The sequence below is a fragment of the Rhinoderma darwinii genome, chromosome 8 (assembly GCF_050947455.1).
Source record: "Rhinoderma darwinii isolate aRhiDar2 chromosome 8, aRhiDar2.hap1, whole genome shotgun sequence".
In the NCBI taxonomy this organism is placed as follows: Eukaryota; Metazoa; Chordata; class Amphibia; order Anura; family Rhinodermatidae; genus Rhinoderma; species Rhinoderma darwinii.
In genome coordinates this window covers 62174138-62246226 of record NC_134694.1, presented here as the reverse complement: position 1 = coordinate 62246226, position 72089 = coordinate 62174138, and the positions used below count along the sequence as shown (strand labels likewise).

At 43.3% G+C, this 72089-nt stretch overlaps 1 protein-coding gene across 3 annotated transcripts; it reads right to left on the bottom strand.

Moving 5' to 3' along the window:
• Nucleotides 1-13874: 13874 nt before the first annotated feature.
• KIF4A (kinesin family member 4A) lies at nucleotides 13875-65431 on the bottom strand. Of its 3 annotated transcripts, XM_075835669.1 has the most exons (32): nucleotides 65033-65431; nucleotides 61914-62047; nucleotides 61721-61835; nucleotides 60896-61086; nucleotides 58171-58260; nucleotides 57909-58075; nucleotides 57661-57755; nucleotides 55913-56032; nucleotides 48449-48624; nucleotides 48300-48361; nucleotides 46520-46652; nucleotides 45940-45998; nucleotides 45753-45858; nucleotides 41538-41609; nucleotides 39781-39960; nucleotides 39432-39535; nucleotides 37949-38093; nucleotides 34173-34283; nucleotides 34015-34098; nucleotides 33424-33537; nucleotides 31599-31754; nucleotides 30610-30704; nucleotides 30365-30497; nucleotides 26778-26948; nucleotides 26061-26180; nucleotides 22269-22346; nucleotides 17321-17422; nucleotides 17081-17230; nucleotides 16705-16821; nucleotides 15789-15911; nucleotides 15054-15283; nucleotides 13875-13954 (listed from the first exon to the last, which is right to left on the bottom strand). In XM_075835669.1, exons 2-31 carry the CDS (start codon nucleotides 62028-62030, stop codon nucleotides 15086-15088), a joined length of 3684 nt encoding a protein of 1227 aa, XP_075691784.1. In that variant the 5' UTR covers nucleotides 62031-62047; nucleotides 65033-65431; the 3' UTR covers nucleotides 13875-13954; nucleotides 15054-15085. The 3 variants fall into 3 exon arrangements, with proteins under 3 accessions (XP_075691784.1, XP_075691783.1, XP_075691785.1); XM_075835668.1 differs by having other exon boundaries at nucleotides 13875-15283; XM_075835670.1 differs by having other exon boundaries at nucleotides 13875-15283; nucleotides 65056-65431.
• Between the last annotated feature and the right edge of the window lie 6658 nt (nucleotides 65432-72089).

The window sequence follows — 72089 nt, the reverse complement described above, 5'->3', positions numbered from 1 at the left end:
CGACTTCTCCGTATGTTGGAAAACTGAATTTGGTTAACCAACTCCGCTTTAGTCAGAGGATCTGCAAATTTCCATTGGGTGCTATTATGAGTCTCGCAGCCATAATAATATGTGACAAAACTATACGCCCAAAGGAGGGAAGGAGGTCCACACCCAGAAAGCATAAGGCCAATCCAGGAGAAGCCGTTATATTAGATACAACCGCTACACCAATGCCTCTAATCTGTGCCAGTCACTGCACTGGTTGCCCATCCCCTTCAGAATAAAATTCAAACTAATTACTCTCACCCACAAAGCTCTCCACAGTGCTGCACCTCCTTACATCTCCTCCCTCATCACTGTCTACCACCTTACTCGGGCTCTACGTTCTGCCAATGACCTTAGATTAAAATCCTCCATAATCCGAACCTCCCACTCCCGTCTCCAAGATTTTTCTCGTGCTGCACCAGTCCTCTGGAATGCGCTACCCCAGACAATCAGATTAATTCCCAATATCCACAGATTTAAACGTGCCTTGAAAACACATCTATTTGGACAGGCCTTTAACATTCCCTAATCTGACTCCTTTCCATGGCCCTCCTTCTAGATTAGTCATCAGAATTAGATTCCCTCACACTCTCTTCATGTCCGTCATACACGGATACTGGCTGGTGACCGGCTCATGCAGCTTTATGTGTACCACCCATGTGTATAAAAATGGCTGGACTATTGTACAGAACAAACACTGTAAGGGTATGTTCACACGAGGACATTACGTCCGTAATTGACGGACGTATTTCGGCCGCAAGTACCGGACCGAACACAGTGCAGGGAGCCGGGCTCCTAGCATCATACTTATGTACGACGCTAGGAGTCCCTGCCTCGCTGCCGGACAACTGTCCCATACTGTAATCCCTGCACTGTGTTCGGTCCGGTACTTGCGGCCGAAATACGTCCGTCAATTACGGACGTAATGACCTCGTGTGAACATACCCTTACACTTTATGTCTCCATTATTTCCTCATAGATTGTAAGCTCTTGCGAGCAGGGTCCTCACTCCTCAGGTTTGAATTGTAAATCAACTTTGTCACTATGTAATGTCTGATATTGTTTGTTTCATGTTCCCTCTAAATTGTAAAGTGCTGCGTAATATGTTGGCGCTATATAAATAAAGATTATTATTATTATTGGATTTCAAAATTTTTGAGATGTGCCGGAAAGCAATCGACCAGAGGGAGAAAACAACTGGACATTCCCACCACATATGCATGTATGTACCCTTTGCTCCACATCCCCTCCAACATGACTCCGATGCAGAACCCGACATTTTAGCCACACGTGCAGGTGTAAGATACCAACGGAAAACTATTTTCCGAGACATTTCCCAATGTATCGAACTCTTGGAAGATCTTCTCACCCATGCCAATGCTTTAAACCAATCTTGAAGAGAGATATCTAACCCCAGATCAATATCCCATGTGGACATATACGAGAGTTTAGAAGTAGGGGGTATGAGTGGTAAATAGGCCGTAAAATAAAGAAATACCTTTAACCTTAGGGAGCTTAAGAGCATAAAAAAGTACAGGCTGGCATGGGAGAAGCGGGCTGAAAATATCCACCAAGGAAAGCGCATGTCTGATACAGAGATACTTATAAAAATCTGTTCCAGGAATACCACAAGAGGATAAATCCTCAAACGATTTACACATACATGAGCTTTTCTCTTTGGACATTATAACACTTTGTTTTTTAGTCCTGTTCTCAATTGTATTTTTTATATATGGTCTAGAATAGTCGCCATATAATACTTGTAAAGGTCAGGAACTCCGATCCCCCGCCCCCCCCCCCCCCCCCCGACTGCCATGGTCTGATCAAAGTGGACATCCTAACTTTGGGGGGCTTTTTCTTCCAAATAAATTGGGACAATTCCCTTTGTCATCTTGGAATAAAGGAGGACGGTAAGGGTATAGAGACCGTCCCAAACGTATATAACACGATTGGAAGGACCATCATTTTAATTAGCGCTATTCTACTGACCCAGGAAATAAATGAATTGGACAGTTTCCCCAACAGATTCGACACTCTAGAGACTAACGGAGAGTAGTTGTGACCAAACAACCAGGAATTTGGATATGCAAGTTTAATACCCAAATACTGTATGTTATCAATGTTCCACTTATACGGATACTGGACAGCTAGCCTTGACTGTAAGGGGGTAGATATTTCCATATTCAGAACTTGAGATTTACTTGGATTAACCTTATAGTAAGACACTCGACCAAACCCCTCCAAAGTGGCCTGCACCTGCTGCCAGAGAGGACCCAGGATGTGATAATGCTAGAAGAACATCGTCAGCGTATAAACCGATTTTGTGCGTAGCCCCTCCCACCTTTATACCTTGGATCTCGTTATTCTCTCTAATTGCAGCAGCAAGAGGTTCCATCACTAAGGCGGGATTCACACGACCGGGTCGGGTCCGAGCCCGAGTGCCGGCCGGTAAAATCGGCCATTCTGCCCGGCCGGTTTGCATAAAGTTATGCATCCGTGCCGGGCCGGGCAGATCCGGATAGTGACATCAGCGGCAGCTCCTGAACGGGAATCCCCATGTGTTCGGGGATTCCGCTTCAGGAGTTTCCCCTGATGTCACTGCCCAGATATGGACAGAGACATCAAGCGCTCTGTCCAGGAGCGGAATCCCCGAACACACGGGGATTCCGCTCCTTTAACTTAAGTGCGGCTAGCACATAGCAGAGCGGGGAGATACCTCCCCGCTCTGCTATAGTGGCGTCGCTGCAGTAGTAGCAGCCGCAGCAGCTGCTGCTACTAGCGGCGCCATCGAAGGTGTCGCCGAGCCAGGGTGCTTTTAACAAGCAGGGGAAGGGAGCCAGCGCAGCGCTCCCTCCACCTGCTGTACACCCCGGCCCTGCAACACAGTGTACAGCGATGCCATTCGTCAGAATGGCATCAACTCCTCCTCCTCACATGCAGTCTGCGCTGTGAGGAGGAGGAGATAGAGCGCAAGCGCCGGGAAAAACGGCCATCACTCGGAACACATTCCGGTGATGGCCGTGTAATACCCGGCCCCATAGACTTCTATGGGAGCCGGGCGGCCGGGTGCCCGGGCAAAGATAGAGCATGTCCTATTTTTTGACGGCCGGATTTCCCGGCCGTCAAAAAATCGGTCGTGTGAATAGCCCCATTAGGGGTCTATCATTCCTAATGCAGCCGGGTGCCGGCCGATTTATGAACGGCCGGCACCCGGCCGGGAAACCCTGCCGTGTGAATGAGGCCTAAGGCAAAGCTAAGCAGAGAGAGTGAACACCCCTGACAAGTACCATTCGTAATCTGGGAGGGCTCAGAGAGGAAGCCAGAAACGTGCACTTTAGCCGAAGGTTTGGAGTATAACGCTAGAATGGCCGATTTAATATAACCCGAAATACCAAATTTCTCCAAGGTGTTAGAAACATACACCCAGCTCACTCGATCAAATGCTTTTTCTGCATCCACAGCTAATAAGGAAGGGGTTTTGTTATGCTCAACCCATTTAATTAAATCAATGAAACATCTGGTACCATCGGATGCCTGTCTCCCAGCAACAAAGCCCACTTGATCAGGAGAGAAAAGGTCTGGAATGATGTGGAGCAACCTTTCAGATAACACCTTAGCAAAAAATTTTACATCTGAATTGAACAAACAGATATGTCTAAAATTGGCCGGGGTAGCAGAATCCTTCCCAGGTTTAGGGATAGTGACAATGGTTGCAGATAGCATCTCCTCTGGGAAAGACCCATCCACCACCGCTTTGTTAAATAAAGCTACTAAATGAGGCAATAATAGATCAATAAACTTTTCATAATACACATTTATGAAACCATCAGGTCCAGGTGCTTTGAATGGTTTAAGTGAAGAAACTGCCTTAGAAACCTCTACAGTAGCGAAGGGATCAGATAGTGATCTCAGGGACTCTGAATCAATTGAGTGCAACTGTACGCAGTCTAAAAACGAGTCTAAAAACTTCCTGTTGTGAAGGATGATATGTAGAGGGGTCTGAAGACAGATTATATAACCCCTCATAATATGAGCGAAATTGTTCCGCTATTAACCGCGGGTCCACCACTTTCTCCTATTAAATGAACAATTTTGGACCTCCCAGCAAAATGCTAAACCTTCTGAGCTAAGCGAACCCCAGCTCTATTATTATGTACATAAGAGCTCAGTTGGAACGTACATAGACTGTAGAAGTTTGTAAATCCGTCCTCAAGTTACGTAAAGTGTGCATGTGAGATATCGTGGGGGAAGCCTTATTAAGACTCTCTATGTGAGAAATTTTAGTTACCGTCTCTGTCACATCTTTCTTCCTCATACGCTTAGCCTTAGCGGAAGCCTGAATGAAAATACCCCTCATATAAGCCTTGTGCGCATTCCACAGAGAGTAAGGACCCCTTGAGAAAGCTACGGGCGAAACGCGCGTCGGGGCGCTATCCTATACCGCTGGGTCACACTCTACCTCCCATACATGGGTAAGTGCATACATTGGATCTAAATTTGGCTTTTTTGCCTATTCTTCAGGCACTAATTACTTACTCTTTAGTCACCACAGGCCTTTTTAGAGTTAGGCATATTGTCTTTTTTCATAAAATTTATACTTTGCAATCCTCCCTATGTTGATGCACCCCATGTTGGAGTTACATTGAGTTACAGTAACTGTGTATACCATCAGTGTATTCAAATATATATATAGACTCAATGTATACATCTGTGATCCGTACAAGGATTATTTTTAGATTCTCTGTCTATGTCATTTAATGTATTTTATTCTTGTTCTTCAATAAAGATATTTAGTTGTTTCATACATTGATATATATGGACTCTGTTTCTCTGGTTTATCAGAGAGTAAGGATTAGTAACAGATGGAGCATTGATTTCAAAGTAGATAGTGAGGGGATCCTTAATTCTTGCCTGGTAATCAGGATGAGACAGGATATAGTCATTAAAGAGGCTCTGCCACCACATTATAAGTGGCCTATCTTGTACATAATATGATCGGCTCTGTAATGTAGATTACAGCAGTGTTTTTTATTTAGAAAAACAATCATTTTTGATGGAGTTATGACCTATTTTAGCTTTATCCTAATGACTTTTCTAATAGACAATTGGGCGTGTTTTACTTTTTGACCAAGTGGGCGTTGTGGAGGGAAGTGTATGACGCTGACCAATCAGCGTCATACACTTCTCCCCATTCATTTACACAGCACATAGTAATCGTACTAGATCACTATGTCCAGCCACATACACATACATTAAGGGGAATGTGTCGCTAGAATGTTTTTTTTTATTTTTTTTTCAGTTAAACAATTAGTATTTAAGTGATTACACATTGTTTTCATTGTCAGGAAATATAAATTAGATTCTAATTTATAAAATTTCCATGTGCTGGCCACTAGAGGGAGCAGTTCCCAAAATTGCAGCATGGTCACTGTGGTAAAGCAACCTCATTGATTTATGCTGCAAATTTGGGGTGTATACACTCTCCTCTAGTGTCCACACACAATCCCCCCTCCCTTCTTCTGGCTAGTGCCAGAAGAAGGAAGGGTTTGAATGTCTTCAAACCTCCTACACTGTGTGCCGCCATTTTCTGAGCGACTGCACAGTGCTAGGAGGATTAGATACAGGTATCAGCAGACAATATCACACGAACATACACGAACATAATACACACATCACATACACAAACATAAATTACCTGCTCCTGCCGCCGCCTCTGCTTGTCTACGCTCCTCTTCCTTGCGCCTTCGCTTAGCTGAACATATGGCCTGAAGCCACGGCCGGAAGTCGTCATCTTACTGTTCGGCAGCGGCTTCCGGTCCACATGAAAATGGCGCCGGATTTCGCTCTACGAACAAGATTCATTTTGGTCTGTGTGGGAGCAGCGCATGCGCCGTTCCCACAAAGAAGGCGCACGCAACCCCATTCGCATTCTCTATGGGGTTGTATGTGCCATATAGCATCTCTGTATGTGTCGTTAATAGACACATACAGAGATGAAAAAAAAGGCAGCCCCCATAGAGAAGTAAAAGTAAGACTACATTAAAAAGTAAAAAATGAGAACACAATTAAATAAAATGTTTGTTATCTTAAAAGCAATAAAAAAAAAAAAAAAAATCATGACACCTTCCCTCTAACGTTAATCAAGTGTCCTGACAGTGAATATACATTACCTCCAGCCAGGACGTGATGTCTATTCAGAATCTTGACACCTTGGTTACGTTTGTGTGAGATTTACAGCAAGGCAAGATTACGCTTGCCTTGCTGTAAATCTCACACAAACGTTACAGAAGTGTCAGGATTCTGCATAGACATCCCGTCCTGTCTGGAGGTAATGTATATTCACTGTCCGGACACTTGAGTAACGTTATAGTGTGTGTATGTGGCTGCACATAGTGTTCTAGTAAGAACGCTATCTGCTGTGTAAATGAATGGGGAGAAGTGTATGACGCTGATTGGTCACTGATTGTTCAGTGTCATACACTTCTCTCCACAACGACCACTTGGTCAAAAAGTAAAACACGCCCAGTTGTCCATTAAGAAACTCATTAACATAAAGCTAAAATAAGTCATAACTGCGTCAAAAATGATCGTTTTTATAAATAAAAAACACTGCTGGAATCCACATTACAGCGCTGATCATATTATGTATAAGATAGGCCACTTATAATGTGGTGACAGAGCCTCTTTAAGTTCCTCCACTTTTAAAACTAATTTAGAAAGAAACTAGCCTGGCCTCTAATTTGGAAAGTACACATTTTCAATATTATATTTCAATTGTTAATATCGCAGATTAATATAAGAAAACAACCTATGGGATCTGATACCACTGTATCAAGAGCAAAGGCTACAGAGTTTTTAACCGCTATAAACTGCCATAACCATCAGCACCCCCCCCCCCATCACATTTTGGGGGGCCCTCTTTCTAATGTCTTAGATGCTGCGATCGTGATTGATCGCAGCATGTCAGGGGTTAAATGGGCAGGAACAGCGCAATCGATTTTCCTGGCCGTTACTCCCTGGTGTCAGCTGTAATACACAGCTGACACCCGCTGCGTATGGAGTGGGCTCAGTGAATGAGCCCACTCCAAACATCACACCGACATGCTATTAAGTCATGATGCGGGTAGGGGTTAAATAACTTTGAACAAACTTTGCATAAATCAATAGTATAAGAGACTATTACATAGTTTTGATTATATCTTATTCGAGAATAATGCCTCTTTCTCCACTAGCCAGGCTCCTTTTCTTCCCCCTTCCCGCGTAAGGCTCTGTCCATACAGAATTTGCTCAGGCTGAAAAATACAAGACTAATTTCAGAAGAAAACCGCCTCCGAAACCCAGCAATTTTGGCGCGGATTTTCAAAGCGTTTTTGAAGCATATTTTGTGGCTCATTTTCTAAGCGTTTTTTGATGTATGGATGGGAAAAATCAGCTTGTAAACCATTTCAAGGAGTAACATCACTTCCCTTTTTACCAGGTATATTTTTACGAGTCTTTTTTTTTTTTTGTAATTCAGCAGTGTTAAAATATTCCACATATGAACTACACCGTGGATTTCCCATTAGGCTGGGTTCACACGACCTATTTTCAGACGTAAACGAGGCGTATTATGCCTCGTTTTACGTCTGAAAATAGGGATACAATACGTTGGCAAACATCTGCCCATTCATTTGAATGGGTTTGCCGACGTACTGTGCAAACGACCTGTCATTTACGCGTCGTCAAAACAAGTGCAGGACACTTCTTTCAGACGTAATTTGAGCCGTTCTTCATTAAACTCAATGAAGCACAGCTCAAAATTTACGGCTGTCAGAGAAGCCTCGCAAAATGCGAGGAGGAGCAATTACGTCTGAAACGAGGCAGCTGTTTTCTCCTGAAAACGGTGTCTTTTCAGACGTAAATGCCTGCTACTGTGTGCACATACCCTTAGAGTCAATGGGAAACCGTTTGTAGATTTCAAGTGCTTTTCGGAGCATAATTCAAGCATTTTACATTATTAAATACACCTGAAAATAAGCTGTGTGAACATACCCCAACTTCTCACACTCTAAAGTTAAATTTTTTTAGTTTTTTTTCCCCCTGCCTCCTCAAAGTAATGGATTAGCTCAGAGAAGGATCAGGTTACAATGGTCTATAGAACTGTATGCGGTAGGGAAGCAGATAGTGCAGCAGCTTCATAGTAAGTGTTAGGGTATGTGCACACACACTAATTACGTCCGTAATTGACGGACGTATTTCGGCCGCAAGTACCGGACCGAACACAGTGCAGGGAGCCGGGCTCCTAGCATCATAGTTATGTACGATGCTAGGAGTCCCTGCCTCGCTGCAGGACAACTGTCCCGTACTGAAAACATGATTACAGTACGGGACAGTTGTCCTGCAGCGAGGCAGGGACTCCTAGCATCGTACATAAGTATGATGCTAGGAGCCCGGCTCCCTGCACTGTGTTCGGTCCGGTACTTGCGGCCGAAATATGTCCGCCAATTACGGACGTAATTAGTGTGTGTGCACATACCCTTAGATCTCACCCAAGTGCTGGATTCACAACTACACGGCTCATTACTGCTGTATAATGTCCTCTGTTACTTCTCATTCTATATATGTGATCGAGATAAAAGAGCAGGATTTTCCTCTTAACTGGGCGCAGTGTATAGAAGAGATAGTAGGTTTGCTCCACCCACTAGGTCAGGGAAAAGGAAGCATTAGGCCTCATGCACACAACCGTGCTTTTGCAGCTGCAATTTGACCACATTTTTGTGGACTCATTCATTTCTATGGACCCATGCACACAACCGTGGTTCACACGGATCCGGGAGAGGGCTGCAAATCCAACTGCAAACACTCAGTACATGTCATTTTACGGTCCAGATCTGCAGAATTCGCCAATACCGGTGAATCATTGTGGATCAGTCAGTGCTAATGGCACTGATGCACAACAGAGGCTTTTTTTATGCGGTCCGATGGACCGCACCAGACCCATGGTTTTGCAGGCCAGAAAACCAATGCTGTTGTGTGCATAAGGCCTTAGACAGGTTATACAGCCTGCATAGGGGGAAAACTGCTAAAGAAAATGCATTTATAAAACGCAGACTACAAGTCATAAAGGCCTGAAATGTTGTAGCATACCCCCCCCCCCCCCCCCCCTCTGTTCTGGTGTCACCTGAAACAGTCAGTACGCTTTCATACAATCTTGGAAGTTGTATTATCTGCCCAAGTATACATAGCCTTACTTTAACCCCTTGCCCCGGCTTGCATTTTTCCATCGTTATATTCGAAGAGCTATAACTTTTATTTTTGCGTCGACATAGCTGTATAAGGTCTTGTTTTTTGCGGGACAAGTTGTATTTTTTAATAGCACCATTTTGGGGTACATATTTATTGATTAACTTTTATAAACTTTTTTTTTTGGGGGGGGATAGAAAGAAATTCCGCCACTTTTTTGTATCCAAAACCTACGCCGTTTACCGTGTGGTATAAATAACACAATAACTTTATTCAGCGGGTTGTTACGATTGCAACGATACCAAATTTGTATAGATTTTGTATGTTTTACTACTTTTACACAGTAAAACACTTTTTCAAAATTGTTTTTGTGTCTCCATATTTGAAGAGCCATAACTATTTTATTGTTCCGCCGATGCAGCTGTAGGAGGGCTTTTTTTTGCCGTTTTTATTGGTACCATTTGAGTAGGTGCGACTTTTTGATCACTTTTTTTAAGTCAGGATTCACAGAAAACAGCAATTTTTCCATTGTTTTTTTATTTTCTTTTTAACGGCGTTCACCGTGCGGTTTAAATAATGTAATGGCTTTATAGTCTGGGTCGTTACGGATGCGGTGATACCAAATGTGTAACTTTTTTTTGCTTTATTTTGTTTTTTTTTAATAGTAAAGCAGTTTGTAAGGGGAAAAAGTGGGTTTTTCATCATTTGTTTTCCACATTTTTCTTTGTTAAACTTTTTTTTTTTCACTAGTCCCACTAGGGGACTTTACAATGCGATCAGCCGAACGCTTTTATAATACACTGCAATACTTTTGTATTGCAGTGTATTACTGCCTGTCCGTTTAAAACGGCCTCTGGCATGACCTAGCAGGCAGACCTGGGGGCCTTTTAGGCCCCGGCTGCCATCGGAGACACAGACACTCGCCAATCTTATCGCCGGGTGTCAGTGGGATGAGAGGGAGCTCCCTCCCTCTCTCCTAAACCACTCAGATGCAGCGCTCACTATTTAGCGCCGGATCTGAGGGGTTAAACGGGTGAGATCGATCTCACACGTTCGAGCAGGGACGCCCCAGTCCCCCTCGGATAAATGTCCCTGCATTGAAACAAACGTAGGAAAATACACACCGTTTTCTGTAGTAAAAAACATGCCGGAAACTGTGTGGTTTTACCACTGCGGAGTTTCTGCATAAATGTCCTGCAGCATTTCAGTTAAGTGTGGACAAGCCCTAAGACACCTTTGAAAAGTCTAGATACACAACATTCACAGCCTTAGGGTCTTTTTAAACTGGCCAATATTGGTCATAAAAATTGGTGCTGATCAATGAGACAGCTCGTTTGCTCCTTCACAAGGAGCGGTGTACAGGGACGAGCGATCGTTACTACAATGTTATATTGGAATAGATCAGGCTTTTACAGACACGCCGATATCAGTTATGTTCATTTTTTTTTTTACATTGTGTTTACGGGAAAATTTAAAAGATACACACATCGTTTGGTATCATCGTAATCGTATCAACCTGTAGAATAAAGTGAACATGTCGTTTTCACCGCACTATGAACGCCGTAAAGATAAAACCCCAAAAATATGGTGCATTCCATGTTTTAGGCCCATTTCACCCCACAAATGTCTAATATGGGCATATGGGTGTACGTACTACGAGATGCTTTCTCTGTCTATAAGTAGCCGATATATCTTGACTTGTGCTTCTTTATATGCTATCTTTTCTTTTTCCAAGAGATATTTTCATATGTAGAAAAAAAAATTCAATGTCAAGATACCTTTGATCATTGGCATACTGGGTGATATAATTCAGTTTTATGCACAAGTCCGTTTTAGAATCAGTCTGTTTTTCTTTCCGGTATCTTTATTCCTGGACTAGCAGCAGAGACTTCATGTGGAGAATAGATTGGAGTCTCACTAAGCCTTGGTGCAACGTTTCATGTGTCTGCCCCCTTTCTCAAGCAGGGTCGGACCTCCGAAACGTCATCTGTGTATGAGCAGTAGTGGCGATTACAGCTGCGGACCTATTGTTTATACTGCGCATGCGTCGACTAAGATGCAGGAACGCCCGAGTACACTGTGGGGCCAGTCGTGAACTCCAGTACGTTGCTGCCGGGCCCATGTTAATCACATCCAGCAGGGGGGGGGGGGGGGGGGGTGTTTGAACAGTGCAATAACGCGCTAGCATTCTCAGTAGAATGGCCTTATTTGCTGGCAGTGCTGCGAAGATTTGGGTTTGGGGATGGATTCATTAATTGGGTCTCCTTGTTATATAAATCTCCACGAGCGCAGGTGTTGGTGAATGGGGTCCTGTCCCCTTCCTTTGGCCTCCATAGGGGCACGAGGCAGGGGTGCCCACTTTCGCCACTTTTCGCATTGGCCATTGAACCACTTGGCTCTTATCAGGAGGGATCCTGCATATATGGGAATTAGAATAGGGGACAGAGGACCGGATAGGATTATATGCGGATGACATGGCGTTGTTTATGGCGAACCCCAATGCCACCCTTCCTAGGGCCATATCCCTCATTAACGTTTTTGGAAGGTATTCCGGGTTACTAATTAATTGGTCCAAATCGTATTTGATGCCTTTGAGGCAGGATAACTGTGGATGGGGCACCCAGTTCTGCGGACTGTCAGTAAGACCAGAGTTCAAATACTTGGGGATTAACATTGCTAGGGATAGCTCTAGATCGTACGGGTTAAATGTAGCGCCCTTGGTCGCGTACCTAAGGGATAAAATACAGGTGTGGAAAGGTCTGCCTTTGTCAGTGGCAGGACGCGTGAATCTATTAAAGATGATAGTACTGCCAAAGTTTTTGTATGTGTTGGAGCATATGGATGTGTTGGTGCCTAAAAGATTCTTTAAAATAATAAACTCGCTGTTCGCGCCGTTTGTATGGGGGGGGGGGATCTAAACTCAAGCTGTCGATTCTACAGAGATCTAAAGATGAGGCCGGGGCTGCGTTACCGGATGTTTTTCTATATTACTTGGCGGGTCAGCTCAGGTACTTGACTTCTTGGGTCTCCCCCCCCTAACAACTAATGCGGAGTGTCATCTAGCCAGGGTGTTGGGCTTGAAAACCCTGTGGCCGATATTGGAGCCACATGATTTTAGACACCGCTCCGTTACCCTTGCATAAGTTGGCCAGACGAGTCTGGCAACAGGCTAAAGAGCTACTGGGGGTGGTGGCGGAGAGTCCGCTGTGGGATAATCAGAGTTTTTCCCATTTGCACGGGATGGTGGGGAAACGTTACTGGTCCTCGAGGGGTAGCTGCTCTATCACAATTGCTAACGGAAGACGGGTTGGTCATGACGGTGAGTGAGATTCGGGCAGCATTCAATATACCACCGGGGGATGAATTATATTGCATACAACTCCATCATGCTCTATTAGCACAATTTCCACTGAACTCCATGACGTACTCTAGCTGTGACTTGGTGGTGAGGTTGAACACGCCGTCTACACGTGGAGCCGTTTCTCAAATTTATTCTTTGCTACTGGAGGCTAAAATGCGAGTGGAGCCCCTTATGGCTGAGGATAAGTGGCGTGCACTAATTCCACAACTCACAGCGGAGGAATGGAGGGAGGCTCAGGGTTCACATTTGCTGGTTTCACCAGCGGCAAACAATTAGTGCAACTGTTCATTATCCACCAATGTTATTTGACGCCCATAAGATTACATCATATGGGAAGAATGGCGTCCTCACAATGTCATAGGTGTGGAGAGATACGGGCTTATTTTATTCACCTAATATGGGGTTGTCACTGGATTCTTAGCTTTTGGGAGGAGGTGGTTGCATTATTGACAGCGGTATTGGGGAGGACGATACCTTGTAGGCCGGAGGTGTGTCTGCTGGGACTGCTCAATGAGGAACAATGGTCAATGAGAGGACTTTCCTCAGAGAAACACTATTCATGGCAAGGAAGGCGGTGGCCATGAGATGGATGGCGGATAGGGCCCCGACAGTAGCGCAATGGCGTAAATTAGTCAATGACATACTTCCATTTGAGAAAATAGTGTATAAACACCGGGGGAAACCGGCTAAATTTGAGTTGATCTGGAATGGTTGGTGCTCATCGAACCTCACTCACTGTACAGTCCAAGGGCTATCAGCTGCTCTGATTCAAGCTGGGGCGGGAGCGGGTAAAGAGGTCGGGAGGAGGACACTTCCAGGTGCTTCGTTTTATGTCATACAAGGAGGAAGGGTGAGTTAGTGCAGAATATTGAACCGGGGGCATATTCATACTACAGTGATGTACAGGATTAAAAGTTTTGATAGAATGATTTGATCAATCTGTACTATATATGTGGTTTGCGAACCACGGTCTAACATCATGGGTACCTGCGAGTATTCCTTCTGTATGTATTGATTCTTCTGACATATGTAATATTGAGTGTATAATGTTATCCTGATGTATGTGATGGTTTGACTCTGACAGTTACTTTTAATAAAACGAGTTTAAAAAAAACGAGTTTAAAAAAAAAAAAATACGATCCTTGTGATTGGAATGCGCCCTTAATTTCATAAACCCACAGACTATTTAAAAAAAATAAAAAATTCCACCAACCAGTGCTCATAACCCTTACAAAACAAGTCCAAATAACTCTAGATCAATGAAAACCGTAATAAAATAGGATTTATTAAATAGCTTGTCAATATGTTGCTAGTCTGATCCTTGTAAACAGGATTTCTGAAAGCCTATAGAAAACAATGGAAGGAAATGATAAACAGTTGAACATTTCATTTTATTAGTAATAACAAATATTAAAAAAAATAAAATCAAACAAATTTTACAAAAACTTGAGGCACTAGAAAAAACAAAAAAAAACAACAATCTTTCACAGCTAAAAGAATCCACAGCTACATCACATAACCTCATAGAATCTGGAAACGGCCTGAAATCACGTAATGCATCCACGCCAAGGCGAAATAGTATAAGGCTTCAACAGCTGAAAGTGTTTATCCGCCATAAGACTTTTGGGCTGTGTTTTCACAACGCGGTCAAATTATTTTTGCCAATATTCGCAGCAAAACCACACCAGTCACAATTTTACAAAGCTGCGCCAAGATGATCTTTAATGCTGTGAATTGCAGTCAAAATGTGTGTTTGCTTTAACGAGTGAACCCAGCCTTAAAGCTGCAACAAAAAAGCAGTCTGAACCCAGCATTAGTTTGTAAATTAGATTAGGGTCTGTCTACCGGAACCCCAACAATCCCAAAATTAAGAGATCCCACCTCAGTGGGTAGGTTGGCTACATCTGCAGTGAAATGAATGGGAGATTTAGAAATGTAAGTATGTTTAGTCTGCTCTTTTCTCCCATTTCTTTACATGTACAGCCACTGCACCAAAGAAGAAGTGATCCTAATGGTTGGTCCCACACTAGTCACATGACTTATGGACATACTATAAAAGTCTGTGCATTGCGGCTGGCCAAGGTACTAAAGAAGATTTCTGCAAAGTTATTCTACATTTCCAAAGTCATTGCTGACCAAGGGAGTTTTCCACAACTTCTTATCACGCTACTTGTCATGAAGTCTAGCCTCATCAGTATAATGGGAGTTGCGGATTAGTAGCTGGAAAAGATTTAGCATTTAAAACCCGTGTGCCATTACTATAAAATCGTACACAACACTGACTTGCCTTCAGACAAACAAATACATACACATATTTACAAGTTTTAGCTATGACTTTGTTACATATAAAATGATCTAACAAACAGTCCACCTATCCTTACATACTAATCATTTTGTTCTATGCTGAGAGTTGAACTAGAACTGTAGAGACTTTTGTACTAACAATGAGAAGCCGGTTATTGTGGACCTCGCCTTTTACTCATCCTCGGTGATTGGTGAACATCCAGAGAAGAAACTGGTATTACTGTTGCAAAGAGCTTTCTTCTTTTTCTTCAGTATTGACATTTGATTTTCTTGTAAGTCTGCAGTCAGTGGCGCTCCGGCGATCATGCTTGGTTTGCGCTGAAGCTTCATGGAGAGTACCTGGCCTATGTCACTTATTTCCCGTAGAACCTATGGAAGTAGTTCATAGTTAAAAACTACATAGAGCCCCTTGTAAAATAATAAGTGAACTTAGTCTTCCCACATTAGTTTCTAAATATTTTAACGGAACCCCGGAACGGAAATGAACAGTGATGTGAACAGGCCCTTAGAAACCTTTTCAGACCTAAAAAAAAACACTGTAAAAGGAAGATGGAGAGGCGAGACAGCTCTCCTTTGACATCTGCCAGCACTGAATGCACTACCTCGCAGTACTAACTTCCCATAATGCAGCATGGCTCACTTCAGAGCACGTATCCGCTTTTGTCCACTTAAGTTTAGTTGTGAGGCAGTCCACTCAATTGATCGCACACAAGGGCAGGCAAATAAATAGCGCACAGTAAATAACTCCTATGGAAATACCAGATGCAGAGATACGGAGATGATTTTAAAACAGAGTGCGCACGCTGCAGTGAAGCCTTTCCCCAGAGCAAGTAGCCATAATGAAAATTGCAACTAGAAGTATACTTTGTCGTACCTTATTGGTGGGTGTGACACAGGGTGGTGTAAAAAATGAGCTTCCAGCCGTTACATCTCCAGGATAATCAATCTTCATCGAGTTTTCAGATTCGCGTGATTGATCCTCACTATTGGTATCATCCTGTCAGTGAAATAATTAAACACATGAGAGAGAGAGCGCGCAAGCTTTAGAGAGCGCGCAAGCTTTAGAGAGCGCGCAAGCTTTAGAGAGCGCGCAAACTTTAGAGAGCGCGCAAACTTTAGAGAGCGCGCAAGCTTTAGAGAGCGCGCAAACTTTAGAGAGCGCGCAAGCGTCAAGCAAACCGCAGCTTACTCTATATTGCAGCAGAGGTAAATAAAAGCAAATCCTTGTAAATTGCCATTTAGAGCACATTTACACATTTTAATACATAGGATTTCTGGCTCGACTATTCGCTAGTGGTCTCAAACCGCGAATGAAGTGTGTTAACCGGAGACGATTCCTCTATATTGCAATGAACTTGTAAGCATAGTCACATGGTAGAGACGCCGGGCACTAAAGTCTAGATGGGTGGTTTTTATCATTCCTGGAAATCTGGCAGATTTCTGGTTGCCTACGAGGTTATAAGTGGCAATTGAAATTAGTCAAAGTGTACGCATTCTAGAAGCATGTAAAGCACGTTTATTAATAGGCGCTAGTGGGAAACTTAAAATCGATTGATTCAAGTGAAGGATCGTTTGAAGAGAATCAAAGGTGGGTTGTTTTTTTTCTGAAGTAAACCAGTTGAGTACAGAATGTGGGGATTTAAGAGGATCCTAACAAAGGGCTAGGGGTGCTGAAGAACCTGCTGGAGTATACAAGGCAATAAAGTGAAACACCGGAAATGTAAACCTGCATTTTAAATTGGTGTTTAGAAGATTTCGTTTTCATTCCAGCCTATTAAAAACAGACTTACCGAGAAGCTATCCCTGTTGCGGCATTTAGAAGGGTCACAGCAACAATCCTCTGAGCAGTTCTGCTTATTTTTCCTACAGCGGCACATTTTATTTCCACAACGCGCTTTACAAGAGCACTATAGTAGCAGGAAAGAGGGGGCACACAAACCGCACTATTACTAATGTCAACGCCTCTCAGGACACAGCCTCAATATCATACCTTAAAAATGAGATGCTGGGTTTACAAACCATGTATATAAATCAGATATATAGCGAATATAGACAAAAAAATAAATAAAAAAAATCCCAGTTCAAATGCTCACTGACGTCTACCTAGTCCATCCAAAGAAAAAAAAAGGAAAGAAAGTCATACAGGGGTTAAAATATTTGGCTTACCCCACTTGGCACTTTCTTGGACAGTTTGCTATTTTGGCTAGGGATCCAGTTTTTGTCACTAAAATCATCTTCAGACTCTCCAGATTCAGATAATAAATCCTCCAAGACAACTATGGCAGACTTTGCTGTTGTTCTACGCAGATTTTTAGGCTGAAATTTAAGATTTTTTAATGTGCATCTAGTTTTACGGACAATCCAGGAACGGCAGACAACCAAAAAAAACAAACAAACAGTGTTTACCTTTGGAGGAACAAAATCAAAGGGAGAATCTGGAGAGCTAATGGCAAGTTTATCAGTAGGGTACATTTTCTTTCCACTTGCAACATGCAGTAGTGCCAACTTCTAAAAAAAAGATAAATATATATTCAAAATGTTGCTACAAAAAAGGATCATACTGGCCACTGTCAGGGTAAACATGGAAGGAGCCGCAGCACTCCAAGGAATACTGTTGACTATCTGTTCAGATTGTGGGGATTCTGTGTTATTCTCCTGGGAAATCTTTGAGAGTAGGAACACACTAGGCGTAAACACTGCGGATTTTCCGCAACATATTTAATTGCGGAAAATGCGCAGCGTATTACAGTAGCAGCAGAGTGGGGGAGATTAACAAAGCGCTCAAAAAAATCATGTAGTCAACTGAACGCAAAAAATGTATTCAACTGTATAGAATAAAGTCGCATAGTATGCCATCGTAAAACGTATATGAAGTAGGGATGCACGATGCATCGAAACTGCGATACGGTTTCGATACTCTGCATCCCCAAACTGTTCGATACCGTTATTTCATGTATTTCGATACCTAGCTGTGCGGCCGCACAGCTCAGTATTGTAACACATGAATGTATGAAAGCGGGGCTGCAGCTGTGTGATAGTCATTGCCGCGCTCCTGAGTCCTGATAAGTGCGCGGGGTCAGGATGATGCGCTGCACTAATGAGCGGCGGCACTGAAGACAGAACATGGTGGGCGCACTGCAAAACACCCCCATGTTCTGTCAGTGCTTGAAACGCCGCTCATTAGTGCAGCGCCGGCCGCATCACCTCATGCTGACCACGCACGCACTTCCTGTCAGGAGCGGGGCAATGGCTGTATTACACAGCCGCAGCCCCGCTCTATAACGGCAGAGATCAGAGAAACCTCTCATCCCCGCCGTTATTCCCGTGAATGCTGCGATCAAAGCTGACTGCAGCATTCAAGAGGAAAACGAGAAGGGGGAGGCCCCTTGGATCGCGTCACAGGGAATTCCTGTGACGCAATTGAGGGACATACCATATATGGGCAGACAGCCCAGGGTCTATTGACGGACGCCAGGACTGTCTGACCATATTTCCTGTTAGGACATACTTAGGTATGTCCTAACAACTGCCTGTGTACTATCAGTACACAGGCTAATATACTGTAATAGAGATATATGCCAGTACATTAAAGTTTAAAAAAATAAAAGCAAAAACAAAGTAAAGTTAAATTTAAAAAAAATACACACACCTTTTTTACAATAAAAATTAAAATAAGGCTAAATACATAAAATTTTCACATATTCAGTATTGGCGCGGCTGTAATAACCTGCACACTAATTTTTTTGCATCATTTATGGTGTACGCTGTAAAAAAAAACAAAAAAAAACGGCTTTCTATGACTTAGTGAGGCACGAGGTGTGATGAATTTAACCTCCATGTGCCTCACATTAATAGTAATTAACCCCATCATGTATCTTACACATTAACCCATTATGCCTGAGACACATGATGGGGTTAATTACTATTAATGTGAGGCACGTGGAGGTTAAATTCATCATCACACCTAGCGTCTCATCAGAAAATGGAAGAATTTTTTTTTTTTATTATTACTGTTGGCAAAGTATCGAAATCGCAATACTAAACGAAGTATCGATATCGAAGTCCAAATTCTGGTATTGTGACATCCCTAATATGAAGTGCACAATTTTTTGCCAAATATCCAAATGCATCCTTCTGACATACCCAATATACATAGGGGCAGATTTTCTAATTCTCGCATTTCATACGCCAGTCTTAAAAAATTAGCCATATTTTACTACTGCGGGCCTCATACTAAGGGTGCACGCCTGCATTTGTTGCATCTTCTACTTTCCATGCACCAGAAAAATAAATCTACACCAGGTACGAGCAGATCTAGATTTCTGCTAGTTTCTAGTGTCAATTATAGTAAAATGTGTTGGGCCGTGGTAACCAAACTTCTGCTAAGCATCATTTTTTTTTTCCAACCCCTTAAAAAAGACCAGGCCAAATTTGACTTTGTAATTTTAGTTTTTTCCTCCCCACCTTCCAAAAGCCATAACTTTTATATTTCTTCGTCGACATAGCCATATGAGGTCTAGTTTTTTGCGCGACAAGTTGTCGTTTTTCATGGCACCATTTATTGTACAGCATAATGTACTAGGAATCTGAAAAGTATATATATATTTGTGGGGTGAAGAGGACAAAAAGCAGAGATTACATAATTTTTTTGGGGAGGTTGGGGGGTTTGTTTTTACGGCATCCATCAGGCGGTAAAAACGACATATTCACCTTATTCTACATGTTGACACCAAATTTATATGTTTTGGCTTTACCCCTTTTTAAAAAAATATAACTATTTGTTATAAAAAAAAAAAGTTGTCCCCATAGTCTGAGCACCATAACTTTTATTTTTCCATCAATTTAGAGGTGCGAGGGCTTAAGTTTGGCAGGGCGAGCTGTAGTTTTCACCGATAGCATTTTGGGGTACATGCGACTTTTTATTCCTTTTTTAGGAGAGCAAAACAGCAATTTCTCTCTTTTTTTATGTATTTCACCAAGCGGGTTAAATAACGCTATATTGTGATAGTTCGGACCTTTACAGACGCGGAGATACCAGTTATGTTTACTTATTTCGCTTTTTTAACATTGCTTTTAGGGAAAATTGGAAAAGGGGGGATTTTTGAACTTTAGTTTTATTTTTTTTGGAAAATCTTTATTTAACTGCTTACTTTTTTAGTCCCCCTAGGGGACTTAAAGCAGCAATTGTTGGATTGCTTGCATGATATGCTGCAATACTAATGCCAGAGGAAGGGCTTCAAAGGAGTACAAAGATGGCAGACAAGGGGGCCTCTTCATTAGGCCCCCAGGCTGCCATAACACCCGTAGTCACCGGCCGGGGGGGGGCACGATGCAGTGTTCGAGGGGGCGGCCCCCTGATTCTAACACTTCAGTCGCGATTGACAGCAGCATTTAAGGTGTTAAACGGGCAGAACCAAAGTGATCTTTGATTCCGCCTGTTGTAGTGAGGTGTCAGCTGTATAACACAGCCGTCACCCGCTGAGTATAAAGCGAGCTCAGCCTGTGAGCCAGCCCCATACTTCCCCTTAACAGCTGCCGTGTACCAGTACGCGACATGTCGTTAAGGGGATAAAGTGCAATTAGCTGCGAACAATAAGTCACAGTACCCCCCTAAATTTCTATATTTATTTCATGCCTGTCCTATTGTATTATCTAGACAATTTTTTATTTATTTTTCTTTAAAAAAAAAGGCTTGACCGTGTTTTATGGTCTTTTCACTGGCAGGGTAGAGTCCCTAGGTTTAGTCTTGGCTACTACAGGTTCCTAAACACATGGGGGGAAATAGCGGCACCAAACCTTTATCTGTATTACCTGGCATCTCAACTGGTGCTTGCACCGTGGTGGATAGATATCGATTTGAGTAATACAGCCACTGCACTTGCACTTATGACATCTTATGAAAGTCCTACGAATTTACTTTATAGATTCAAATCCTGGGATAGTGTACCTCCCCCGCTTCAGACGGTGGCTGTAGCATGGAAGGCAGCTCATGCTATGATTAAGGTCACAACGGTCCCATTGTACTCCCCTAGAATTCAGAATAATCCTTGGTTGCCCCATTTTGAATCATTGCCGGGGATGTAGTCGAGGGCCAGGGTAAAGCTCCTGAGTCAATTGTCCGAGGAAAACGCCGGCTATCTATCCTTTTCTGAACTTAGTGGAAAAAGACCTTCTGCAAAAGCTCAAATCTATCTCGTTAAGTCATGCTTGGTTTGCCCAATTTGGTTCTGTCGCCTCAGTTGGGGTTTTCTAGACTGGCGCACCCTCTGGGGGCCCCGGCCCTTTCAAAAGGTCCTTGCTCATATATATGCCTTATTGCTGTCCTTTGGCCAACGACCTATTGATAAAGCCTTTACTCGGTGGAAGGGGGATATCCCTGATCTGGAAGAGGAGTGGAGGGTGGTAGAACTGTAATTTTTTGATTCGGTTACTAGTGCAAGAGATTTTCTGATACAATCTCTGTTTCTGCATCGGATTTACTATACACCAGCCAGACTCCAGAGGATTGGGATGCATTCTTCGGGTAGCGATTTTAGATGCCAGTTGGAAGTAGGTACATATATACACTGCGTATGGATATGTCCCAGGAGGTAGTAGAATTTCTTCACACCCACTTTGAACTTCCAAGGCTGCTTGCCCCTCAGGTGTGTCTCTTGGGTATCATAAATGATGTCGTAGAGAATTACTATGAATTTTTTTTTTTTCGTTTTGTTCTATTCTGCGCTAGAAAGATGGGGATTATGGCTTGGAAGGCCACGGAGGGCCCTAGGTTGGCTCACTGGAAGCAAATAGTCAATAAATATGTACTCATGTATCGTAAACTACATTTAAACAGAAATTGTCCGGATAAATTTGATAAGATCTGGTCCAGATGGTTGGAGACATCCGAATCTGTGGTTTAAGGGTGTAAAAAATTCTGGTTGGATTGGGAGGGGTTGGGAAGAATGGGGCATGGGATGAATGTGGTATGACTTGTTTTCTAGTAAGGCATTGAAAGAGCACACTTCACTATTCCTAATTCACTGGGGAAGTATGTTATATACGTGCTACATCTCTTCTGATATTATTGCAGTATGGTGCCTATCAGATGTTTTATAATTTGTCTTGTTTCTATTTTATTTACTGTACTTGTTTTGTAATGTAACAAATTGCAGAAGTTTAGAAAAAATAAAGCCTTTTAATAAAATAAAATAAAAAACGTCACAAATTATTGCGCAAATATGGTGTGAACGTAATAATTTGTTACTTTTAAGAGCAAAATAATAAAATTACTAAATGTAAGGCCGTTCATAAACACCCCCCCCCCCCCCCCCTTCATGTAAAAGGTGCATAAGTCTTCTATATTTTTACTTACTTGTTTGTACAAATCATTTTCTTGGATGAGTTGTTGGTTTTTCTCACAAAGCTCCTTCATTTTTCCAACTTCTTCATCCTTAGGAGAAATACAGAATGGTTTGGAACAAGTCAAGACGACATGACACCTTTTGAAGTAATACAGTTACCAATACTATCAATTTCAGTATAGACATCAGTTTAGCTCAGGGGTCTCGAACTCGGCCGGATAAGTGGGCCACATAAGGAAAAAATTTGAAGTTGACGGGCCGCATTTCAACAATCCAGTTTAAGTCTCGGGAGACGCCGCCACAGTGCCATATATGGACAGTGATGTCAGGGGCTTGCCCAGAGCTGGAGTCCCGGAGCAGAGCCGCTTCTAGCACACTGCCTAGAACTCCAGCTGTGCTCCTGACATCACTGTCCAGCTCTGGGGAAGCCCTAGACAGCCAAGTCCATATGTGGACAGCGCTGTCAGGGGATCCCACAGAGTCCCGGAGCAGAGCCTATACTAGCGCTCTGCCCGTAACACAGCTCTGGGGAAGACCCTGATAAAACTGTCCATATATGGACAGCGATGTCAGGGAATTCCAGAGTCTTGGAGCAGAGCCATTACTAGCGGTAATGTGTCCCGCGGGCCGCAGATGATAGCCTCAGGGGTCACATGCGGCCCGCGTGCTTGAGAACCCTGGTTTAGCCATTCTAGTGGTAGAAGGCTGTAATACTGTGAGCCGCCCCTAGACGATTCACAGTAGGAGCAAGAAACTAAGGATCAGCGGCACACGAGCACCCCTACACACAAACCTCAAACATGCAACTGTGCCACACACACACACACCATACACAGATCAAACATGGCAGCCCGAGTACAGTAAAAGTATTTAAATAATTTTGTGAAAAAATAAACACTTTAATGTACTGGGGCTGCCATGTTTGATTCAATCTGTGTATGTCTTGTGTGTGGTGGGGGTGTGTGTGGCAGAGTTGCATGTTTGAGGTTTGTATGTGGGGGTGCTCGTGTGCCGCTGATCCTTAGATTCTTGCTCCTACTGTGAATCATCCTCTGGGGCGGCTCACAGTAGGATCAAGGGATGCAGCAGCGGTGCTGGCCGCTGTTCCTTCCGAACAGCAGAGGTGGCTATGAAGGATCAGTGGCGCTCTCCTTTATAGCCGCCAATCAGCTGTTTTGAAGGAACAGCGTCGAGCACCGCTGCCACGTCCCTTGATCCTAGAGGGCAATTCACAGTAGAAACAAGAAATGAAGCAGCAGCGTACTAGCGCCGCTGATCCTTCAAAACCACTGACATGCATCTTTTTTTTTTCTAACAAAACTTTTAATCCAGTTCAGCACGAAACCAGTAATAATGTGCCCACATATCAATATTCTGTAATAGCACACCAACCATCTCGTACGGCAAAGAAAAGAGCACTTGGATGTGCCATCCACCCGAGTCCTTTACCCACTTCCACCCCCAGCTTGAATCAGAGCAGCAGATAGCCCTTCGACTGTACAGTGAGTGAGATTCGATGAGCACCAGCCACTCCAGATCAGATCGAATTTAGCTGGCTTCCCCCGATGTTTATACACTATTTTCTCAAATGGAAGTATGTCATTGACCAATTTACGCCATTGCGCTACTGTCGGTGCCCTATCCGCCATCCATCTCATGGCCACCGCCTTCCTTGCCATAAATAGCGATTCTCTGAGGAAAGCCCTCTCATATATTGACCATTGCTCCTCAGAAAGCAGTCCCAGCAAACACACCTCCGGCCTGCAAGGTATCGTCCTTCCCAGCACTGCCGTCAATAATGCAACCACCTCCTCCCAAAAGCTAAGAATCCAGTGGCAACCCCACATTAGGTGAATAAAATCAGCCCGTACCTCTCCACACCTATGACATTGTGAGGATGCCATCCTTCCCATACGATGTAACCTTTCGGGCATTACTGACATGCATCTTTGAAGGATCAGCGGCACTCATACGCTGCTGCTCCTTCATTCCTTACTCCAACTGAATTGTCCTCTACCAAGTGAATAGGAAGAGGCTGTAATACTGTGAACAGCTGCTATAAAGGTGATTTACAGTATGAGTAAGGAATGAAGGAGAAGCGGCGTGTGAGTGCCGCTGATCCTGCAAAGCCACCAATCCGCTTTTTCGAAGGATCAGCACTGATAGGTGGCTTTGCAGGATCAGCGGCACTCACCGCTGCTCCTTCATTCCTTGCTCCTACTGTGAATCACTAACTACATGGCGACTCACAGAAGGAGCAAGGAATGAAGCAGTAGCAGATTACTAACCTTATTTTGTTTGTTTGTTTTGCAGGTTCCACTGGACCAAGTCAGATTCATTGAACTACTCCGATCTTTTTATAAACTGGTGAAAGAGGGTTGTGTGGGGGGAGGTTTTTTTTCCAATATAAAAGTTTGTCGGTGTTTAATACTTTATTAGTGCCTTAATAATGGCCGTTGTCTGTTTGACAACATCCATTGCTAAGATGGGGCGTAACGTTAATATGTCAGTATAAGACAGCACAGTGAATAACAGAGTGGTCAGCGTCATGCACTCCCCTGTACAACGCCCACTTGGTCTAAAGTAAAAACACGCCCACTTGGGCATTAAGACAGTAATTAGCATAAAGCAAAAGATTGCGCCGAACGTGGTAAAAATAGATGGTTTTTCTAAATAAAAAGCACTGCTGTCACCTACATTATAGCGCCGATCTCCTTATGTAGGCGATAGGGCACTTATAATGTGGTGACAGTCTTTAAAAAAAATAATCTTACGTACCGATAAAAGCTACAGATCCTGCAAAAAAATAAGCTGACCACTCAAATCGACAAAAAAATAAATAAATTATGGCTTTATGTGGTGATCTTTATAGCACTGGCAGGTGACCGGAAGTTTAGTTGCACAGCCTGCTTTGATGACTATACGGCTTGTCATGTGACCAATCTCTCTGTACTCCATGTACAAGCAGGAGCAGCAGTACATGGAGTACAGCAGGCTTGGTCACGTGACAACGAGTTGTGTATTCAGAGATAGACTTCTGGTGCTCTGGAAGCACCATCTTTAAAAACTGCAGAATCAGCGCGACAGGGGACCGGAATGTATATTACTGGGTGTACTCAAACACGGCAGTGAGTAGACTAATCATTTTTGCTACCCGCATAACTCTTAAGAACTTCCCAACGAACGCTGAAATCATCCGTGTGACGGCCGTCGCACGGCTGCATGTTTTTCTATGAAGCTAGTCCCACGGCTGTTTTGTCGGATTGCGTGAACGGCCCGTGAAAAAAATAAAAAAAAATAGGACATGTCCTATTTTTACGGTTCCCATAATATACTCAAGTGTGAGGGGGTACAGTGAAAACGGGTCCCGGACTGGTGCAAATCGGCTGTGAAAAAGTGTTTTCACTGCCATTTTTTCTTCATGCCCTCATTTCACCGCTAACATTTCCATTAAATACGGACCGAGTTACAGCAGATACGCTTTAGATTCGAACATGGTGCTAGTTCTCGGAGATTGTATGCACATTTATCAAACATATCTTTGTATTTTCTTTATATTGTTTTACCAAGAGTTTCATCCTGATCTTCCCACTACCATTTCCTCTGTTGCTTCAAAGAGGGGTCTAATGGTCATGGAGGGCGGACATCAGATTTATTTGCATTGCACTACGACTACTCCCATAGTATTATCTGAAAATGTTGACTGCATAAACTCAACTTCTCATCAATCTGGAAGATTCGCGCTTGCAAACAAATATTCTGGGATTAACTTGTATACACTGGACTCCATAAATGTCATTTACCTGGAACTTCAGCCTTTCCAACAGCTGTTTCTCCTTCTCGGTCACTCGGTCCTCAGTAGGTTCTACCACCTCAAGGGCTATTGGCTGCTTCTGCCGTAATTGGCTCAGCAAGTAAAGTATCTGAGGAACAGAAATAATGATACCCAGACCATGTAAACCATTCAAGCCCCTCTTTTTTAAAAGTGTATGTTTGGTGATTTTAACAATTTTTCTAATATACATTAAATATCTTATTTAATTTTAACACTGCAGCTTCTGTGTATCCACTATACATAGAAGCTGCATAATGCCGCTGTAAGCCGAATCAGTTAACTGCTACGGCGGCTTGGCTGACCGCAGTTCTGGTGTGCTCTGGAATGATTTCCTACGCTGCATTATGATCAAGTCTAAGTGGATGCACTTTGACTTGATCAGAACTGCGCTTAGAAAATTGCTTAGGAGCACGCAGGAGCCGCTGTCTGTGCAGCTCACTGATGGATTCGGCTCAGAACTGCTTTCAGCAGCGTTTATGTACTACGTTACATCGAAGTGAAAAAGGTGCCGATAGCATTTATAGGGGTTATACTGGATTAGAAAAAAAAAGCTTCCCCAGAAATACTTTTCTACTCTTGTATAAACCCTTTAAAAAGGCTCAATGTAGAACAGACACCGTTTTATATTCTATACATAACGGTCCACAGATCATTGACTTGCTTGAGATGATCTCATTAGATGTACCTTCTCCTGGTGCTGCTGTTCAAGCTCAACAAGCTGACTTTGGTGCTCCGTCTCCAATTCAGCCATCTGATTTCGTTCCTCAAATATTACCTTCTGCAAATCAGCCGCATTAGCCTTGCTTTGTTTGAGACTGCTTTCCAGCTTACTAATCTGAACTTTAGCAGAAACCAACTAATATTGTAGAGCGAAAGGGAGAAAAAAAAGAAACCGATGTGAAGCCATTAAAACAAAATGCACAAGCATTTAATTGCATATATCAATTTTAATTAGGCAAGAAGACTATTGTGGTGGGAGATTGACAGCTTTATGTCACTTGTGGTGTAAAAGCAGCAAATTTCAGCACACGCCAGGTTTGTGGTAAAATTTGCAACTTCTCTCCTCTTGACACTTTTGAAAAGTAGGTGGCGTTAACTGGAAGGGGCATAGTCACCATGTGCCACCAGATTTATAACTTACCAGAATATAGCACAAATATAGAACTGCTCATAGCAGTTCAATTTAAGTCATTATAAACAGCCAAAAGTACGCCAAATTTTTTAAGGGTGCGCATTAAAAAGTGGTGGGTACAATTTCATGTGTAGCCCGGAGCTTCTCTCTAAAAGGGAGTATGATATTTTAGGCTAAGAAACAGCAGACCCCGCTAGTTAGCAATAGGGTAAAGGAGTAGGAACATCTTAGTGTTAGGGTAAGGCCACATGGAGCGGCCATGACACTCGTGACGCGGCCTACAACCGCGCTGGCACTATGTTAGATGTGGCTGTCCATCACTAGTTAAGGGGTATACCGGTTACAAATTACCCCTATCCATAGAGTAAGAGGTAACTTGCTGATCAGTGGGTGTCTGACAGCTGACCCCCCAACGTTTGCGAAAGCGGAGCCTGAAGTTTGAACAGTGCGGCACGTTGCTTATGTGCACTGCCGCTCCATTCATTTTCTATGGGATAGCCGGAGATAGCCGAGTGCAGTGTTCATTTTTTCCGGCGCTGCCATAGAGAATGACTGGAGCAGCAGTGCACATGAGCGACCTGCCACACGGTTCAAGCTTGGGGTTCGGGCTCCCCGTTCTCATATACGAGATAGGGGGTAACTTGTTGTAACCTGCAAAACCATGCGGCCACAAAGGGTGTATTAATTCATGGCCGCACGATTTTGCAGATAAAGGGACGTCTTACCCGAATTAACATGCGGCCACTAACATGGAGCCGGCGCGGTTGTTGGCTGCGTTGCGACCTGGTCCGTGTGGCCTTACCCTTAAAGATCGGATTGCTAGCATTAGGGAAGAAAATTTTCCACTGCACACCATATGCAAAGTAACTTTACTGAGCTTTAGGGTATGTTCACATGCAGAGTCATAAACGTCTCAAAATACGGAGCGGTTTTCAAGAGAACACAGCTCCTGATTTTCAGACTTTTGTGCCACTAGCGATTTTCGCTGCATTTTTTACAGCTGTTTTTGAAACTTTTTTAAATAGTCTATGGAAAACTGCTCCAAAAACGTCCCTAGAAGTGTCCTGCACTTATTTTTCACAGCCGTTTTTTTACGCGTAAAAACGCTGCGAAAAACGCTCCGTCGGAAGAGAATGCCGTTTTCCCATTGAAATCAATGGGCAGATGTTTGGAGGCATTCTGCTTCCGATTTTTCAGGCGTTTACGGCCGAAAATAGGCCGTGTGAACATACCCTTAAAGTATAGCTAACATTTGACAAACTTCTGATACGTCAGAAGTTTGGATTGGTGGGGTCTGAGCACTCGCTAGAACGAAGCAGCTGAATCACTCGTGTGAGCGCTCAGCCGCTTCTGGTCTGTTGGGCTTTTTCCGGAAAGCCAATATAAATCGGAGTATGGGCTCAGACATTCTATTGAGTCCGTACACCAATACATTTAGTTCCAGAAGAAAAAAAAAACGTACCAAGCCGGAGCGGATGAGCGCTCACGAGCACTTCAGCTGCTTCGTTCTAGCGATTGGTGGGGGTCTCAGTGCTCTGACCCCCACCAATCCAAACTTCTGACATGTCACAAGTTTGTCAAACGTTTAGCTACACTTTAACTACTCACCACCTGCAGTTGATTTTCGGCTTTTCTTGTCTTCAGTGTCAAAAGCAGAGCCACCAAACAACTGCAAAGGGGAGTGATTAGAGCTCTAGATGCCAGACACTTCCTGGTTTGGCTGACACAAAAACCGTTTGCACATGGTGCACAGCGGAATAAATAATTTTTTGTTTTACCCTGCTGCAAGCCCCAAGATATTCAACAGCGGTATGTTTCCAATCCTTAATGCCATCATTAAAATAGCAGGGTCAGCACTTTGCTATAATAAAATCTCATGAGAGACTCCCTTTAAGGGGTTTTCTCATCAGACACATTTATGACATATCCACAGGATGTCAAATATCAGATAGATGCGAGTCCCACCTCTGGGATCCACACCTATCTCTATAATGGGGCCCCCTAAACCCTGTTCTACTGCTTTGTGTTGTGGCTGAAGCGTGCGACTCCCAACCATGAATTATGGAAACCGCATAGCTCGTTGAGCTACGTGGTTTCCGTAAGTCCCATAGTAGTGAATGGTGGTTACGGTAGAACGCAAGCTACACTGCGAGCTAGGCAGCCTATTCCCTCATGGTTGGGAATCACATTCTTCAACCACAACACAAAGCAGTAGAACAGGGTTTATGGGACCAGAGTTGGGACCTGCATCTGAGATATCCTGTGGATATGTTTAAAGTCTCGGATCCAGCCCAATTACAGGCCTTAAAGAGGAGCGGTCACCCCTCCTGACAGGTTTTATTTAGTAAGAACTTGTATTCCATGAAATAATTCTGGAACATCTTTTCTTATAATGGTATGTTCAGACGTAGTGACCAAAAACGTCTGAAAATACGGAGCTGTTTTCAGGCGAACAGCTCCTGATTTTCAGACGTTTTTTTTTTTTAACAACTCGCCTTTTTCGCTGCTTTTTTACGGCCATTTCTGGAGCCGTTTTTCAATGGAGTCAATGAAAAACGCCTCCAAAAACATTCCAAGAAGTGTCCTGCATTACTTTTGACAAGCAGTCATTTTACGTGCCGTATTTTGAGAGCGACGCGTAAAATAAAGGCTCGTGGGAACAGAACATCGTAATTCCCATTGAAAGCATTGGGCAGATGTTTGTAGGCGTATTTGAGGCTTTTTTTCCAGGCGTAATTCGAGACAAAATGCCCGAATTGAACATACCCTAACTGTGTTGGGACGTTCCTCGATTATTCCTCCTAGAAATGTATGAATACCAGTGGTCATTCCCCTTGTCAATAGGGTGTGTCCCTACAGTCTGTCAGAACTGATTGGACATTGTCAGTCTATGTAAGGACACACCCCCTCCAACTGCTAACACCGTCAATTTATTCATACATTTCTAGGAGGAAGAATAGAGGAATGGAATGCTCCAGAATTCTTACTTCATGTGGAATACAAGTATCTTACTAAAACAGACATTTTCAGGAGAGTTAACAGGTCCTCTTTAAGAGGCTTATCAAAGATCATGATCTGAATATTTTTTCCACGGCGGGGGTGGGAAAGCGGTTTAATTACTGACACAATGAACAACCTACCTCAGCCATCAAGTATTTTAGGGCACACTTTGCTTCCATAAGGTTAGTGATTGTTTCCCATCTTCGCTTCACTCGCTCTTCCTCACTGTCAGCATCCAACAACTTTTGCTGAAGATCAGCTATCTGCGCACTCCTATTTAAAAAAACAAAACATTAACAGATTAAATGGAATATTTATTTTTTTAAAAAGCTATTTTATTTATACACATAAATCCAGACAAAATTATCCAGAGCTGGTAAAATACCTGAGCTCAATTTCAGTCTCCAGGCTCTCAATCTGCTTGATGACCGAAGCTTCATCTTCCATGTTCTCAAGCTCTGCCACCGTGTATGTCCGTCTCTTAAGTAAAACAGAGGAATAGGTTTATTCATTATTTTTTCCAAAAGCTTCAAGCAAAGACACGTCCTCCCCCTTGACCCCCATGAATGCCGGTCTGATTAGACTATTTGGATATCCTAGTGAGTAACAAACCAAATCCATGCTAGCAACAGCCTAAGTGACCTCTACAATCTTCAGTTTTCCGATACACATAAGTGTATAACATACCCCATTATCAGCTATCTAAAGTTTTGTTTTTTTCCTCCTTAACAGGACTACATATTTAAAGAGGCTCTGTCACCAGATTATAATTTGACTATCTCCTACATAATCTGATTGGCGCTGTAATGTAGATAACAGCAATGGTTTTTATTTTGAAAAACAATCATTTTTGAGCAAGTTATGAACCATTTTAGATTTAGTTTCTTAAAGACCAACTGGGCGTGTTTTTACTTTTGACCAAGTGGGTGTTGTAAAGAAGTGTATGAGGCTGACCAATCAGTGACCAATCAGCTTCATACACTTCTCATTGTTCCAGCCCAGCTTCTTTCACTGCATCATGTTGGGCTGGAACAATGAGAAGTGCATGACACTGATTAGTCACTGATTGGTCAGCCTCATACACTCCTCTGTACAACACCCAGTTGGTAAAAAGTAAAAACACGACCAGTTGGTCTTTAAGAAACTAAATCTAAAATAGCTCATAACTTGCTCAAAAATGATTGTTTTTCAAAATAAAAACCACTGCTGTTATCTACATTCCAGCGCCGATCAGATTATGTAGGAGTTAGAGCATTTATAATGTGGTGACAGAGCCTCTTTAACATCAGTTTTATTTTATGTAAATGTCACCATTACCAGGTAGGGGCATCTTATTTGAAATGCAATATTTAGGCAACTATATGCTGTACTTACCCGGATTTTAGCAGGTATGCGCTCTCCAGTATCCTTTTTCTGCTTGAGCTGTGCGATATCATGGGCTAGAATCTTTCGGTCCTCAAGGAGGTCATTAAGGTGTCTCTGAGCTTCCTCTGTACTAACAAGGACTTCTACCTCATCGGCCAGCCAACTCTATGACGACAAAATTTACCATTACACCAAGATATAGGTTTTCAGCAGAACCAATGTGTATAGGTACTAAACTACAGTACTTGGATATGCAAATCGGCATTTCTCGTCCCCATTATAACACCCCCGATCCTCTTTTTGCAGGACACATGGCTTTTTTTTGGGGAGAAATGGTCAGTAACAAAAAAACAAAAAGGTTTTCCTTATTTTTCATGTTCTGTTTGTTCAATGATTATGTACCCCAAAATATAATCCTCTCATCTCTATGTGCGGGAGAATGTCAAATATGTACATTGTGCAACATATGACCTCGCTATAGGAGCGAGTACAAAAACCCAATATTAGCTTTGCCTTCACCCTCCCATAGCTATAGATGCAGCTTCTGTACACGGAAGATAATCATTCAAGTACAGACATTTTTAGTAAAGGTGAACATGTAGATCAGCCATGGTAGAACAGACTAAAATTAATCTCCGAGGGTAAATTTATGTTTAGTGCAATGTACATTCTGCCTGACGGGAACATATTAACCCCTGGGGACCTGATGTCCATGCAAAACTTACAGAATGTCTAAAATTGGTTCCCGTGGAGTTGGATAGGTGTGCACTCTTTGGGGGTGGGGGTGGGGGGGTGTTTATTTTTTTGTACCTTTTTTAGAACATTTTACTGTATTTATGCATTTTCTTTTTTTTAACTATATGGGCACATGTTATCAGGGAACACGTTATCTAGGTATTCCCTACATTCCCTATATACAGATCACCGGCAACAGTGATGTAATTGTAACAGTCCATGAGATCAGTGACCTGCTTAGGGGCCGTTCACATGTATCCATTGTCCCTTTGTTTCTCTGACATGTTGCAGAAATGCCGGAGGGAAGCGGATGCTAGAACGGATCCCATAGCTTTCTATAGGATCTGTTCTGGCACATGGGACATAAGTTGTGCCGCCGTATGGTGCCTAACCTGTGCAGGAGCCAGATCCAAACACGTTACCTGCAGCGTATTTGGTGTCCGGCTCCCTGGGAGATCCGGCGCCGTATCCTATTTAACATCTGGTTCAGCAAGTTCAATGCTAGGTGCTGCCTCATCCACCTTCCAGCAGCACTCTATGGGAATCCCCGGTCAGAGCACTGCTGGCGCTATGGCCGGGGATCAGGAGCAGAAATTAGTGCCACCCACTAATAAAATTAAAGGGCAAATGGATTTATGCACTATAGCATATGCATTTTAAGTATACAACATAAACCCATATCACGGTCCATACGGTTCTGTACTGGGTGCTTTATATCACACTGTATTCTTCTTTGCAGCACTGAAACTGGAAAAAAAGGAGCAAATGGTCCAATATACACTCTCCTTTTTTGTTTTTAAATAAAATAAAAACCCACGGCTTCACAACAGTGAGGCAGCATGCATGCCCTCTTTGAAATCTACAGTATGGCAGTTTTTCTGGGCATGAGCATCATGCGGTCTCCATACGTATCCAGCGATTTTCTCCTAGAAGCAATGCTTCTATGGGAGAACACCCATACCAACTCTAAATAAAAAGTTTCATCCAGTACCGAATAGTAAAAAAACAAAAAACCTGACCCTATATAAAATATGAGGCATATGGAGGTATGGCATGTGCAAGAGCTTTAAACAGAACTGCTGAGGCCTAATTCACACACCTTGACTCTAGCTGACGCTCCCTCCATTCCTTTGTTTGGAGCATCTTTACGCCTATCCATAGCTTCCTTCTGTCTTAGCAGAGCTTCCTTCAACCTCTTATTTGCAGTTGATGCCTGAAAACAGAATAAATAAAATCACTAAGGCTACATTCACATGAGCGTGACAGATTTACGTAAAATCCGGTTGTATATCTGCCCGTGTGCGTTGTGGTATGCAGTGTGCTTTGCGAGTGGCATGTGTTTTTCATGCACTTGCAAGCATTTTTTTCTCCCCTCAATGTAATGGATGCGTAAGACACGGACAGCACACGGCTGTAGTCTGTGTGCTGTCATGGTTTTCACGTACCCATTGACTTCAATGGGCAGCTAGATGTGTGAAAACGCACCAATATAGGTCATGCAGTTATGAAACAGACACTCGCTGCGTGAAAACTCCTGCGTGTGTGAAGGACCCCATTGAAATCAATGGGGCCGCGTACTGTGCATGGTTTCAACGCACAGCACACGGACAAGATTCACGCTCGTCTGAATGAGCCCTTCGTATATACTACAGATTTTATTACTCAAGAATGCCACTGGCATAATACTAACTTCTTCTGTTTTTCTACGTAGTACATTTGCTTGCTTCTGGAAATCTCTTTCCAATTTTAGTAGTTCGTATTGCCGCTTACGGTCCTAAGAAGATAAACATTGTTTGAAAGAAGAATAGAAACACTGTACATTAATTATAATAATTCACTCCAACTTACTTTCTCCTTAAGCTGAATCACTTCTTTCGTTTTCTGTTGTTTAAAAGAGCGGAACTTTTCAGCATCATCCTTCATCTGCCTCATAAGCTGTACCCTCTGCGTTTTCATTGCCTATACAAAACAAGACTGACCGCATTAATATTTACCATCAACCAGCTAAAAATAAAATTGGATGTGTTGAGTTCATTGGATTCATAGCACTATGGGTATAGGCCCTTGCAACTAGGAGGCTGCTCACCCAGACAAGGCTATATATCCTTCCCAAAAGGCACGGAGCCAACCACTTTTTAAAAAAATAAATTAAAAAAATTAAAGGACTAGCAGGAGAAGAACAACCACAACCAAAGTCCCATGCACAGGAAAAGAAAAATAAACAGAGGGCGGGTTCTTTGTCCCCCAGTAAGTTCAATGAGAAAGAGATTTTACTGCGACTACAAAAATACAATCTTGTTAATTTGATTGGGGGACCGCGCACCATGGACGTCATAAAGCAGTACCAAGGAATGGGCAACAGAAGGTATCTACCATGAGACCCACCTAACACAGCAGCTTTAAGTAACTTGCAACCCAGGCTGGCATCAGATGCAGCCAGTCTCTGAATGTGGTAGTACTTTGTGAAGTTATGCACCCTTGCAAACCGGAGACCGAAGCTTGGTGACATTATGCCCAGGATGTCCTGGCAGACCTTGTGGAATGAGCGGTAAACCGAAAGGGGACAGACTTCCTCTTGACCGATAAAATTCAGTTATTGCAGACCTAAATCAGTCTAGCAATGGTAGCCAGCAGACCTTGGGGAAAGATCAGGTCGCGGCAGAAGGTATAATGGGCATCCACAAGTAGATTGACTAGGTCGGCAGTCCAGGCCTGGGGCCACCAGAATGGCTGGAATGGCCTTGGACTTGACAGCTAAGGGCAAAAAGTAGCATGGAAAGTCGGAGACCCAGAAGAGAACCCATCCCAAGGCATGGCCAGAGCATGTAAGGTGAGAGCAATGGGCCCCCGTGCAATGGCCACAAAGGTTGAAACCTTGTGGTTGAAATGAGACTCGAAGAGGTCAACATTTTGAGAGCCCTAAAAAGCCCAGAAAAAGAAACAAGTCACGACCAAATAATTGAAAAAAATATATATAAACAGTCTTTATTGAAGTTACTTTAGACACAGAGACAACATACAAACAATTAAATATATTAAAATACCAGGAACCCTCGAACAGGGATGGAATCAGAACAAAAAAGCAGAGCGACCCCCAGATAGTAAAATATGGTCACAATCAACTCCCAAGTGTAGCTAAAGTGAATATATATAAGCTATTTAAGCAAGTGCTAGGCATAATACATTTGCACAGATGGACACGTATGCATAGTGTGAATAGTCAATCTAGAATGCAGTCCTAAGTACATATAGCACACTGAGCAATGTAACTACACCTACATGATATAAGATGAATGGGAGATCCGGACCAGGAAGGGGGACCTCTGCTTGACCCAACGCGCGTTTCACTCGTGCTTCGTCAGCCCTATGTTTGCTTTATCTGGAAATTTTCCTCCAGATTTGCCAACTATTCTTACAAATCCAGCTTCTCCCGACTGAGAAAGTCTGCAGCCCAGCTGTCTACACTCTGGTTGTGGACTGCTGAAAGAGGAGCAGGGACATGACTCTCTGCCCAGTGAAGTTTGAGAGGCCTTCAATTCAGAAATGTTAACTTGCAGCTTTGCTCCATTTTTGGACCATGTGCCCTGAGTAAGCTGAAGGGGGGGCTTGCATATGTAGAGGCGCAAAAAGTACTGGCCCTGGAAGAGGACTGGGGAGGTCTCTTACCAGAGCAACTCCTGACTAAATTTGTGGGGGAGGGGCAGGGGGATCCATTTGTACCCAGCGTGTGACTACAGTCCTCTGAAGAGTCATTGTGTGCAATAAGGCATATGGGGAAGGGATTGAAGGCCACCACCATCTTATCCTGCAGCTGCATGCAAAAGCTAAGGGAAACTGGATCCTCCTGGTGTAGGAGGGCCACCCCGGCCTGGATCTTGTACACCTGAAGCACAACCCTGGCCGTCCTATTGTTGAAAATCATGCCAGGAACTCTATTCGCTGAGATCGCACCAGAAACGACTTATCTTTGTTGAGGATTCATCCAAATCTCTTCAAGGTGTCAAAGGAGAACCTGAGACTTAAAATATTTTCCTCTCTGGAGGAGGCCTTTACCCTGGCACAGAGCAGTGCCATGACTTTGGTGAAGACTCCCTGGGAGCAGTAGCAAGTCTGAACGGGAGGACGTCAAACTGTAAAAGTTGAGAACCGACAGAAAAGGAAACACTGGTAAGCCCTTACGATAGGACCGTGGAGATAAGAATCATTGAGGTCAAGGGATGAAAGGTATTTGCCTTGTTCTATTCAAACCCTCGAGCATGTACAAAAGTTAAACTTCAGGTTCAGGATTGGACTGACGAGATTAAAGTAGAATTCTTGGACCATTTTGATTGAGGAACTGGTGCCCGAGGCGGAGTGGACAGGGAAAACTGGGTCAGAAACACTTTCGCTCTCGTATCCCATAAATACAGTGTCTCAGACATAGCAACATCAACTGGTAGGAAAAACTACGAACATTTTGAAAAAGTGCAGCAGGCCTGAGAAGCAGGATGTGTATGCCTCCTGCGAACACTAGGCTAAGACGGATTAGCCAGTGTCTATGGGAAGGGTATGGCCTGACTGAGCAAAATTTTTTCTACCTAGTGTCAACCTTCTAGTTGCAAGGGCCTTTACCACGTTGCCATGTCCTCCAATGATATTAACGGGAAAGTTAGTGGCCATTCTGTCTTCAGCTGAAGACGTGAGTTATCTGCGACATGCATAAATTAAAGAGGCTCTGTCACCAGATTTTGCAACCCCTATCTGCTATTGCAGCAGATCGGCGCTGCAATGTAGATTACAGTAACGTTTTTATTTTTAAAAAACCAGCATTTTTGGCCAAGTTATGACCATTTTTGTATTTATGCAAATGAGGCTTGCAAAAGTCCAAGTGGGCGTGTTTGAAGTAAAAGTACAACTGGGCGTGTATTATGTGCGTACATCGGGGCGTTTTTACTTCTTTTACTAGCTGGGCGTTCTGACGAGAAGTATCATCCACTTCTCTTCAGAACGCCCAGCTTCTGACAGTGCAGACACAGCGTGTTCTCGAGAGATCACGCTGTGACGTCACTTCCCCAGGTCCTGCATCGTGTCAGACGAGCGAGGACACATCGGCACCAGAGGCTACAGATGATTCTGCAGCAGCATCGGCGTTTGCAGGTAAGTAGCTACATCGATTTACCTGCAAACGCCGATGCTGCTGCAGAATCAACTGTAGCCTCTGGTGCCGATGTGTCCTCGCTCGTCTGACACGATGCAGGACCTGGGGAAGTGACGTCACAGCGTGATCTGCCAGAAGCTGGGCGTTCTGAAGAGAAGTGGATGATACTTCTTGTCAGAACGCCCAGCTAGTAAAAGTAGTAAAAACGCCCCGCTGTACGCACATAATACACGCCCAGTTGTACTATTACTTTTCAACACGCCCAGTTGTACTTTTGCAAGCCTCATTTGCATAAATACAAAAATGGTCATAACTTGGCCAAAAATGCTCGTTTTTTTAAAAATAAAAACGTTACTGTAATCTACATTGCAGCGCCGATCTGCTGCAATAGGAGATAGGGGTTGCAAAATCTGGTGACAGAGCCTCTTTAAGCTTCCTCAGGTAGTCTCCGTGCACGGTTTAGAAAGACTGGCGCTGCCCAACTCACTTGAATCTCTTGATTGAGTTTGGAAACTGTTTTTTCAGTGGTCTCTCTGAATTTCAGAAGCTTTGATTGCTCATTCAGCTTTTTCTTCAAATCAGTCATCTGAGCCTCCAGTTCCTGCAACCTCTTCCGTCTCCTTTCACTTAGCCTGCAAAAATTTTATGTAACAATTAAAAAAAAAAACAAAAAAAAAAACTCTTGGTAATGCAAGGCAACTATTACCATTATCCAGTTAAATTGGTTTTCCAATTTCAGCGATATTTATGGCATACTCCCAAGATATTCCATAAATGTCCAATAGATCCAGGTCCCACACCTCTCTCTAAAATGGGGCCGCCGCCCCTTGACCAGAGTCCTACGTTTGGTTGCAGGGCTCCGGCCATTGTTTTGAGGCGGCCAGGTTATCCCAGAAACAGTGGAGTGCGTGTTTTGCTACGCGGTATCCCTAACAGCCATAAAAGTGAATGGGAGTTATAAAAACCGCATACCACAGCAGTTTCTGAAAAACCTGGCGACCCAGTCTGTGGCCAGATACAAAAAAGTAGGACTGTGGTCAGGGGGGCCCAATCCAGATAGGTTTGGGTCCCAAAGGGGACATATCGTGTGGCTATGCCATAAATGTCACATGGAATACCCCTTTCACAGAGCAGTAGTGACATAAAATGCAGCAAAATTGTGTAAGGCTTCACTGAAAAAAAATAAAAATAGCGTAAGTGTCTCCTCTATATCCTTACTCAGGAGGGGGGGAAAAAAAGTGCTCAAAGATCATTAATTTGAAATTCAATCTATAGATCATTTGACCAACAGGCCCATCTCTCCATCAGCAACTTCAAATGGAAAACCCCATGCTCCTGCATGCACTTCTCAAATATTGATTTATTCTCAAATTGTGGGGGATCTTTGCTTTTCCACAGACACTAGTTCTGCTCCAGCAGCTATGCATATCCTGCTACCCATCTACATCTAACTGGGACTGCTTCAAACAAAAGGTGAAGCAGTGCCAGTTCTGATGTTGGTTCTCTGACAATCTCACAAATACCTACTATTAGATCAAATACCCCTTACCAATACCCATAGATTTTAGGGCATTACCACCAAATATGCAGTAGGCTGCCTCTACTTTGGCAATCCCTTCAGCATAATTCTGAATGGTTTGGGAACACTTTAGCTATTCTCGATGGAGACAACCACCACATCGGTATCGAGAGTATTGGTATCAAAGTCCAAATTCTGGTATCGTGACATCCCTAGGTTGCATTGCACCAAGATTCTTACACATTTAAAAACAAGAATAAAACAGTTTTAATACATCTCCAAAGGAAACCCCATGTCAGAAAATTACTGTGTAGACTTCAATATATATACGCTTTCCATACAGAATTTCCACAACAGATCAAGTAATATTGGAAAGTGTATACATATATAGCCTACAAAAAGATTAAGTGAGTGAGATGGGTGTAGATCCCCTCTTTACATATCTACTCACTTAGCTTGATTGGTATCCTTCTTGGTGGAGTGGAGAAATAAAACTAGTTCTTCCTTCTCTTTTTGCAGAACACCCACTTCTGTTTCCAAGGCCTTTATGTTATTCTGCACACAAAAGAGGTAGTGTTAAAAAAATAAAATAAAAAAAGTCAAAAACGCAATAGTGATCAGAAAGCACATAGGGCACAGTTAAAGATTCAGTTACAAAGATTGAAATAGTTGAAGGTTGGACAAACTAGTTAACTTGTGCCCCTGTATATAGAATCGTTTTAACATGCAGTATGGCAAGGTGGTTTACCATAGAAGTTCTAATGTGAACATGGCCTTTATGTCAACTGTAAAACGCTTACCAGGTATTCACCCTGCATAGGCTCCAGCTGACTGTCATTCTGAGCCATCTTTTTTGCTAAAGCTTCCTTCAGAACCAATGCTTTATTTAACTTAATCAATTCTTTGGAAAGCTGAGCCTGTCTAAGTGCATGATGAGTAGTAAATGCATCAGAAGTTCGCTTTTCCTCATTGTCCATTTTCTAAACAAAAAATAAAACAAAAAAGGAGAGAAGAGTAAACAAAACACGCAAATGAATTATTCTTTAATTAATAAAAATAGTTTTTCTAAACTATACGACTAACCCCTTAAGGACACGGCCAACTTCGGCCTTTAGGACAGAGCAATTTTTTTACATTTCCCCTCTTTGCATCCTGACGCTCATAACTCTTATTTTTTGTACGACGTAGTTGTATGAGACTTTGTTTTTTGCGGGACGAGTTGTACTTTATGTAGGTACCATTTTTTGGCACAAATACATTATCGTTTAATTTCTATAAATTTTTATTTTGGCGAAAATGCAGAAAAAAAAGCCGTCCCACTGCAGTTTTAATATATTTTTTTTTTTTATACCATACACCGATCATCATAAATAATGTTATACATTTGTTGTACAGGTTGTTACGGTCGTGGCGATACCAAATATGTCTATTATTTCATGTTTTGGGACATATATTTTAAAAAGTTTATTATAAAAAATGTGTGTTTGTGTATTTTTTTTATTTTTTATTTATTTATTATAAAAATTTTTTTACATTCATTTAACTTTTTTTGAAGGGATTTATCATTTTGATTTTTATTTTGTAACTAATGTACTGGCATAGATCTATATGCCAGTACATTAGCCGGTGTAGTCATTGTACACATGCAGTTGTTAGGACATACCTCAGTATGCCCTAACAGGAAATATGTTCAGACAGCAGTGGGGTCCTTCAATAGACCCTGGGCTGTCTGGCCATACGAGTTGTGGGCTTTGATCGCGTCAGTTATTTTCTGTGACGCGATCAATGTGCAGTCCCCCCTCTTTGAACACCGCGATCAGCTTTCATCGCGGCGTTCAAAGGGTTAATGGCGGAGAGAAGAGGTTTCTCTCCTCTCCGCTGTCAGAGCGGGGCCGTGGCTGTGTATTACAGCTGTTGCCCAGCTCTCGATCGCGCGCACAGACGGCTGTCACACAGGACGAGTATGATCGTCCTAATGCGCGACGTGCTCGCCGCTCAGGACAAGCATACTCGTCCTGTGTCGGCAACCAGTTAATGGTTGGTCCAGATTAAAAAAAAAATATATAAAAAAAAAAACAAACGCAACTTGGAATCTGAACACCCTATGGCTTCTCCACTTTATTACAAAAGTGCTGTGAAAAAAAAGTGACTGGTACCATTAAAAAGTAAGAATACGTTGCATGATACTGCAGATGGAAGACAAACTGCTCCAATATAAACCCATATATCTTGAAAAAGAACCAATGGCTACAAAATCTATCTAGAGATTAGCGAGAAGGTTAATCTAAAAAAAATAAAATACAAAACATATTGGTGGAGCAGTCGCTGTACATTAATACGTTTTTATAGTGGGTTCATATCGGTGACCTCCTCGTTTAATGTGGAAGTCAATAATTTTTCTAGAAAAGCCGATTTTGTTTTTTTAAAGTGGTGTAAAAAGTAGCTTTTATAATCTCGATTATAAAATCTCAATCATTTTAAACGTTTGTGTTTTTTACATAGCACATAAATCCCTGTAAATAACATCATTTACTTTAAATGTTGATCTCCGTCTTACCTCTTCAGATAGAGAGCTTGTGTCCTCATCAACCATAGCTTCAATAGATGCAGCAACTCCTGAGCTTTCATCCTGATGAAAAGAATTGAAGATAGAAAAGGCTCGGTCACAGACATGCCGCTGTGGAGCCCTGTGGAGGAGCACCGCACTGAACAATGGACCGTGCAAGGAAGGAAACAAAGCTGGTGTGTGCGCAAACAATTGTTTCATTAAGGTGGGGCAGTAACATGATTCAACTGCAAACCGGAACAATAAATATAATGGGAGCCCAAAATATCTTCTACTGGGCTTAAAACAAACAAAAGGAAACCCTGACAAACCTTGAACAAACTGGATGAGGTTTAAAGAGAATCTGTCACCAGTTTATGAATTCCCTATCTCCTAACTAATCTAACAGGCGCTTTACTGCTGATAACTACAGTGGGATTTGTTTAAAAAAAAATCAATAAAACATTCGCAAAGTTATGAGCATTTTTCTAAATATGCTAATGTGGCTCTATTCGCTAAATAGGAGGCAACTGTCACTCTGGGCGGTGTCACGTTTTCTGTATGACGCTGTCCAATCAGCATACAGCTTCTCCCCCTTCCCAGCAACAGTGTGTTCATATAGTATACAGCTTCCATTCCAGTGTATGCAACTGGCGACACCTCTGGTTGGTTCACAGCTAGAACTGCGATCAGTCTCCTTTCATATACCACAGCTCTAGGTGGTCCACAGCCCGAGATATGGCTGTTTGAAGTGCCCCCCCCCCCCCTTCCCTCCAGCTTTAGTCTCACTGTGAAGCAGCTTCGTGCGGATAGGACAGGGTCAGAGGCTGTGAGGTAGATCCACCTCAGGAGAAGCGCTGGGGTAACCTACTGGTTGTCAAAAAAAGGCTCATTTACATATTTAGAAAAATGCTCAACTTTGCAAATATAAGGTTTTTATTAAAGAAAAAAAAAAAAAAAAAACACCACAAAGAGGCTCTGTCTCCAGACTCTCAAATCCCTATCTCCTATTGTATGTGATCGGCGCTGCAATGTAGAGAACAGCAACGTGTTTTGTTTTTTTAAAAACGTTCATTTTTGGCCAAGTTGAGCTATATATATATATATATATATATATATATATATATATATATATATGCAAATGAGCTTTGAAATGGACAACTGGGCGTGTTTTTATTATGTGCAACTGGGCGTGTATTGTGTTTTTAACTGGGCGTGTTTACTTGTTTTACTAACTGGGCGTTGGAGAGAAGTGTATGATGCTGACCAATCAGTGACCAATCAGCATCATGCACTCCTCTCCATTCATTTACACAGCATATAGTGTTCTTACTAGAACAATGTGCTGCCACATACATAAGTGTCCTGATAATGAATACACATGACCTACAGCCTGGACGTCATGTGCATTCAGAATTCTGACACTTCTGAATCTTTTCTGTGAGATTCCAGCAAGCCGCGCGTAATCTCGCGAGATTAAGGTAAACGAGATTTCGTTTCCCTTGCTGGAAATCTCACAGAAAAGTGTCAGAAGTGTCAGGATTGTGAATACACATGACGTCCAGGCTGGAGGTCATGTGTATTCATTATCAGGACACTTGTTTATGTGGCTGCACATCGTTCTAGTAGTAAGAACGTGATGCTGCTGTGTAAATGAATGGAGTGGAGTGCATGATGCTGACTGGTCACTGATTCGTCAGCATCATACACTTCTCTCCACAACGCCCAGTTAAAAACACAATACACGCCCAGTTGGACATTTCAAAGCTCATTTGTATATATATATATATATATATATATATATATATATATATATATATATATACATACACATACATACATACACACACACACATATATATATATATATATAAAATAGCTCATAACTTGGATAAAAATGAACGGTTTAAAAAAAACAAAAAAAAAACAGTTACTGTTATCTACATTGCAGCGCCGATCACATGCAATAGGAGATAGAGATTTGAGAATCTGGTGACAGAGCCGCTTTAAGTTATCAGCAGAAAAGCACCTATTGGTTAGATCAGGAATTAATAAACTGGTGACCGTCTCTTTAAATGTAGCCCATCGCCAAGACATTTACATAAGGAACATAGAACACCAACAAGACAGTGGGCACAAAAGTACTCAATAAATGGAAAGGTGCCCTACATACCAATAATGTCGATACGGTCACTTAGGAAGCCTTCTAGACCAGTTAAGAGGTGTGAGGACTCACATACTGGAATTTATACCATAGACCGAAAACTTTCTGTTCCCAAGTCGAAGGGGAGAGAAAAACTGAATAGTCTCCATGCTACTGAGTGGTCAAGGGGACTTACCGTATTATTTTGGACTATAAAACACAGGTCTTTCGCAAGAATAACTCTTGCTAAAAAGTCCCTGCGTCTTATAGTCGGCAGTCAAGAGAACCAGCAGTGCCGGGCCCCCTAACCTCTCCTTACTTAACCCCTTCCCGACCCATGATGTGCACATGATGTGCACATCATGGAGTGGGCAGGGGATGATGTTTGGAGCGGGCTCACGTGCTGAGCCTGCTCCATACACTGCAGATTTCCACTGTGTTTTACAGCTGACACGCTGCTTTAACAGCCAGGAACAGCGATGGCGCTGTTACTGACAGTTTAACTAGTTAAATGCCGTGGTCAATAGCATCCACAGGATGTCATAAATGTCAGATAGATGTGGGTCTCACCTCTGGGACCTGCACCTATCTCTAGAATGGGGCCCCCTATACCGCGTTCTCTTACCCGGCTCCGCTGTCTTCCGGCCATTACCTGGTTACATGGTAGAGTTACAGAAACAGCATAACTTGCTGAGCTACGCAGTTTCAGTAACTTCCATAGTAGTGAATAGTAGTTACAAAAACAGCGTAGCATGCTACGCTGCTTCTGTAACTGCCATTCACTATTATGGAAGTTACGGAAACTGCGTAGCTCAGCAAGTTACGCCGTTTCTGTAACTCATCCATGTATTGCAGTGTATTGTACCAGCGATCTAATGATCGCTGGTTCAACTCCCCTAGGGGAACTAAAAATGTGAGAAAAAAAAAGTTCGATAAATTCAGGAGTGTAAAAATGTTTTTACAAGTTAAAAAACCCTTTTCCCATTTTTCCCCCAAACACAATGTAAAAAAATTGGTATGGCTGTGTCCATAGTAGTCCAAAACCACTACAATAGAGAATTATTTGACAGTGAACAGTGTAAAAAAATTAAAAACCCCAGAATAGTTTGTCACCATAGCGTTAAAAATTATTAAATAAAAAAAATAAAAATCGTATGTACCAAAAAAATGGTGCTAATAAAAACTACAGCTCGTCCCGCAAAAAAAAAAAGCCCTCACACGATAAAAAAAAATATAAGTTATGGCTCTCAGAATATGGTGAAACCGAACAAATTTTTAACAAATAGTTTTTTGCTTTGTAAAAGTAGTAAAATATGAAATTTTTTCCTATTTTCAGTTGTCTAAAACCTGGGTGCGTCTTACAGGCAGGTGCGTCTTACAGGCAGGTGCGTCTTACAGGCAGGTGCGTCTTACAGGCAGGTGCGTCTTACAGGCAGGTGCGTCTTACAGGCAGGTGCGTCTTACAGGCAGGTGCGTCTTACAGGCAGGTGCGTCTTACAGGCAGGTGCGTCTTACAGTCCGAAAAATACGGTATGTGGACATGTCACATTAAGGGGTCTGTCCCAGATCACTTAAAGGTGTTTTCCCACTAAGAATATTTGTCACCTATCCACAGAATAGGTGATAAATGTGTGATCTCGGACTTCCACAGATGACTAGAATGGGGCACCCGACCCCCGTTGCCCTCAGTGCACAGTCTACTGCTCAGCGGTTTCCATTGGATCCACATTGAGTGTAGCGTGACATTTGAAATCCTCCTCACTGCGGGACACTCATTCTAATGATCAGTGGAAGTCCCAGTGATCATACATTGATCACCTTTTCGGTGGATATGGGATACATTTTTTTAGTTGGAAAACCTCTTGAAGAGGAACCTGAATATGCTGAAGGGGACCTGGTGGGGGATAGTCTCCGTCTGCATGATCGTACCGTCAAAGTCTTATACTTTGGTCAAGTCTACTATATGGCAGAGAGTATGCAAGCACACAAGCATGACATCTATTATCAAAATTTCAAAACCCTATAACATGGTCTAGAATTTCTCTGTAAAGTCTCGTAAGGAGGACCATTACACTGTAACTTACCTGAAGATGGCCAATGACCTGCTGTAAGTTGCGAATGATCTCTACGTTTTCCTTCAGTTCTTGGTCTTCTAATGTCTCAACTATCTTCTGCAGGTCAACCTTACAACTGGGATTGGGATTAATTTAGTTAGATCAGAAAGGTTTTTCGGACTTCACACATAAGACAAGGTAGACCGATAAGACTCACGCAGCATGTTCCTTAAGTTCCTCCATTTTTGTGTTAAGTTTATCGTTCTCCTGTTCGGTCTATAAGTGGCAGAGAAAAAAACATTAATCAGAATTATGCCTCTTGCAGCATTTCAGTAAAATCCTAAAGTCAAGTTTGGCAATTCTTTGAAAGCAGATTAATTTGGCGTAAAGACGACTACTCTTCAGGCTGCAGTCACACGCAGCAGATTTTGTTGCAGAAATTTTTGCACCTGAAAATCCATTCCAATCATCTGAATGGAACTTGCAGAAATCCATACAGCTGCTGCAGAAAATCCCATTCAGATGAATGGAACGGATTTGCTGTAGAAGAAATTTCAGCAAAAAAAGTAAATAAATACATTTAAAAAAAAAAAATCTGTCGCATGTGATCATTGCCTTAGGACATTGATTTCAACAAACTACTTGTCATGTTCGCAGCAGTAGGCAAAAATCATTTAAACAATTTATGTTTTCTACAAGTCTAAAACATTCAGCACAAAGAAAACTAGAACAAACAAAAAGTACATGGTCATCTTTGAATTATATACAGCAAAACCCAAAACCGTGTTCTAGCTCACCAAAATAATTCTCTCAAGAATCTGAGCCGTCTGTTCTGCGGCCTCACTCAGCTCTCGACTCAGTTTGCCATTTTCTTCTTCCAAGGTTTTAGTCTTAATCATAAGAGACTGTAGATTTTCAGATGGTTCAATGCTAAAAATACAAATTTTGAAATAAAAGCAACTGGCATGTGACATCAGGAGCAAGAGAATGGTTCTTCATATAGAAAATCCCATCTGAGGGGGAATACATAGATCATCCAGCCAAATGCAGTCTTAGGCTGGATTCACACGAGGTCAATACGTCCGTAATTGACGGAGGTATTTCGGCCGCAAGTCCCGGACCGAACACAGTGCAGGGAGCCGGGCTCCTAGCATCATAGTTCTGTACGATGCTAGGAGTCCCTGCTGGACAACTGTCCTGTACTGTAATCATGATTACAGTACGGGACAGTTGTCCGGCAGCGAGGCAGGGACTCCTAGCATCGGACAGAACTATGATGCTAGGAGCCCGGCTCCCTGCACTGTGTTCGGCCCGGGACTTGACGCCGAAATACGTCCGTCAATTACGGACGTAATGACCTCGTGTGAATCCAGCCTAAGTATTCAGGTGCCCGACCGGTGATTCCCAAGGATTCACGGCCAATTAGTTGAGATAAGGGCCAGGATCACACACAGATTTGATGCAGATTGTGGCTCAGTTTGAGCCAAAGCCAGAAATGGATCCAAAAGACCGAGCTATAACTTTAGTTCAGTCGACATGGCTGTATAAGGACTTGTTTTTTTGTGGAAGAAGTTGTATTTTTTTATATTGCACTATTTCGGGGTACTTATAATTTATTGATTAACTTCTTGCCCACCAAAAAAATTTAATCGGAAAAACGTACCACTTTTTTGTGTCTTAAACTTGCGCCGTTTACCGTGTGGTATAAATAAAAATAAAAAAACAACTTTATTCAGCGGGTCGTGGTGATCCCAAATTCAGTTGTTTTTTATGTTTTACTACTTTTACACAGTAAAAAACTTTTTAAATTTGTTTATGTTGCCATATTTTATTTATTTTTTTCTGCTCACAGCTGTGAGGGCTTTTTTTTGCGGGACCACTTCGTTTTTATTGGTACCATTATTGGAGTACATGTGACTCAAATATTTTTGAAGCCAGGATAAACAAAAAACAGCAATTCTGGCATTGTTTTTTACGGCGTTTACCGTGCGGTTTAAATAATGCAATAGTTTTACAGTTGTCGTTATGTACATTTTCACTTTTTCATAATAAATTATTGTGTAAGGGGGAAAAAGTTTTTTTTTAAAATTTCTTTACTTTGGACATTACAAACTTTATTAAACTTTCTTTTTTTAACCTTTACTTTAGTCTCACACTTAGCGTGATCTCTCGATCGCTTTTATAATACACTGCAATACCACTGTATTGCAGTGTATTATGCCTGTCAGTGTAAAACTGACAGACATCTTTTCGGCCACTCAGATGTGGCGGTCGCTATTAAGCGCCGCATCGGAGGGGTTAAACACAATCGGAGACTACTGCTAGTAGTCTGATCGATGCCCTGGAGCACGACGCCGTTCGCAACAGCCACCGCGCAGATAAGGGGAAACTTCTATAAGCCGGTAGTTAAGAGGTTAAAATGAACCTACCCATAAAGTGTACAACCCATTAATTTTATACAACATGGAGGATTTTTAACTATATACAGTTCATTCAGTGATTTATCTTCCAGATCCTAAACTAAAGAAATGTATCAACTAACTTTTCTATTTATGATCTAGAAAACATGAATCTTACTTTATCAAGACAGGTAGAGTCCCTCCGTGGGCCTGTAGCAGCAAAACCTGCAGATCTCGCACCTGTTCAACAGAGAATAAAGCCACATTGTGATATTACGAGGAGGTTTTGCTCTAATTTCTCTCCAGCTTACAGGACGGTATACGTACCTGCTGTTTAAGTTTCCGCAGCTCTGCAGCCTGAGGATCCGTGTTGACTATAGGCTTATTCTTGATCTTCCTGGCTCTATCTGCATATCTTATAGTATTTAGGGTCTCCTCCATGTTGGAATCCGCAGGACTGACACATGCGATCATAAGTGTATGACTGTTACCACCTAGGGAATCTGTAAGGAAATACATATTTTTATTTTTTTCAAAACATAACAAACTTCCTAAAATCCACTTAAAATTCTTGATTCTAGCAATTTGGTTATTCTAGAATGGGTTATTTTATCTGACTACATAAAGAACGTGCATAAATCCAGTAACCTACACATACTCCCGCATTAAAATTAAAACCTTATTATCAATGGGTAACCTCACCGTATTCCCAATGACAGACACTTTTCTAGTTAATCCATAGGATATGCCATAAATGCTTGTTAGGTGGGGGTCCCACCTCTAGGATTCCTTGGTTTCGAGAAGACCTGTTCTGTGAAACACATGGTGCAATAGATGTCAAGAGGTGGCCACTGCAAAGGTGAGGAGAGGCAGGGGAGAGCCAGCCATGAATAGGTCTACAGCTCATTACATCTTTCTCTGGAACGGATCCCCCGTCCTACCTACTGCTGCTGGCTCCGGCCACTTGCTAGGTGGCCCGGTGTTCCAGAAACAGCCGAGCACATTTACAGAAAAAGCGTAGCTCGCTGTACTAAGCAGTTTCTGTAACATCCATTTACTTCTATGGGAGTTCTGGAAAGAGCATTGCAAAACCTGCTCTGCCTTTTCTGGAAAACAAGTAGTGAGGAAGGTGAAATTACAGTACTCACTGCTTTTATGAATGTCTCCCATACAGCTTCTAGTTCTAAGAAGTTTGAGGACGTAATCCTCTGAACAGGCCATATGCCCTGAAAATGCCTGTCTTGGATCCTCGACCCCCAGCCATGTTTGCTGGCATCTGTGGTAATTACTACATGAGAAGTTCTCCAGGGGATCCCCTTGCTTAGGTTGTTTGGGCAAAGCCACCAGTGGAGAGAGGACTTCACCGTTTCTGGAATCTGAATTCAAGGAGTCCTGTATTCGATCCCACTGGGAATTAATCAGATTCCGGAGTGAAATTGACTCCATGGAATGGATGCAAGACATCAATCCCAACATCCACATTCCTTCCCTTATGCAACAGGTGCTATTTCCCCAAAATGTCCTCACTTCGGTCAGTAGAAGTATTTGTTTCTCCCTTGGAAGGAAGGAATGTTGAAGGGAGGAGTCCAACAGCATTCCTAGGAAGATCTTCTGTTTTTGGGGAGGAAGACTTGACTTCTCGAAGTTGAATATCTATCCCAATTCCTGTAGTAGGGAAAGAACCTGTACCCGATGGCGGTTTAGGATAGACTGAGTATCTGCTGTCAGCAGGAAATGGTCTAGATATGGGACAACCACTATGCTTTGACTTCTTAAGAAAGCCATAATCACGGCCATAATTTTTGTAAAAATTCTGGGGGCGGAGGAAATGCAGAAGGGGAGATAAATTGGAAGTGGAAAACAGAAGCACCGCTCTGAATCACGAATCTAAGGAATCTCTGGTAAGCGGGGTGGATAGGGACGTGATTGTACGCATCATTTAAAGCTATCGTACACATTGATGCTTCTTTCCTTATTAGAGGAATAGTCGATCTGATAAGACTCCATTTTGAACTTGCGATATTTCACCCATTTGTTCAGTAATTTCAGGTTGTAAGAACAGTTTGGTTTCTTGACCAGGAAGATTTTTGAATAGTGGCCCTTGAATCGTTCGTTGTGGTGTACTGCAGCAATCGCTTTTAACTGCAGCAGTTTCTGTATGTCAAGGATGAGGATTTGATGAAGCTCTCTTGATTGGTACTTGGTTAATAGAAATTTCTCTGGAAGAATGTAGAATTCTATTTTGTACCCTTCTATAATGTGTAGAACCCAAGGGTTCTGGGTTATTCTGGTGCAGTTGGAACAACAACGTAGGAATCTTCCTCCTACACTCCTGGCATCATTGCTTTGAGGGCTGAAATGAGTTATTGGGGTTGAGGAGATATCCTCGGCCCCTCCCCCCCCCCCCCTTGGGGTAACTCCAGTGACCGGACTTCCCTTTCCCTCTGTAGTTTTGTAAGGTTGCTTCCCTCGGTTTGTGAAACTTCCGAAACTGAGGGGGCATTTTAGGTATCTCTTCTGGAAACCCCTTTTTCCTATACGTTGCGCTTTCCAGCATGTTATCCAGTAGAGGACTAAACAGATTCTGTAAACGGGATGGAACAGTTTAAGACTTCGTGTCTCCTGACCACATTTTGAGCCATAATGCTCTAGCAGCATTTGGGATAGCCCCATTCCTGGCAGCAAATCTAATGGAAATCGGCTGATGCGTCTACCAAGAATACGGTTGCCATTTTTTTTCTTTTTTAAATAAAACAACTTTTTATTAATTTACTCCAAAGTATAAACAGCGGTTACATACAGTAGTAATCAATTTTTTCCCATCATACAAAATGCAAGCATGGCCTACCAAGGCCCCTTTCACAGTACACGTTCTCTATAGCCCTCCCTCCCCCTTCCACAAATTCTCATTTGGGAACCCTTCAGAAACTTATCCCCCTCCCCATCTCACTCTCCTTGCACTGTGATAGGAGACATCTACGTATCACAGCATTAAACCATCCACATCTTGCAATGAACCCCTTTCCCCCCCCCCACACCCAAACCAACCCCACTCCCCATCCCAACCGCAGTACTCCAGTCCTTCCCAGGCATATAATGCGGAGCATCTCGCCACCTTCTATATCCAAAACATACACCTTTGTTATGCGACCCTATGAAATTCCTTCCTAACTCAAACCATGACTTTGTACCCATTTGCCCCATTGCTTCGCATTTGTGCATTGCCCCACGCTTCAGGTATATCCGTTTTTCCAAAGATATCGCATGATTAATATATCCTACCAGTTCAGGTAAGCCCGAAGGATCCCTTTGCAACCAATATTTTGCTATCAGCTTTCTTGCATGAGAACACTTTGAGACCGTAATTCAGCTCGATCTTCCCCCTCCCCTACCATACATCTCAGAAGATATACCTTAGGATCTAATGGGAAATCCCTTCCATACACCGTCGTTAACATTCCCTTAACCGCACCCCAGTATCTACCTAGTGCTGAGCAGCTCCAGAACATGTTTGAAATCCGCCCCATCAGACGAGCATCTAGGGCATTCCATTGTCGGCCTAAGCCGCATTTGCCATAACACCTTAGGCGTCCTATACACCCTATGTAGCAAAAACAGTTGCGATCTCCTATGTGCAACACTAATGGAAAGTTCTTTCGGAGACTCCATTATTTCCCCCCATTCTTCATTAGTAAGAACCCCTACATCCCCTTTTCTTTTAATCTCCACCATAGGATCTCCGAGGAATTTGGAAAGTAGTGTGCAATATACCAAAGATATAATACCCTTCGTGCCCCTGGCTCCTAACACCTGTTCCACTAACCCCACGGTGGAGCAACTCAAGTCCACTGATCTAGCCTGAGCTTGTGCAGCATGACGCAGTTGAAGGTACTGATAGAACAGCCTATGCGGGAGCTCAAACTCCTCCTGCAATTGAGAGAACAACTTGAAAATCCCTCCTTCGTACAGCTGACATACTAACCTAACCCCTTTTTGCTCCCACTCCTGCCTGAAAGCCTTCCGAGGTATTAAATTCCCACAGGTAGGGGTTATCCCAAATTGGCATATAGTTTGAACATCCTGCAACTCCCAACAATTTCTTGCACTCCCACCATACCTTATGTATAAGCAACAAAGTCGGTTTTCCCCCTGCCTTCCTCCTGAGCTTATGGGATTCCAATGCTTCCAGCAAGTCAGTGCGCTGGCCTAAATAAAACAATTTACCACTGGAATCCCACCTGTCCCTTTCTTTCCATCCCTTGAAGTGTTGCAGTTGAGCCGCCAAATATATCCATGCATTTGGTAAAGCTAATTCTCCCTGTTCTGCTGGTAATTAGTTTTTCCAATTTGATCCTAGGAATCCCCCTTTTCCATAACAAATCCCTAAACATATGTATCCTCCTGAACCGGTACTTCAACAACCATACTGGGGAATTATGCACAACATAAAAATGATTCTTATGCCTCAGGTTTTTTTATCAGGTTTGCACGACCCAACGCTGACAACAGCAGCCCTAGACAAATTCTTGTCCTGTCTTTGTTTCCCCAACAGAGGCTGTACATTCAAAGCTATAAAATCCTGTACCTTCGCCGAGACCCTAATCCCAAAAGGTATTTCAATTCCTTCACACAAGGTAGATTTACCCCCCCCCCCCCCCACACACACCACCACCGGCGTAGCCAGTGACGTAATTGGCAACAATGCAGACTTATTCCAATTTTCAATCCCGAGAATCTACCAAACTTTGCAAGAACTATCAAAACCACAGGCAACGACCGTTCCACCCCCCCCCCCCCCCCCCAGAACAAAAAATCATCCGCATGTAGCGCTATACGTTCCTCAAAGTCCCCAAACTTAAACCCTTCTATACACGGATGCTGTCTCACTACATGAGCCAAAGGCTCAATCGCCAGGGCGAACAGCAGCGGGGAAAGTAGGCACCCCTGACGCATCCCCCTTCCCAAAGCAGAAACTTCTGACATCGTACCATTAGCCCTCATTCTAGCTACTGGTTCATGGTATAACAATTTCACCAAAGCAATAAAGTTCCTTCCAAATCGCTCCAAAAGGTACCCCCACTCCACACTATCAAATGCTTTAGCGGCATCCAAAGACAAAACAGGTCTAGAATGAGTACCACCAGAAGCAGCCTGTATTTTCAGGAACAGCCACCGCAGATTGACCGCCGTGGACTTTGATGGCAGGAACCCTGACTGATCCGGATACAACGGTAGTCACGACTTTAATCAGCCTGCTAGCTAGGGCCTTCGCCAAGATTGATCTTGCTACATGTGGCTGCGATATTTGTAGAGATTAAAGCGGATGAAGATTCCAAAGCTCTTTTAGCAGTTCGTCTGCCTTCCGGTCCATGGGGTCCTTTAACAGAGGAATCTTCGAAGGGGATTATGTTTTTGTTTTGTTTTTTGCAACCCTAGTCACTGGAACATCCACTTTTGGGATCTCATCCCAAGTTTTCGTGTCTTCTGGATCAAAGAGAAGTCTGTTTTTAAATTCTCTTGAAATTAAGAGCCTTTTTTCTGAGTCCATTCCATCGTTACCATTTTCTTGAGATTCTCATTTACAGGGCAAATTTGTTTTCCTCTCCGTCAGGCCTCCAAACATTTCATCCTGGATGATATGGGGTTGGTCTTCTTCGGGGATATCTATGGTCTCCCGTATCGCCTGGATTAAAGTATCAGACACCTCAGAAGAGAAAAAAAAATGTCTCCTGTGTAGATGAGGTTTAAGGTAAGAGTTCCTCTCCTAATTCACCCTCCGATAAATTATAACATTCCTGCTCAGAGTCAGACCCCTGAGATGGCAGGCACCATTTTTGTTCCACTTCAGTCCATGGCCTTTTTGCCCGGGAGTGTGATGGAGTTTGAGGAGTGGCGAGGGAGGCTACTGACTGAGTCACTTCCTCGCGAATCACAGCCCTAAATTCAGACAAACGTTGGCTATTCCTCTTAGTAGTTTTGCGATATAGTCTTGACACCGGTTTATGTGACTAGCAGTTTTTCCCCACAAGTTGCACATTATTTAACCTTTTTAGGGTCCGTTTGTTTTCTCTAGGATAAAGATTCCTCTCAGAGACAAAAGCAGGTAAAGTAAGGTTTACTTACATACGGAGTCGTAACCCTTACCCCAAAGGTGAGACTCACATGACCCTGGGACATATCTGGAATTCCGTCAGAACGAGGTAGTTCGATCACCACAACAAACAGGCAAATGCAATATCCAATTCAACAAGATATGTGCTTTAAGGCTGTATATATAGTTAGCATATTAGAGGTATTCGCTCAAACTACATACCTGTGCGAGTCCCTTTAAATGTGGATGCCTTGAATTTCCCGCCTTCGAAGATGGCCGTAGACCAGCATAATTTCCGATCGCAGCTACTCCATGAGATGCGGCCGCGTCATAGCAAGCGGCTCAACAATACCGGCTATGCCGCTCACAAGGATAGCACTGGCGCTACCAACCTTATGGAGCTGCCGGTCCTCGTATGGTCTCGCAGCCCTGGCTTGGGAATCCCAAACCCTGCACACTACCGGTACCCCGCCTAGGATTCCTAAGGTAGGTGCTTTATTTGGGATGCTAAGGTACCGCTCGTTAGAGTGGTAATTAGCCTAGGCACATAGGGGGAATAGAAGGGAGAGTGCGCGGACTCCCCGATCTCACCCCCTGTCTGAGTTTATCCAGGAGCGATGTCTCTGCTCCTGACCCTGTAGGGACAGGAAGAACACTGGCAAGTGGGTGGTGGGAGGGGCCTTTTAACCTCTGTCTTCATAGAGGTCAATAGAGCAACCTCCTGTGGTGCGGTCATGAGGGATGTACTGGAGACTACGTTGCTCACAACAATTTAAATATGCATTCCACGTCCTATGGTACACCTTCGGAGACTGAGGCTTCCTGGCCTACAGCAAGTCCGGATGACAGGTTCAGGAAGATCATGGAATCTCAAAACCAGATTCACCGCCATTAAACGTACCTGTGGCAAAGTGGGATGGAATAGCAGAAATCGAGAAAGGAGGTTGTACCGCAGCAGAAGGAGCCAAGGGCATATGTGAGCAGATGAACCATGTCAGCATACCGGGATGGCAAGCCCAGGGCTACCATGATGGCTAGAATGCCTTCTGCTTTGTTCGGCTTCAGAGCTCCAAGCAGAAGGGGAGGGAAGAGATACAGGAGGGAGAGTCCATACCATGGAGTGATTAAGGCATAGACTGCAATATCCCTTGAGTTCTGAGCCCTAGCAAAGTAGGCCGGCACTTTGTGGTAGAGTCCAGATGAAAAAAAAATAAAAAATCTGGAATGTTCAATTTTTTTTGCCAGATTTTGTTGAAAATAACCAGATGAAGCAACCAAAACCCTAGAATCAAGCTTCTCACGACTGAAGTAGTCAGCTGCCTAGTGGTCTACACCCACAACATGGACTGCAACTTTCAGCCAAGTGCAGAATTAGAGAGGACTCACATAAAGTTATGGTATAGATCTTACTCATCCCTAGGCCAGGTACAACCGACTGTGGTACAACCAATCTTGCAATAATCAGTGGTGTGTGTAATAGGGTCATCAAAAGAATAAAAATGTGTTCCTCCTAGGTCCTGTTCTCCCACAGTTGATCAATCTCTGGGACACACTGGGGTGTAGTAAAATTTACCACGGTAGCACATTAATTCCATCTTTACTATGATAGCAATAACACTGCAGCCTAGGCTATATTATATGGCTTCTTCAAGAAGTAAAGCATTGAGCAATATCAGATAACAAAATCCCCAGAGACTTACCTTGTAGAAGACGGGTTAACTTGGAATCTCTGTATGGCACAAAGCCACCTTTCTTGGATTCATCTCCCAAAGCACTGATAACATTTCCCAAACACAACAAGCCAAGGTTAATGCTGATACCTACAAGTCCAGAAATAGAGAAGAATGATTTTTGGAACCTTAAAGTATACTAACAGGTGATACTTTGTATACATTACTGGTCCATTAGCCAGACCACCACTAAAGGTGCAATAATCCTGTGAAATCACTTTTTATAAAGAGGAAAGAAATTGCGGATAGTATAGAACATATGCTAACCTATGCGCCAATGCGCGTGACCGTGGTTTCCACAGTCCGTGTATTAAATGGAGATTTTGCACATCAAAAAAAAAATATAGGACATGTCAGTATACGGTCTGCAATTGCGGTGCGGGCTCATTGAAATGAACGCACATTGTGTGTGTACAGTCAGTTATTGCGGACGGCCCGCGGATGACTGCTGCCCGCTTGTGCCGTAATCATGGACCGCGCACACAGCTACAGCCATGTGCATGAGACCAAAGAAAACAGACCTACACCAGAAGAATAAACGAAAATTGGAGCAGCACAAACCAACACAGCAGGTGCTAAGCTACAAAAAGGGGTGACCTCACCTTGTATTATAAAATATCGAGAGGAGTAATGAATCGGCACTCAAAAACAGTGACTTTATTCACCAAACATGCACTGAAAAGATCCACCTCCTCAATGAAGGCATTTTCAAGCAGTTGAAGTGGATGTTTGGTGAATAAATTCACTATTTTTGAGTGGCTCATTTTTTGATATTCTACAGACCTGCATAGGTGCACTAGCTGAGTCAGCACAGTAGATATTGCAAATTCCCTCCCTTTCATGCTGAAGGGGGAACAGATACAAATGGTCAACAAGTTGCCCGATAAGAAAGGCCTACCGCTCTTCTGTAAAGGACAGCATGGACATTGATCCAGTTTCAAAGTATATGAAGTCTCCATTCTAGTAAAATCTTATTACAGCCCTGTATTTACTTGTGTTCCTACATATAGATCACATTGCTCAAAACTTTAGACACGCACCTCCACGTTAAGCAAGAATGGTCAAAATACTATTGACTTAAGAAGCAAATTTGTGCCACTCTAGGAAACAATTTGGAATTTTTAGTGGCTTTAAAAAAAATAACTGCAATGGAGAAAAAAAAAATATATAATGATCATCTCCATGGGTCTATTTACACAGTGCTATCAAATTTTGGTTTATTGTCACAAAATCACATCCAAGCGCAGCAGTCTCTGCAGAATCATACCGCTCCCTAGAGCCTACATTTATTAGCTTTTAGGATTTTATTTAAAGCTTTAGTGTCTTATTAAACCAAACACACCAACTACTGGTGGGATCCCACTTCACATCATTGCCTGTGACTTAATGGTACATTCTGCTAAGCAGGTCAACCCCGTGAATCGCCATACGTACCACCACCAGCAGCAGAGGCCGGTTGTGATTGACAGCTGAAATCCTGCTCCTACAGCTAGGACAGAAGAGAACTCGGATCCTAGCCGTCTAACCCCTTAACATAACCACAGCACCCAAGTATGTAAACAAAAGGGAGGGAGGCTCCATATGTCAACCAGTGTCTGCAAGAAGGGCATAACATGGTAGGGGAAGCTAACACTTTACTTCACGTCCGCCTCCTAGCGGCAGCAGCTATACCCAAGGTCATCATCTGTGTCCAATGACCGTGAAGAAAATACATTTACCTTCCTTCAAACGATCTCCTTCTGCTTTGGTCTTCTTCTGCCTTTCTGACCCAGCAAGATCGACAAGGTGCAGTTTAGAGCGAATACTGCTGTTTCTACGAAGATTGAAGCAGACAAATAAAATTCATAATTCTCCGCTAAGCAACTCATTAGCAACTAAAATAAAACATATGTGGAAAGTCACCAATTACACCAAATGTTATTACATAGGGAGGAAATAAGCAGCTATGCTGAAGCCATCTACTTACTTATCTTCTCCTTTCTTCTGCTCTATTGAAATGGTGAAGATGGCATGTGATCGAGAAGACTGGGAATTCATCGCTGTAGAAGCCACAGTGCGAGAGCTATTCCCCTGCTCCAAGCAACTTATGGTATCCAAAGCAGTTTTTACATCACGCTCAGTCAAGCCACAGATCTGGAGAAAAATTAAGAAGTTAGCAGCCCTATATTATCTAACTCACATTACACAGAACGGTTGTACAAATTAAGTGCTCAGGCGACTTGGTGTACCTTAATGCCTTCCTTAGGGTCTTCACGGATGCTAATGGGGGCCGTTTTATCTCGAGAATACAGCAAATCAAGAATTTCCTCATTATAGATCTTATAAAATAAGAAAAAGTGAACATTTAGAGGATTATACATTAACGCCTTTAACAGTAATTGAAAGTGTTTTTCGAATCTTCAATAAAGCCAAATCATACAATAAAAATAATTGTGTTTCTGTTGGGCCCAATTTTCATCTAGACTGGATACATTAAAGCAGAACGTAAGAATTATATAGCTGTCCATACACCCAAGATTAAACTTGGCCAACGATCTAATGTGTAGAAAGAATGGGGGGGGATGTTGGAATTTAACATGCCCAATCCTTTATTCCCCTGGGGTTAGGGCTGGGCGAGTAATCAGATTAGTTTGAATAATTTGCCATCAAGGCCTATGACTATTGTTTTTTTTTTAACAGAATCGTTTTAGTGGCGCCGTCACCGTGCTGCAGGAGGAAGCTCCGCCTGCCTCCCTGGTCCGCCCCCATCTGACAAGATGCGCCCGTTCTGTCCCCGCTTCCCCAAGGAACTGCTATTCGGAAACAAAATTATACAGTACGGGACAGCAGTTCCGTGGGGAGGAAGGACTTCTAGTATATAGCTACAGCGACCTGTAGATTCCTACACAACCAACCTGTAGATAGCACCCTCCCTTGCAGATTGTACCCACACGTATATCGCAGCACCCCCCCCCCCCCTAAGAAAAAAGCACCTCTAGCACCCAATAGGAGCTGAATCACCTGCCAAGGCATCAGCAAACCCTGTGCGGGTATTCCGCTCCTAGTGAGAGTCTGTGTCCATATATGGACCATGACTTCAGAGGCTCCCTCTAGAAGCAGAGTCCCCGGCCAGAGCATCCCAAGATCTCAGGCCGGGGACTCCGGTCTTGGGAAAGCCCATGACGCCACTGTTCATATATGGACAGACGTCAGGGACTCGCTCTAGGAGCAGAATCCCCAGCCAGAGGTTGCCGACGCTGTGGCTGCCGATTCAGCTCCTAGTGGGAGCTACAGCCATCTACAAGGGGGAGGGGGAGGTGGTATGGGTGGTGAAAAATTGATGGCAAATGGATGACAACCGGCCATTAAAAACTAGCAGACAGGCTGGAAACTGATTAAAATTTGGAGACACTGATGCAAAACTGCCAGTTGGTCAGTTTTTAATGGCCATTTATTTTCACGATCATGTGACTGAAGACGAGATGACTGATGCCAGGAGTCCCGTTCAGACGTACCATGGTCAGGCCAGGAAACCCGGCTGACAGACCGTTTTTTTTACGGTCTTGTGAATCCTGCATTAAAGGAGAACCTTCCACCTGCCCATACATGTAATGGGCAGGGCTGCACAAACCCTGGCGCGCTTTACATTTTTTCTTCTACCCTCCTCCGTTGTTTAGATAACAGTGCCGTTATATTTGGCGCTCGATAGTTAAATAACCCCCTGAACTGCCAATACCACAGCAAGACCTGGAGAGAGGAGAGCGCGTGCGCACTCAGCACTGTCCGTAACGGATTGGACAGTGTCACAGCGATATTACATGTCCCATTGACAGTTCACGGGGTTATTTAAATATTGGGCACCAAATATAACTGCACCGATATCTAAATAACGGAAGAGGGTGGAAAAAAATAAAAATATATAGTGCCCCAGGGTTTGTGCAGCCCTGCCCATTACATGCTGCACATGTACGTGCCGGTGAAAGGTGCTCTTTAATGTCATTTATTTAAAACACCATACACCCTGGTACTGCACAGGGTCCTGCTCAGACTATAGACACTATACTGTAATCTCTCTCCAGAGTGCCCGCTCCTCGCTATCTGCCTGGCCCTGCTGCAATTTAGACTGCTCTCTCCAATGTCGGAGACCGGCTGAGGTACTGACGGGCACAGAGGGATGTTGGTGCACACAGCGCATGATTGATTATAGATTGTTTATCTGTTCCCTACCGGGGAATACAGAAGTTAGTAAATTAGATATCCATTATTCCTGTTGTATTTCTGATAAAAAAAGGAATTGCAATAATACCAATATGTTAAAATTGTATTTATATGAAGAAAATAATTTATTAAATGATCTCTTGATATTACTGTTAAATAAACCGAAAAAGAAAATTGAGATTCAAATCGAAAATCGCTCATAGGTGTTGAAAATAATAAATCTAGATTTTATTTTTTGGCAAAATTGCCTAGCCCTACCTGGGTGATAATTTGTCATCTGAGTTGTATATTAGAGAGTTGCAGAACTTTCATTATACAATGACTACGCATTAGTTACATAAAACTGGACAAACACTAAGTAATTTTTTTTCTAACACTTAAGTTGGGGATACACAGACTCATGGAGTAGCCGTTTTAGGGCATGATCACACCGTTTTGACGCCGTTTTTGGCTCAGTTTTTTTTTAGTCGAACTCCGTAGTCAACAAAAAAGGACAGTCTCTTTATATCTTTCCTTTGGCTCCATCATTACATATATACACACACACACACACACACACACACACACACAAATACAGCTACACAACCTGCATCGTGAGTGAGTATGGACTTGACTTAGCAGTCTGTGTGAATAGAATTTGTTTTGTCACATGACAGCCACGGTTGCATTTGAGGGTGACCGTGTATCTCCATAGACAGCAACTTTGCAAAGTCTCTGTATCCGCAGCCTTAACAGAACATTAACTTGTAAGTTTACCTCCAAGTAAGAAATTTTAAGGAGAAATTCCCAGTCTGTCCTATGTTCAATTTCCCGAAATAAAGCCTTTATAACTCTTGGGATGACACCCACAGTTGGTTCATTCTCTTGGTCATGGGTGTAAGCACCTCCCATTGAGAAGGTCTTGCCAGATCCAGTCTGTCCATACGCGAGAACTGTTGCATTGTATCCTAAGAAAGAAAAATAAAATTAAAAAACACAAATAGTATCGTTTCCAATGTAAAGACTGTAAAAGGAGACATTTTCCTACCAAATGAGAAGGAGCAGATTAAAATACAAGAAAAGTGAAAATGTCATCACTGACTGCAACCGGTGACATAACATGAAATTATTCAGAAGGGGCAGATATACCAACTTTGTGTTTTTAGTAAATGATCTAGCACTGGCATACAGGTGCTGAACATTTGAGAACTTATTTGATCACTAATTCGCACTTCCATGAGACCACTATTTTTATCTAAAAAACAGGATTGGCTCTTTAGACGAAAGCAAGGAAGCCTTCCCTGCCCATAGGAAGGATCGGATTCTGTATTTAGCAAGAAACCGTTCTCCCCATGACTGTCAGACACCTCCTTATAATCGTTATTTAAAGGGGTCATCCAGTATTAGAAAAACATGCATGCCTTCTTCCAAAGAGGGCACCACACCTGTGCATGGGTTGTGCCTGGTATTGCAGCTCAACTCTATTGAAGTGAATGGGTCTAAGCTGTAATACCCAAGGACAGGTGTGGTGATGTTTATGGAAGAAAGTTGCCTTGTTTTACTAATTCTGGACAAAATCTAAGTTCATCGTCTTGGACTCACCTTTGAACAGGCCTTGAATAAGAGGAGATACAGCGGTGTTATATACCTCCTCCTGCTCAGCTGACGGATCGAACACATAATCGTATGTGAAGGATTTTTCATTGCCGACAATCACCTACGCATTAGAAACAAGGTCAGCACGTGCACGTAGTAACGGATACCAAGAAGAACAGCAGACATGTTATTTACCCACCTGAGGTTCCCCAGGGACAAAAGTAAGGCACGTCTTACAGCCTTCATTGATCTCTTTCTGTACCAAGGGACGGCATCTCAGAGCTACTCTTACTGGAATACCCTCATCCTTTCCCATGTTACGACCAAAGAAGTCTGAAAAGACAAAAAAAATGCGTTTATTCATTGGAGTTAACACCTTGCTGCCATTTTTCGTTTTTCATCCTTGCATTCCAAGAGCCATAACTTTTTATTTTTTCGTCTATATAGCCGTACGAGTGCTTGTTTTTTGCTGGATGAGTTGTCGTTTTTCGCAGCACCATTTATTGTACAGGGAAAAAACTATTTGTGGGGTCGAATGGGGAAAAAAAAAATGCAATTCTTCCATTGTTTTTGGAGCGATGGGCTGACATAGGGGCCACCCCTTCTAACTGCCGCAGTCACTATTGACCACTGCAATGAAGCGGCTAAACAGCCAGGATCGAATTGATCGCCAATCATATCCGTTGCAGTGAGATGTCGGATGTAACATACAGCCTTCATCCCTGAGATGGACTGGGCTCAGCCCGTGAGCTCACTTCATACCCAGGTATGATAATACACTACATTAAATGTCAGGAAGGGGTTAAGTATACCAGCAGCCCGTGATCCTGAGCTGGAGGGAGCGCGGCACCTTACAAGACAACCCCGATAACGGCTGTAACAAGCAGCGCGCCTGTGGTGCACCCATCATATGACCAGGACAGGGTTATATCACCTGGAAACCATGAAGGTTCAAAACAAGCGGAGACCATGAAAACTGAGGAATGAACTGATAAAGTACAGAAGATGTTCGCCCGGATTTACTGAAAACCGAAAACCCCTTTAAACATTCGAATGCCAACAGGCACTTAACCCCTTCCAGTCATAAATAAATTTGATTTCCATTTTTTTTTCCTCCCCACCTTCCAAAAGCCATAACTTTTTAATTTTTTCATCGATATGGTCCTATGAGGGCTTGATTTTTGCAGGACGCGTTGTAGTTTTTCGTAGCACCATTTATTGTGCCATATAATGTACTAGGAAACAGGGAAATTATTGGTGGGGTAGAAAAAAAAAAAAACAGCGATTCCTCGATTGTTTTGTGCGCTTCGTTTTTCTGGAATCCACTGTGCAGTTATAACATGTTGCCTTTATTCTGCGGGTCAATACGATTACGGCGATACCAAATACATAGTGTTCTCTGTTTTACTACTTTTACAAGGAAAAAAAGGAAGTGTAAAAAATTCAATTTGGTGTCGCCAAATCCCGAGAGCCATAACTTATTTTTCCGTTGATTAAGTGGTATGAGGGTTATTTTTTGCGGGATAAGCTGTAGTTTTTAATAATACCATTTCGGTGTACACGTGAGATTTTGATCACTTTTTATTCGATTTTTTGTGGGAGATGAGGGGACCAAAAAATAGCTAATTATTATTTTTACGGCATATAAAACGGCAGGTTATAAAACGATTTATTGCGATACTTCAGACTTCTACGGATGCAGTGATACCAACTACATTTTAATTTTTTTACAATGCATTAGGAGGGGGGGATTGTGTTTTTTTTTTTAACTTTAATTTATTTATTTTTTACACATAAAAAAACCCTTTTACTAATTGTAACTTTTTTTTTTATTATTAGTCCCCCTAGGGGACTTCAACCAACGAACGTTAGATTGCTTACACTGTATACTGCAATACTAATGTATTACAGTATATCGTGATTATGACAGGCTTCTGTCAGAGGCAGAGCTTAATAGGAGCACAAAGACGACAGATGTGGGGGGCCTTCATTAAGCCCCAGAGCAACCATCGCCACCGCACGATTGCATTGTGGGGGGGCGCGATGAGCGGCTAGAGGGGGGTCACCCTCTTCTAATGGATTTAAATACCAGTCACTATTGACCGCGGCATTTAACGGGTTAAACAAGCAGGATCGCGCTCGTTACTATGAAATGTTAGCTGTAACATACAGCAGACTCGCATTGTATGGCGCGGGGTCACTCAGTGAGCCCACTCCATACTCTCCCCCCCCCCCCAGCTATGATGTACGTCAAATGTCAGGAAGGGGTTAAAACAAGACCCCCCCACTCTTAAGATAGGTGCAGGTCCCAGAGCCGGGAGACAACTATTATATATTTATGGCGGATCCAGTAAATATGCCATAAATGTCTGAGATGAAAACCCCTTAAGAGCCATCTAGACAATTTAAAAAAAAAATCCACTATAAGGCATCGTTCACACCTGCGTCAGGGTTCCATCAGGGGAACCCATAGCTTTCCGTCTGCATTACCATAGCTTCCGTTGCTAGTGGTTTACAGCAGCATACAATACCGCCACCGCCTACTTGTCATATACAGTACTACTGGGAACAGAACAGGGACAACACCTCGCCATCCTATTATCGCCACACTGTACGCATATGGAGAGGACACAGTTGGGGCTACAGGGTTACTATGCTACATCAAGAGCAGTGGCGATCTGGGCATGATCACGCTCAAGCACAAGAGTTCTGCCACCTCTGAAGGGTACCGTGTCCCCTTTAGATCAGGTGGGCATCGACACAAAAGTAGTTCTCGCTGCCGCCCCTCATCAGTGGGTTTCCCATCTTTCAGACCAACACAAAAGGTAACCGGAGGACCTGTCTCAACAGAGCCCCAAAAAAATAAAAGGTAAGTGGCACAACCACAAAAAAAAATACAAAAAATTCCAGCTGCAATATCACTGATCAATGGCTAGAAAAAGATCCATTCTCCCCTATACAGGACATGGCAGAAATCAACAAATCACAGACGTCAGAAGGTGAATGGTCTGGGGACTGAAATCGCAGGAGCCCCTAATGTATATAACAAGAGCTACATCCACATGTATGGGAGACCTGGAGCTATGGGATCATGGAGGCCGGGATCCTTCTGGCTCTACCATCAGTCATCCCGCTGAAAACACAGTCAGCACGAAATGTCTGACAACAGGGAACAATAGCCTGAATTCAGCCGCGCAACAACCCCAGATAATAAGCAGCAGTGTCCGGCGTGTCAACAGGATGCAGAGAACCAGGATGGCAGCTGGAAAGACAGGGCCACGTCTCAGGCATAGCATTCACAGGTATCACAGCACATACCCAAGGAGCGCCCGTCCTCTCACCCGCGCCTCGTCCCTTCCTCGTCCAGTTACGGCCTAGTCTTTGAGCTGATCGTTCGCGTCTGGTTCTACTGTCCCGTCAACTCCTTTTTCTTCCCGTCGTGTGTGGCTGGATATTACTAATACAACCGCCAAGTTTTCAAAATTCGCAACGTCTTGAACCAACCAATCGCTGGCCACGTATGTCACCCGGCTGGCCAGTGAGCGAACACGCAGGCTGTCCGGAAGAGAGCGCCTAGTAGCTAACTGCCATCTTTGTTAGGGTCAACGTGCCCGAAGCTTGACTAGGAATAAACCCCAGCACAAAAAAAAACCTAATGCGGCGCGATCGTTTCCTTCGGGGGATTTATAGTTACGTGTAGTCGGTGCACTAAAACACACTGATTTATGACCTATATCATTTGCGCGTTCCCGCAATTAAGCAAACCGAACTACGCATGCGCAGTTTTTAAAGTCTGGTGTGGAACGCCCACCATTAGCGGGTCGTACATACGCTGTATATAGGGAGAGTATACAGGGTGCAGTAGATACTTCTTATACGATATGTGGGTGGACGTGCAAAATAATAATAATATTGTGAACCTAGAGTCGCATCCCTGCTGCCGCCAGCCAGGGGAGCACAGTAAAAATGTGAAATGAAATAGGTTAATATTTACAAAATGTAATTTATGTAAAAAAGCCACTCCCCCTAAATAAAAAATAAAACCGTTTTTAATATCCAAACAGACATTTCCCCAGCCTATGAATGCTGTCATCTCATTTTGGCTAAGCATGACATTATGTAATAATTCTTCCGTGTCAGGTGAAATGTATATCTATCCGAAACCCAGAAAAACTATTCCTTGGGTGTCTTTATGTGAGACTGTTTTGGCAATAACGCAGCAATTCGTGGTAAAAACGCATCAAAACATGGGAAATCAGCCCCATGCAAACCGTTTTCACATGTGCTCATGCGCACAACCTTTTTACGGCTCTGTACGGGTTCCAAGTGGTATAGAGTCGTAATAAGGCCGTAATCTCCAATGGAATTTTCCATACCTTCGTGTGCCACTGTATGTTTGCATGGAGGTTTTCTTGTTAGAAAGCCATGCACTACAGTATGAAAAAATAAAAACTGCCATATTTCACCAGATATATTTTGGGTGTTGATTTTCCCCACAGAAGTCAATGGAGACTGCGGAGCTTTGTAAAGACCTTCATATAAGTAGCAATTTTCTCCCCTAAATAGCTGACATTGACTCTTTTGACTCTTCTGTCAGATTTAGGCCTCATTTACACGAGCGTGATATACGTCCGTGCGTCGCGCGTGATTTTCACGCGTGTCGTACGGACCTATATTAGTCTATGGGGCAGTGCAGACAGTCCGTGAGTTTTGCTCAGCGTGAGTCCGCTGAAAAAACTCACAACAGGTGCTATATTTATGCGTTGCTCGCGCATCACGCACCCATTGACGTGAATGGGTGCGTGAAAACCACGCATGTCACACGGAAGCACTTCCGTGCGAACAGCGTGATTCGCGCAACAGCTGTCAAAAGGATGAATGAAAACAGAAAAGCACCACGTGCTTTTCTGTTTACAAACATCCAAACGGAGTGTCATAATGATGGCGGCTGCGCGAAAACCACGCAGCCGCACATCATACAGGGCTGACACACGGAGCTGTTAAAGAGGCTCTGTCACCAGATTTTGCAACCCCTATCTGCTATTGCAGCAGATAGGCGCTGCAATGTAGATTACAGTAACGTTTTTATTTTTAAAAAACGAGCATTTTTGGCCAAGTTATGACCATTTTTGTATTTATGCAAATGAGGCTTGCAAAAGTACAACTGGGCGTGTATTATGTGCGTACATCGGGGCGTGTTTACTACTTTTACTAGCTGGGCGTTCTGACGAGAAGTATCATCCACTTCTCTTCAGAACGCCCAGCTTCTGGCAGATCACGCTGTGACGTCACTTCCCCAGGTCCTGCATCGTGTCAGACGAGCGAGGACACATCGGCACCAGAGGCTACAGATGATTCTGCAGCAGCATCGGCGTTTGCAGGTAAGTCGATGTAGTTACTTACCTGCAAACGCCGATGCTGCTGCAGAATCAACTGTAGCCTCAGGTGCCGATGTGTCCTCGCTCGTCTGACACGATGCATGACCTGGGGAAGTGACGTCACAGCGTGATCTGCCAGAAGCTGGGCGTTCTGAAGAGAAGTGGATGATACTTCTCGTCAGAACGCCCAGCTAGTAAAAGTAGTAAACACGCCCCGATGTACGCACATAATACACGCCCAGTTGTACTTTTACTTTTCAACACGCCCAGTTGCACTTTTGCAAGCCTCATTTGCATAAATACAAAAATGGTCATAACTTGGCCAAAAATGCTCGTTTTTTAAAAATAAAAACGTTACTGTAATCTACATTGCAGCGCCTATCTGCTGCAATAGCAGATAGGGGTTGCAAAATCTGGTGATAGAGCCTCTTTAAGTGCCTTTTGCGCACGCAAAACGCAGCGTTCTTTGCGTGTACAAAACGCACACGCTCGTGTAAACCTGGCCTAAGGGTCAGTTCACACAGAGTTTTTTTACACATTTATTGACGCAGCAAAAAGAAGCGACATACCCTATGTTTGGGCATTTACGTCTCTGATCTCCCATTGACATCAATGGGAGGCAGAGAAAGCGTATTTTGCGCCATTTTTTGCCCACGACCCTCAATGGCCGCAGGCAGATCACGAGATCACGTGTGATGTCATTCACAGAAACTTTACCAAAGTGTCGGGAGTGTGAATAGACATCGCGTCCTGGCTGGAGGTGATGTCTATTCACTCCCAAGACACTTCGGTAAAGTTAATGTGTGAGTAAGTGACAACGCAGCGTGATCTCGCGAGATGACGCTGTGTTGTACATACTGCTTAAAATGAATGGAGAGAAGTGTATGACGCTGATTAATAGTGCCACAAATACCCCTTTTAGGTAGGGCCACTGTGCTCTCTATAGTGCCACAATCTCCCCCCTTTATAGATAGTGCCACACACTCTCACTTTATAGATATTGCCACTCTCCCCCCTTTGTAGATAGTGCCACTCTCCCCCCTTTGTAGATAGTGCCACTCTCCTCCCTTTGCAGATAGTGCCACACAGCCCCCCTGTAGATAGTGCCCGGGTGCCCCCCAAACAAATAAAAGATCTTATATTCACCTAGCCCTGTTCCCGCAAAGATCCCCGCCATTAACCCCTTAAATGCAGCGGTCAAAAGCATTTAATTTGTTTGCAGCTCATCGGCACCCCAGCAATTAAATTGCAGGGGTTTCGGTGGCTGCAATGGCAACCGGAGGCCTAATACTGGCCTCCCGGTCTGCCTAGCAATGAAGCCTTCCAGGCCCCGCCCAGAGGCGGAGCCTGAAAGCCTTCCGTAGCCGACGGCAAGATGGCGCTGGCTCAGGAGCTGAGCCAGCGTCATCAGCGGTGAATGTCAGCTGTATGTTACAGCTGACATCCACCTGTAATGGCAGGAACCGGAGCTAGCTCTGATTCCTTCCATTAACCCCTTACGTGCAGCGATCGAAAGCGATCACTGCATCTTAGGGGTTGCTAGCAGATCGTCCTATTGAAGAAAAGGGATTGTTTTTATTTTCACTGCCCAATTCTAATAAATTCTATGAAACACCTGTGGGGTCAAAATGCTCACTACACCCCTAGATGAATTCCTCAAGGAGTGTAGTTTCCTAAATGGAGTCACTTTTTGGGCGTTTTTTTTGTTTTGTCCCCTCTGGGGCTTTGCAAACGCGACATTGCCTCCGCAAACCATTCCTGCTTAATGTGATCTCCAAAAGCCAAATAGCGCTCTTTCCTTCTGAGCCCTGCCGTGTGTCCAAACAGCCGGTTATTACCACATGTGGGGTACTGTTTTACACGGGAGAAATTGCTTTACAAATGTTGCAATGTTATTTCTCCTTTAGTCCTTGTGGAAATGAAAAGAAGTTAGCTAAATCTAATATTTTTTTGAAAGAATGTAGATTTTTATTTTCATTGCCTACTTCTAATAATTTCTGCAAAAAAACTGTGGGGTCAAAATGCTCACTATACACCTAGATAATTTCCTCAAGGGGTGTAGTTTCCAAAATGGGGTCACTTGTGGGTGGTTTCCACTGTTTTGTCCCCTCAGGGGCTTTGCAGACATGGAGCATTGACATGGCCTCTGCTAAATTTGAGCTCTAAGAGCCAAATGGCGCTCTTACCCTTCTCAGCCCTGCCGTGTGTCCAAACAGCCATTTATTACCACATGTGGGGTATTGTTTTACTTGGGAGAAATTGCTTTACAAATTTTGTGGTACTTTTTCTCCTTTAGTCCTTGTGGAAATGAAAAAAAATTAGCTAAACCTACATTTTATTTGAAAGAAACTGTCACGTAGCGGGTTAGTGGACACACTAGGCCGTACCGCCGTAGCGGGGAGGCAGCTGGCCAACAACAGGAAACCCCAGCAATACAATGTCCCGCACAAGGCTACCTGGACAGTCCAGACAGTGGCCGCAGCTCTGGTACAGATGGAGATGGGTGCAGCAGGTAACGCCAAATGTGGCGGATGACACAGGTGCCGCAGGTTGCACCAGACGTGACGAATTCCTCCAGACGTGGCAGACGACACAGAACGTGGCGGATTCCTCCGGACGTGTCAGATGACACAAGACGTGACACGACTCCGACACCAATAGGCACAGGAACAAGAACAGCACAGGACACAGGAACACAAGGCACGGGTAACAACTGGAACGGAAAACACTAAGGGACTATTTGCAAGACAGACTGAGAAAACTAACAACGCTCAGGCAAGGATCAGATGGCCTGGAGCCTTCTTATAGACCAGGAAATCGTGGCAGTTGATGATGATGATGACGATTTCCTCCGGGACACAGCAGACCGGAGCGGAAGTGAGCGCTGGTGTCTCCTAGGAAACTAGGGGAACTGTGGGCAACTGAAGATGATCCGCTAGCTCTTTCTGGATGAAGTTAGCAGCAGAACCAGAGTCAAGATAGGCAGAAACTTGATGCGTCCTCTCGCCGGATACTAGGGTCACAGGAATAGTCAACTTGGAACAGAATGCTTTATTAGGTACCGTTCCATCTAGGGTTATCTCTCCAATCAATCCTAGGCAATGGGGTCTCTCTGGCCTCTGGGGACACAGACGCAAGGGCGTAGCTGGGGGGGGAAGGCGGGGCATGTGCCCCGGGCAAAACTAAGAGAGAAGGTAGGGGGGGGCGCCAGGCCGGGTGCACAGGGCCGCACCTACCATGAGGCAGGATGAGCTGCTGGTCTCTGGCGATAGCCTTCAGCATTCTGTGGGGGCGGCAAAAGAGAGGCCACCCACACGCTGTAGGCATTGGACCAGTGTGCTGGAAACGTCACTTGCTGCATCACGCAGGACTTCTTTCTCCACCCTGCATGTCCCTTCTCTGCTCCAGGTGCTCTATCATTAGCTGTCAGCAGTCGGGGACAAGCAGGGGGGAGGGGGAGGCAGAGACAAGACAGGCAGAAAGCAGGTCAGGGAAGTTCACATCAGGCTCTCCTCCTGTCACATTGGCTGAAGCACTGATAACAGAGCCTGGTGTGCACTCTTCCTGACCTCCTCTTAGGGCAGCACTGTATCTGCAGGCTCCCTACCTCTCCTCCTCCTGACTACTGAACTCTAGGCAACCATCACTGCTGACCTATGAAGAGGCTCCAACTACTGGACCAGACTGTCTGCATGTGAAAGGTCCAGCTACCTACAAAAGGTAAGTGTGTGTGTGTGTGTGTGTGTGTGTGTGTGTGTGTGTGTGTGTGTGTGTATTCTGTTTGTCTATCTGTGTGTGTCTGTCTGTATCCTATCTATCTATCTATCTATCTATCTATCTATCTATCTATCTATCATCTATCTATCTATCTCATATCTATCTATCTATCTATCTATCTATCTATCTATCTATCTATCTATCTATCTATCTAAACACAACAAAAAGTTGAACAGCACATTCCAACTAAATGATACAAAATGTATGCAGGTGCAAGAACACCCATGACTGCAGATATACAGCAAACATAGAATGGTGACAGCACCCTGCGACACTAATGCCACCTAAACCACTAAATATAAATAAATATGCACTAAAGCTAAATCTACTTACAAATAGGGAGGTTCTTAGTGCACATTTTGATCAAAAAGTGTTAGCCCACCTGCCGATCTTACCTGCAAACGCTGATGCTGCTGCAGAATCAACTGTAGCCTCTGCTGCCGATGTGGCCGTCACGATGCAGGACCTGTGAGTGACGTCACAGATCTGCACTGTCACAAGCTGGGCGTTCTGAAGAGAAGAGGATGTTACTTCTCATCAGAGCGCCCAGCTAGTGAAAGTATTAAAAACGCCCCGATGTACGCACATAATACACACCCACTTGGACTTGTACTTTTAAACACACCCACTTGGACTTTTGCAAGCCTCATTTGCATAATTACAAAAATGGTCATAACTTGGCCAAAAATGCTCGTTTTTTAAAAATAAAAACGTTACTGTAATCTACATTGCAGCGCCTATCTGCTGCAATAGCAGATAGGGGTTGCAAAATCTGGTGGCCACTCATTGAAATAAAACTTCTCGTATATCATACCCTGGACTTTGTTCTTATCATGACCTGCCTAGGTAGAGTCGTGTGTTAACCTTAAACCATACTATCCCCCACCCCCATTTAGTAACGACACATGACACCGAGGTTGGATGTGAAATGGCCACAGCAGCCGTTTATTAATTTCACAGTTTTATAAAAACAATTTAAATCCGAAACATTCGGATAACTAGTTAGGAATCCACCAGAGAATTCCTCCTAATAATTCACATGACCCAACATGGGTCAGAATCATAAATAACCATTAAACGTTAACATTAACCCGAGCAGAGGAAGTCCTTGAAGCCCCTTCAGATGTTCCTTTCAAGAACACACCGAATTAGCCATCTGCAAACCACTAATTACCTCCAGCCGTAAACCAGCTCGGAAGCACCGTTCACCTCTGCAGATG

Excerpts from the sequence above, each read along its gene's own strand:
- KIF4A (XM_075835668.1), bottom strand. The coding sequence starts at position 62,030 with ATGGGAAAGGATGAGGGTATTCCAGTAAGAGTAGCTCTGAGATGCCGT. Across the intron at positions 48,625-55,912 it reads GTTAACCCGTCTTCTACAAG|ATTCCCTAGGTGGTAACAGT; the intron begins GTAAGTCTCTGG and ends ATTTCCTTACAG. Across the intron at positions 17,231-17,320 it reads TTGATTTTGTTCCTCCAAAG|CCTAAAAATCTGCGTAGAAC; the intron begins GTAAACACTGTT and ends CTTAAATTTCAG.